The sequence below is a fragment of the Watersipora subatra genome, chromosome 3, assembly GCF_963576615.1.
Source record: "Watersipora subatra chromosome 3, tzWatSuba1.1, whole genome shotgun sequence".
Lineage (NCBI taxonomy): Eukaryota > Metazoa > Bryozoa > Gymnolaemata > Cheilostomatida > Watersiporidae > Watersipora > Watersipora subatra.
Window position 1 is genome coordinate 16886456 of NC_088710.1, and position 72089 is coordinate 16958544.

General features: G+C 37.3%; 2 protein-coding genes and 2 long non-coding RNA genes across 5 annotated transcripts; 3 read left to right on the plus strand and 1 right to left on the minus strand.

The window, feature by feature from the left end:
- Positions 1-156: 156 nt before the first annotated feature.
- On the plus strand, positions 157-7863 carry LOC137392057 (uncharacterized). Of its 2 annotated transcripts, none has more exons than XR_010978209.1 (3): positions 157-294; positions 2824-2880; positions 7764-7863. It is a non-coding gene; the product is annotated as an uncharacterized lncRNA (long non-coding RNA). The 2 variants fall into 2 exon arrangements; XR_010978210.1 differs by lacking the exon at positions 7764-7863 and adding an exon at positions 4624-4666.
- A 3066-nt stretch (positions 7864-10929) lies between these two features.
- On the plus strand, positions 10930-18191 carry LOC137389531 (uncharacterized). The gene is made up of 3 exons (XR_010978070.1): positions 10930-11018; positions 12376-12489; positions 18097-18191. It is a non-coding gene; the product is annotated as an uncharacterized lncRNA (long non-coding RNA).
- A 15148-nt stretch (positions 18192-33339) lies between these two features.
- On the minus strand, positions 33340-33882 carry LOC137390393 (seminal vesicle secretory protein 2-like). The gene has a single exon (XM_068076724.1). The coding sequence runs from the start codon at positions 33880-33882 to the stop codon at positions 33340-33342; it is 543 nt and encodes a 180-aa protein (XP_067932825.1).
- A 13771-nt stretch (positions 33883-47653) lies between these two features.
- LOC137390394 (uncharacterized) lies at positions 47654-57547 on the plus strand. Its single transcript, XM_068076725.1, has 4 exons — positions 47654-47747; positions 47924-48160; positions 56695-56995; positions 57061-57547. Exons 1-4 carry the CDS (start codon positions 47654-47656, stop codon positions 57545-57547), a joined length of 1119 nt encoding a protein of 372 aa, XP_067932826.1.
- The last annotated feature ends 14542 nt before the right edge of the window (positions 57548-72089 follow it).

The window sequence follows — 72089 nt, forward strand, 5'->3', positions numbered from 1 at the left end:
AGCTGCGTATGGGCATCAAATTAATTTAATTGCGCAAATGACGACATTTCTTTCTGTAGGACATAATAGTCGCGCACTCTGAGCTTGTAGTCCATGAGCGATCGCTTGCATAACAGGTACTCTGTCACGCGTGTCTTAGATGCCATATTGGTTTGAACCAGGCCTAAGTAAGGCTGTAAATCTACCTCATTCCATCTCGTTACAGTCAGGCTTTTAGCTTTAGTTTCTGATTTAGACAAACAAGGATAGGCTAAAACTCTATTTAAGAAATAGGACAGATAGTGGAGGTAGCAGGTATGTGTGCTTATGCTTTAGCTCTGGCTTACCATGTACCTTGGGGATTACATTGAACTAAAGAATTTGTGGTTGTCACTCATCCAAAGTAACAAAAAATTAGGACTTTTATTAGAAGCCTGAATGATTGTAGCCTAAAATTTATTTCATATTCATGTTTTTAACGCAGTCATTCTGACTTTATATATGTGTTAGTCGTATAACAACTGAAAAGCAGAAAATCAAAGAAGAGAAAGGCTGTTATGAATGCTTAGATATAAAATTATAGGGAGCAAAAAATATGCAAGTACAAAAACCCACCTGACCGCGCAGGCCAAGACAACATATGTAGTTTTAAAAGCTGAAGATAACTGTAGAAATGTCAAGTGATTTGCAAGAATTGAGTCGCTATCCTTGGTAATGTTTCCGTAGATATGGATTACAGAAAAATGTTGTCTTGCTAACTGGTTGCTAGATGCATGCTTTACATTAAAGCTTCAAGGTCGCGAATGATAAGTTTTTCAACTTTTTAAAGATTTCAAGGGATTCAAAAATGTACAGCAACTGTTTCAATAATATGGTTTACAGAAGGATGTTTAAGAACTGAATAGTGAAATGGTATATAATTTATATTGTAATATTCATACAAAAATTATTTCCGTACCATATGCTTATCAAAGCTTCCATTGCAAGGCAAAAGTTAGCAGTAGTTCATTTTTTAGTATAGAAATTTAGGACAAAAAATGGATGTAAAATGAGCAACATTGTATAATGCTAGAACTACATGTAGCATCAGCTTTGCTAACAAGGCTTTGTGAAGGATATTAGATACGCATGACATGAGAAAAATCTTTTACCATGGATGTTTATATTATTGAATGATATTATTAATATTCCCAGTTGCAGATATTACTTAAGAGAAAATGACTATTTTGCCATAAGCTTAGCTTTTGAACATTTTTTTGATTGGCTAATCAACCATGATACAGATACATGCAAAATAATTAAGCTCTCTGTATACACATTAATATGCTAGTTAGCAACAAATTTGTGTGTAGCACTAGCAAAATCAATGACTAAAATTTGCTTTATAGTTTTCCAGTTTGCTGCAGGACACTTTTTGTCTCTTGTGAGCTTTAGCTTTCAGAGCCAGACATTACCCAGTTCAAGAACTGAAGGTCATAATCTAGGAGCTAGCATTATTTAAACATCCATTTGTATATAGCTGAGGGTATGGCATTATGTAATAGCGTGGCTGGTGGTTGTTTAGTTCAGGCTAATCCCATCGGCCACTGTCAACACCTCGCTGGCACTTGCTACATGCATTACTCATGCTTCTTTGTCTAATGGTGCGTGTACACTGGCCGATTTTGTCACCCATTTTGTCGAGCACAGACCAATTTGATGAGTCGGTGTCGGCTTCGGTAGGTGTGAGCAGAGAGATCGGTGTCGGTGCTGATTTGAAAGTCGGTGTCGGTGAATCCCAGCAGCTCATCAGCCAATCATAAGCTAGGAGCCTCTGATTAAATGAGCCTAAGCTTTAATGGCAGTTCTAAGTTTATGAAACGAAAGGGCTAGGTTTAATGAGAGGCTAGGAGACTGTCATTAAACTTTCCCTAGTGTTCTTTCTGATAGTGAGCTTTTATTTAAATTAATTAAAAGTGAATAGCCAGTTGTATGACTACTACTAGTACTACTACTAGTTCTACTACATGTACTACTTTAAAGGAATTTGCCGGCCCTTACTTGGCACGATCTAAATTATTTCATACAGAAATAAATTGAGTGTGATTTTATTCAAGGTTTTATTAGCGAAGGAAATTTACTAGCCGACGAGCGTACGGCCATTCGCTCTGTTTACTAAGTGAGCGTTGCGCCCTTATATACAATAAAATTGCCCGTTCCGGCTAACGGAACCGAGTAGGAACACCAGGTAACAATGTTTAAATGGCCAATAATTAGGCCCGCTAGTGCGTTGATATGACAACATAAACGACGACAATTGATAGCCTAATGAGTAACAAGGCTATAATAAAAAGGAAAACACATATAATAAAATATTTATAGACATAAAATATATACAAACATATAATTACATATAATACAGACTGTCAGAGCTCCCGCAGCTGATCCTGCCATCAACAAAATCTAATCGTCATCGGAAGATTCCATTCGGCATTCAGTAGTTGCTTCTAGCGGTAGTAGTAGGAGCAGTAGTAATAGTGTAGTACTTATATATAATTTTCCACATCAAACACGTTGATTTTTATGTGTACTTGTCTTTGCGTGGTTGGGTGAAGGTCAGAACGGCGAAGCGCTGTGATTGGCTGTTGGTACCGAAAAAAAAAGGTTCGATCGTTGCAATGTAAAGGGGAGTCGGTGTCGGCACCCATACATGAAATGTCTGAGGTACCGGTCTGAGTCAGGGTATTGGCACCTAATCGGAGTCGGTCCTGGCCAGTGTAAACGCACCATAACTTGTGATGTACTGTCTAACTGGTCTTGGTCAACATGAATGCATGCTCACCATCAATTGTCTTTTTTCTGTAGATTCTGCAATCGTGTTTCGTAATGATGCTATGATGCCTGACTTGCTTTTGGTTGCAGGTATGTACTGACAAGATAAATCAGTGTGACTCTTTTTTCAATTTTATTTTCAAGGTTTAATTATATGGTCTATAATTTTGATAACAACTGTGACTTAGTCTTTAGCTGAACGCCCTCTTTTCTTGTTATTTTGTTACTGTTACTCATGCCAACAAGAAATTTAAAAATCATATTGTTTTAACTAATTATAATAGGAAAGGGTGGAGTACTATTTAAGATAGCGTTTTTCTGTAGACCCACATTACAAAAATCATAATTAGCAATCAATATAGCTCTGGTCATGACATTAAAATTAACATTTTTGTGGTTTAGTGTCATGCTTAGCCTCTGAACATTGATTCCAATGTTTCTAACTTGAAAGTTTTGAACTCTTGAGATTACACCATACTGACCCTCTTATAAAGCTTAACCCTGTCTATAACAAATATGATTTCATCTAGTTCTTAATAGCCTAGCCGAATAACCTTACCCACACTGTGTAGTACTGTCCTGATTGTATTGTGGCTGATTTTTGTTAGTACAAATTAGGGTTTGGCACTAGGAGTGAAACTCACTGAAAATTCATGGGGTTATCTTCTCTCAAATCTTGTAATTAGAAAGTTTGAGTATTTTTATCTTGTTGGCTAGAATTTAGACTGCTGCGTGTGAGATTTGGTGCTTGAATTATTTGAACAGAATGGATTAATGTTGGGTTTACTGGGACTGAAAGATGTGTGATATTCAACAACCAGGCTTGCTACGAACTAATGCAACTATGAAAATAATTATAATTGCATTTCAATATCATGATGACTAAGCTGGTGTCTTGTAATAATTTAGGTTGTACACATAAAACACCATAGATATAGCATGTTTCAGTCAGTTCTACTAGTACAATTAAATATGACATGGAGTCGTGTAATGTTTTTATAATTTTAGTCTCCATTCTTCTTATTTGAGATTCTGACGCTTGTCGCCAATGTTTTTTGTAGTTCTACCTGCAAAATGATAAAAAGTTATTTTCACCTGTAAAATTACAATTTAAGTATATATATTGAACAATACTTAAACTGTTCTATGTACTCGAAGAAGAGATAGAGATAAGGTTTGAGTGATCAAAAAAGATATATGTGCATGCAGGGACAAGAACACTCCAGATAACCTAATCGCAAACCAAGAAAACCTCTGTAGTCATAAAAGCCGAAGAAACTGTAGAAATGTCAAGCGATTGGCAGTAGTCGAGAGTTGCTATAATTCATAATGCTTTGGTAGATATGAATTACTAAATAATTTTTCAGCAAGCTTAGCTTTTGAACCATGATACAGATACATGCAAAATAATTAAGCTCTCTGTATACACATTAATATGCTAGTTAGCAACAAATTTGTGTGCAGCATTAGCAAAATCAATGACTAAATTTGCTTGATAGTTCTCCAATGTGCTGTGGGACACCTTTTGTATCTTGCAAGCTTTAGCTTTCAGAGCCAGACATTACCCAGTTCAAGAACTGAAGGTCATAATCTAGTAGCTAGCATTATTTAAACATCCATTTGTGTATAGCTGAGTGTATGGCATTATGTAATAGCGTGGCTGGTGATTGTTTAGTTCAGAGAAATGGCTAATCCCATCAGCCACTGTCAACACCTCGCTGGCACTTGTTTACATGCGTTACTCGTGTGTCTTTGTCTAACTTGTGATGTACTGACTAACTTATCTTGGTCAACATGAATGCATGCTCACCATCAATTGTTTTTTTTCTGTAGGTTCTGCAATCCTGTTTCGTAATGATGCTATGATGCCTGACTTGCTTTTGGTTGCAGGTATGTACTGATAAGATAAAACAGTGAGACTCTTTTTTCAATTTTATTTTCAGGGTTTAATTATATGGTCTATAATTTTGATAACAACTGTGACTTAGTCTTTAGCTGAACGCCCTCTTTTCTTGTTATTTTGTTACTGTTACTCATGCCAACAAGAAATTTAAAAATCATATTGTTTTAACTAATTATAATAGGAAAGGGTGGAGTACTATTTAAGATAGCGTTTTTCTGTAGACCCACATTACAAAAATCATAATTAGCAATCAATATAGCTCTGGTCATGACATTAAAATTAACATTTTTGTGGTTTAGTGTCATGCTTAGCCTCTGAATATTGATTTCAATGTTTTCAAATGTTTCCAACTTGAAAGTTTTGAACTCTTGAGATTACACCATACTGACCCTCTTATAAAGCTAAACCCTGTATATAACAATTATGATTTCATCTAGTTTTTAATAGCCTAGCCGACTAACCTTACCCACACTGTGTATTACTGTTCTCATGGTATTTTGGTTAACTTTTGTTAGTAAAAAGTAGTATTATACTCACTGGGAATTCGGGAATTATCTTCTCTCAAATCTTGATATTTAAAAGTTTGAGTATTTTTATCTTGTTGGCTAGAATTTTGACTGCTGAGTTTGAGATTTGGCACAAGAACTCTTTGAGCAGAATGTATAAGTGCTAGGTTTACTCCACTTAAAAGATGTGCAATATTCAGCAACTATGCTTGCTATGGACTAATGCAACTCGGGAAATAATTATAGTTGCATTTAAATATCACGCTGACTATGCTGGTGTCATGTATTAAGTTAGGTTTTACACAAAAAAACACCGGAGATGTAGCATGTTTCAGTCAGTTCAACTTGTTCAATTAAAATGACATAGAATGGTGTAGTGTTTTTATAATTTTAGTCTCCAATCTTCTGATTTGAGATTATCACGCATGTTGTCAATGTTTTTGTAGTTGTACCTGCAAAACAAAAGAAAATTATTTTTCATTTGTTTTTACAATTTAGGTATAAGGAACAATACTAACCAAAACAGTAAATAATGCAGTATCTCATCAATGTTAGCCCTCTGAACCCTCACAGCTGGTATTACGGAATTGCGTAGGCTGTGGCAGAAACCTTAATGGCGGAATACAGGCTTACATATGGTTCTGTTTACAAAATATGTTTTTAAGCAACAGCAAAAACTAATAAAATTAATTTTTTCGCAGGATGTTAGATTCTGAATTTCACTTCCATTTGTAACATTTTTCACTTATCTTTATCTACTTCTTTCATTATAATAACACATTTTATTAGAATGATATCGCGAAACAATCAATATGACTCGTTCGTTGGTAGGTCATAAATGACTGTGATACAAATGTGGAATTTTATGATAATAAATATAAATTTCCAGTATATTTTGAGTCATGAAAGGATGATGAGTGTGCTATGGATGAATATTATCTGTAAATGTTTAATGAGTGTTTAAAATCATGCGAACTTTTATAGTTTTAGCCCGAATAATGGTGACATACTGTTTTTTTCTGTTTGATGACATCTGCTGTAGGTTGTCCGACGTTTTGTACTGCTGTTTCACCAAATATCATTGCATTGTTAGCACGTTTAGCTATATTTGGTAAAAAATTAATAACTTCGGATTGCTGGACATATTGTCTAGGTTTACTGACACGCATTGATTAGATCGAGCAAGGATCAACGGGTTAAAACTCGGTTTCGTATCATGGATTTTTACAAGTTTGTATTTATATTTAACAACTATGATATTATCTTACATGTATTTACATAGCATTGTCTAATTTATTTGAAAATTAGAGCTTTAACCCTCTCACCCCTGATGCCAACTATTTCGGGAGAAATTGTTCACACTTGGGCCTGAAGCCAACACTTTCGGGACACTTTCTGAATAACTTTATTGATACTCCTTTTGTGTTTATCGTTTTTTTATAGCTTTATTTCGAAAGATAACAGTCTGAGGATTGTTTTGATACCAGAAATGTGGTTGGATAAAAGCATTTTACTAGGCAAATCCTGTGATAGATTTCAAACTTCAACTCTGGAGGTCGCCATATTGAATGCGTTTGCCGAAAGACAACGGCTAAATCTTACAATCTAACGTAATAATTAGTTCAGGTGAATAATTTAGCAGTGACAGTGATCTACAACAACACTTTGACCGTTTATTAGTAGCACAAAGTGGGTTTCAATTGCACAACGTCAAAATTACTAAATTGTTATAACTTTTAAATTTTTCGAAGAAAAAATTTTTATTTGACAAATCTTTTCACAATTTTAGTTGATAAAAACGATACATTATATTAGTTTTGTACTCCAGTTGTTTGCATCTCGTGTTTATTATCATAACTGCAATAAATGTTGTCCATATAGAATGTAAATATGATATATAGACCTTATATACCAATTGATTGAACAATGGAACGGAAACTACATTATGCCATAATATTGCGTATAGGCTCATAATTTCAGTTCTATTGGTTAGAACTCCAAATTTTTTTTTGCAACTTGATGATAACACCTTTTCTTGTCATCCTAATATGTTACTGAAGTGTTATCAACCAAAAAGCTGACTGGTAGTAGCAGCCAAACTTAGACTTTTCGATTTCCAAAAAATGTATCGATTTGAATCTTATCAATAACATCCTATATAGATTAACCTAATGTGTATATATTAGTATCAAAATGTAGCTAGGAATGTTACCAACAAGTTACAAAAAACTATTTTCATTTATCTTGAACGCAGCTTTATTTATGCTCAATTTAACACACCTCACTTTATTAAATATTGAGTGTGAAAAATTAATTAGGCCAGGGGGGCACTCAACTGGAAAATAATTAGGGCTGAAAGGGTTAACTAGCAAATGTGGTTGCTGTCTAATGACACAGGCTTGGGTAATATTTCATACCAAGGGTTAGCACAAAGCCATTTGCATAGCTATTCATCCATAACATCTCGTGTATTGCTTTTCATTTGACCAGCACTTTATGTATTTCTATATCAAATTCATTGACATACAAACTGGTGGTGACTCACGGTTCTTTCATCTATATAGGCCTGGGCGGTCATCAAGGTCCTCTTCCTTGCATTGTCTTCCGGAAGATTTTGGCGATGAGTAGATCATAAATGTCAGTTGAACGCTTCTTCCCTGTCATTAGACACGTACCTAACCTAATTTTGAACAGCTGGTAAGTCATCATTGACTACTTGACTTGATGGGCTTTGTACTTAATGACCTCCCATATACTCTCAACACATTAGTCATAACTTATAATAAACTTTCATGGGTAGCAAAATCGTAAATGATACAGAATTTGAAGCGAACACGAGTCAATACACAAACCGAGTCAATACACAAACCGGCTATAGGAAATCAATTGATTCTTCAGAAGATTGCGTCAGTCTACCCCAAACCTTTAAAATAAATATATTGATAAATATATATATATATAACAATAACCAATAAATAGATTTAAGAATTCAAGCAATTTATGTTTACACAAATTCTGTACCATTCACTATCTCACTACCCACTTTCGCCTTGAAATTCTAGAAAATTAGAGATGCGAGCTTGCAAGGTGGTTTTTGATGTATCACTAAATGCCCAAAGATGCGAAAGGCCAGTTACGGAAACTACATCACTCGGTTTTCCCGTCAGGTCTGCTTCAGATTTGTTTTAAAAAGGTTGGCTGAAAATGAGAGTATAAGCAAATCGAGAAGTTTCCAGCCAGGAAGAGATGATTTAAAAATTAAAATGAAGAAAAAATAGAATTAGCTCTAATATAAGATCAGAACGTTTTTTTCAAGAATGTTTTATTAAGCTGAATTCAGTTATATTAAATTTATACTTTAAGTTTGTTTATGCGATGCCACAAAAGTGTAGCGTACCAAGCGTGTTGCATCAGGTCTCTCTCTCTCTCTCACAATCATTAGTGCTATGATTCTCTGAAAGGTAAGAACTCCATACGGTATGCTACTGTATGGACTGCTGCATACTGCCACTACTCAAAATTATGTTGTACATAATACTGCTACATTTTAATGCAGACCATAACCTTTACATAGGTATTTGTAGCCTTGGGGGCATGGGTATAGAGCATGAATAGATAAAATCATGTATTTTTTCATTGTAATATCTCTTATTGGTAGTTTTTTAGAGGATGGCAACACAATAATTTATCTTTAGTTAATTTATATAAAAAACATTTTTGAGATAGGACTTTAAGAAAATTAACTTGCGAGCTTTTGTCCCAGAATGCATTTTGCTCTCATATCAGACATGACTGTACAGTAGGCGCTGCTAAAATGAGATTATCAGTTCTAGGAACGTTTACATGATAAGGATTTTTCATTATAAGAATGTTAACATACATGTAAATTGTCTAAACCATTTCAGGACCTTTCCAAACTCACTCATGTGAGAATCCGACTTACATTCTTTTGAATGTATTGGCGGTGCCTTAACTGTATTATTGGTTTTCATCGACAACTTTTCATGATCAACCTCATTGGTTTAATAGACCATGATTGTGGTAATTTAACAATAATTTGATGAAGAGCGCATAGTTTGACGCGACAGCGACTTACAACAATTGACTAAGAAAAAATATTTTCACTATAAAAAAGCGATAGTACCTTTTCGTCATCTATTCGTTCTTAAGAGCTCAAGATTGCAACTCCAACTCGTGACATTCAGATGCACCGACCAATAGCCTTAAAGTATTAATCAACAATTGCACTGCTATATGTACCTATTCTCTGTTCCGTTGTCACTTCAGACAAATTATCACAAGAGTCAGAATGTCATGGAAATTGTATGTATTATATGTATAATGCTTTATGTACAGTGTTGGGAAAAAATCTTTGTCTGCCTGTTTAAGTAAGTGTAGCACTGCAATAAATTCATCATAATTTGAAATATTTTGCACCGCATACATAAAACCCTGTAACAAAACAATCCTAATGAGCTGAAAAATAGAAATAACTAGATTTTAATATTGCCAAATATCTTCTATTGTATCAACCACTGCCTACTAATTCACACTGCATACCAGAAAATATGTCATCGCAAATTTCGTTATTATCTCTTCTTTAATTATTTTCTAAATTGAAAATAACAGTCTTGTACTGTTATGGGCCCAGAAAAAAGCCATTGGGGTTGTTTTGCATTTTAATATTTTATCTGGTAGCCTTTGCAGACTATAACCATTCTGCAGCCTTAGGCATGCTGTGAACAAGCCTCACGAGCGCTTGAGTGTTCATAATCTGAAACCAGCAATCATGTTGGACAGCTGGTTTTTTCAAACGCCTTGATCGTGGTAGATCTTTGGTGGTTTGATGCTGCATTCATTTCTTTACCACTTAATTTTCTTTAGATTGAAATACTCTAAGCTTCTTCACTATTTTTCTATTGGTCAGATTGCCCATCGTATGCAGGCGAATGATGAAATCGTTGACACATTTCTTATCCATGGTTGATGTTGATGCTGGTATGAATTCTGGGATCTCTAGCTGTTCCTCTTTTAACAAGCAAAACTGTAAACCTTTGCTGCACATGCTGTCCAACAGGATCTTTATTGTTGTGATAATATTCCGCTTGAAAATTAATAATGTCATATTGCGTTTGAAAGTGAGTTAATAAGCACTGATTCACATTGGTTGGCCTATAAATGATTATTGATCCCTGATTAACCGTAATTTTATTACTGATGGTGTCAACAAGATCTAATGTTATTTTACTTTTAAATGATGCATGGTTTGTCAGGGTTTAATCCCTCTACATGACTACTACAACAAATTTACCTAAAATGGGCAGTGAGGTTTGAGGTGGACAAATACTTTTTGACACCGCTGTATGTCGCTTTCTTTTCTCGCAGGTGTGGCGAGACAGACTAACACTCAAATCAAACTTTAGAACTCGCCCGATGATACACTTATATACAAGTTATATGGAGTTTTTTACGCGGTACGAAGCAAAAACTTCACAAAATTGCCCGACTTTTTCTAGAATTTATGCTATAGGAGGTATACGTTATAGGAGCATCTACTTTACTCTAAAAGACCATGTAAGTTTGTGAGGTACAAATATCATGTTTAAAGTGTGCAATAGCTCCCATGTAGGATACTTTTGCTCCCTCATCATTAATTGAACTTGAAAGTTTATTGTGTATTATCTAATTTTTATCACTTTTAGCCTTGCTTGTCCTCTAGCGCAAAGCTGACCTATTGCTCCTAGATGTGACTCTGGCACTTATGGAATAAAAGTGCAAGCTGAGTTATCAGTAAAGATTTTGACAGAACTGTTCATGAAGTGAGTGTGAGAGTGCTTTAATTTCAATGCTGTAGTTTATCCCATTTTCTTTCCACTTAACATGGAATGTTTGATTAGTACGATATTTTAGGCAGTTTGAGGCCGCTTGTTTTTGGGACAATGTTTAATTATGGCTGCTGATGTACTGGCGGTTAAGACATTTAAAAAGCTGATAATGGTGTTTTTATAAAACCCCGACAACAAATTCAGAGTAATTTTTTGCTTTGTAGCATATTTGACTCAATAGAACAAGTGTTATCGCTGAAGCATTCTCTTAAGGTGAAAACAAATTAGGCGATAATTAGAGCGATATTGCGTTAGAGCTAATCTGCGTTAAAATTCACTCAGCGTGTTCATGCAGAGCGATAAAGCTAGAATTTCTCTACACAACTTTATTGCTAACGAGATGCATTTCGATTGGTTAGTTCTTACCAGAATGTAATTTTACGGCGGGTAATTATTTCTTACCGATGTTCAACAACGTACATCAGCTCCAATTTTCTATTTTGTTACGAAACATCTTCAGAACGAACACTCAATTGTTCATGAATTTAATAATAGCACTCCCAGTTCTGTCCATCATAACAAAATTTAAAAAAAAACGAGTTGAAAACCAACATCCGGAGTCAATCGTTGCGCCGGTTGACCATCTTGAGAATGGTAAATATTTAATATATTAAATATGAAAAACCACTACAAAATAAAATATGTATAAAAAATTGTAAAAACAATACAGCTAAAAATACAAGAATCGTTTTTCTTTTGTCTTCTTGTAGTGTAGGCAGTGTACACTCTTTGAAAGGGAGATAGGTTTAATAACAAATGTGGAGGTTGTTTATGTTGTAGCCTAGACGACGACATTTTGACTGGCCTAAATTTATCAACAACTCCGAAAAAACTAATGATACGGATTTTTATTGGCAGTTTGTGAGTGTGCCCATTATATCATTTTGCTAGTAAATCGCTCGAGTGTGTTTATGCACGCACCAGCGATATCTTCGCCCTCATGACGCTTGCAATAAAATCGCCTAGTGTGTTTGGACCTTAAAAGCTCCTTGCTATATTTTCACAAAAGGCGAATATACCTAAACCTATACATATACTGATAAGGTAACTTACCTCCTCAAATAGAGTTGGCGTTCATTAAAAAGATGGCGCTCGATTTTCAAAGCAATCTCCTGATGTGGTCCCAAATAGCGGTGCCAATCAAATCAAGGTGCATTCAAATATAGGTTTAACGGTAGCTCACTTTCAACATTTCTTCCAATACCAAATTGAAGGTGGTCATAGACTCTGTGCATAAAGTCCTCATCAACTTATTTTTTTATACAATGTTAAAATCTTTGTTCTTTTGTAGAAGTTGTTTAATCTGGAGAACGAAGATGAGCTCACCACGCAGAACTATTGTTCTTTAATCATGTTCTCACAGAACTAATCATATTGGCCTACAAGTGTTTTGAAAAACTGAAGGGTAAGTTGATGAGTCCTCTACTTTTTGTAGTCCTAATCTTCTGATAATTAAATTGGGCTTTGATGACTAAAGTGAGCTCTGGAGACTGCAGTCATTACATTGGGTAGTTGGCTACACTAAAATACTATAGCACTGACAATCCGCAAAAACAGTAAAACAATAGTTATGAAGCAAAATAACCATGTATGGAGTGGCATGTACAATTGATATTTAAATTGTACAAATACAATATCAAAGTATTAAAATATTAACCATTTTTTAAAGATTGAATGTATTTCTTAATGAGTGTAGCCTGGGTTTTCCGAATGGAAAAAGTATAAAACACAATCAGATTTTGGTCTAGTCCATTAACTGAGTGCGTACAACAGGCTGCGCAGTGCAGCTCAGCACAATGTACGCTTATAACCAAGAGCAATGCGCTAAAAAATATTTGTACAAAACATTTCTTATTAGTGAGTAGGCAATTAGTTAGCCGGTCATATGTGTACCTAATAGGAAAAAACCAATCGCCATCCTGCATCTAACTAATAGAAAACATGTTAACAGCCAACAGCGACCAAAGTTTTTTGAGAATCATTATTTTTGTTTTTACAGTTTATTATTGCAATAAACAGCTGTGTTAGACCTTTACAGCTACCAAGGTTTTAGAAATGGGCAATAAATAAACCTTTGGAAAATGGACTACTGATTGCTACCTATTGTATCAGCAAAAGAGGATGAGAACCTGACCAAGCTCATACTGCAACACACTTTTTAGATTTTTTGTCAGTAACATTAGGCGTAAAACCTTCTGCTGATTAATGTGTATGTTACAAAACTCTGATAGGCGGTGTGGTTCATAAATAGGGTCATCTTAATCTGAGGGCACACTTCATTGGTGAAAATTAGGTCTTTAATAAGAGCCATCACATGTAGGACAAATTAATGTACCAAAGTCTGTTCTATTCTAATAAAAAGTGTATTACGTTATTCAATAGAAAAATGATATGGTAATGATGCTACTACTACCAGGCACAATAGCCTTTTAGCTTTTACTTTGAAACAATTTTTATTTACCCTTTATGGCCACAATGTTTGCGCTTTAATTCTGGAATTGTCTGTTTGTGTAATAATGTTCTATCTACCAATCTTTCATACAAATAAAAGTGTCCTCAAGAACCCTGGCCATCATTTTTAGCTGTTTTTTTATGAAATCTAGAGGCATTTGAAACGTTCTCTCTTCCAACAGCGTCCATAATTTTTTAACCTTGTCTTAGCATTTTACAACATATTGAAGGGTAAAGTAACAATTTGTTCAAAACTTCATGAACTTGTAGTATGGCTCTTACTCTGTTTTTTTTACACTAAGCCTGCTTATAAAAATGCTGATGAAATGCAGTTGCATTTAAGTTCTGCATAAATTGTCTAAATTGTTTTTTATCACGGCTTCATTAACAAATTAAAGACTTGGTAAATTTTGATCTTGCAGCCATTTTTCCTAATTGTGCACGCAGTATGATGCTCAATTACAACAAGGCATGAAGTAAATGTAATACGAAGCAGTTTTTGCACTGATTTCTTATGTCTTATTTTTATGTTGAAGCTGTTTCAGTGTGAACTCTTAAACTACCAATAGTACAGCTCGTTTGGCAATGTGTTTCTGTATGGCCAAGTGCTGCATGATGCGGCTTTAGCAAGCTTTTGTACAAATTGTTTCCGATTACTGATTAATTAGTAAATTATCTTATTACATCTATACCTGATTGAAAAAAGCTATTATTTGCATATGTTGAGCAAATAAGAATGCGTTTACAACCTGAGCATAGTTTTGCTTTGCAAAAACTTGTTTTATGAAATCTTCTTACTGATGACCAGTAATTTCAGAAGCAATACAGCCATAAATGGTTACTAACTTCAGATCTATAGACTGAGCAACTTTATTGAGCAATAGTACTAATGAGAGTAATTATGTTCATCAGATTAATTAACATGTAAACTAATAATATTCATAAATCATCCGACTAGAGTTTTGTGCTTACCTCACAGTAATTTCAAAATGGACGAAAAGTGGTCCCTCTCACTCGACAACTCGTTTGTAATATTTTTGGGGGCATGAACTAACATAAAAACTTATGCTGACAAACTTGCTATAAAAATATTGTTAATAAACAATTGGGGTGTAAAGTTATAACCATTTATACACTCTTTTAGAAATTAAGTTTCACGAAACACTTATGTCGCGGTAGAGAGATCCATTTGGTAGTAAAGGAGTTGAAGTTATCAGCAGGTAGATCATATGGGTTGCGGTCACAGAAAACATGGTTAAGTCGCAAATCACGAAGTTGAGTTATTCGACTTTGAAGTTGCACCAACTGAACTTATAATATTGGTAACAAATTTTGTAACCTGTAGGTCTGGACCAATCAAATAATGATCTTTCTGAATCTGAAGTCAGTTTAGCCAATAAAAGTATTTTACCATCGAAAAAAAACTTAAAACCGTTGCTATGCTAAACAAGAAGTACTGAAAAATGGTGTCCGCTAAAAATAATTGTTTCTTTTTTGCCGATTTTAAAGGAAACTTTGACATTTTGGATGCTTGTAATGAGTACTTTGGTATTCTAACTGATGTCAAAAGCAGTGAAAGTAAAGGGAGTTGTGGTGATATTTTCCTAATGATTCTTACAAGATTACTACAATATTTAATAATAAGAATAATTATTCAATTTTTATGAAATTATAATCAGATTTAGTTATGAGAATAATTATTCGAGTTTGCAAGGTCAAAGTATATAGTGACCGATGGTGTGCAATATGTTACTGTTGTTAATTTTCTAAAGATTTGGTTGATGATTTGGGTGTGCCCAATATTGCGATACAATCAAGCTGTTTTTGATATCTGCAAAAATAAGTAATACACTTTCTTATAAATATACAGCTATTTCTTTGACAACCAGCTAAAATCTGTTTAGATTTTTAAATTCAGCATAGTTTTTTGGATCCAAGTACAGAAATCTAGATAAATATCACAATATCTTGATATTGGTTGCTATGTCGTTTTGAAATGTAAACAAAACTTTACATAGGTTTTCGTTTCTCAAACTTTAATACCAGTTTTCTCGGAACTATGTTTTTGCACTAATGGTAAACGTGCTTCAGTTTTTTGACCATATAATCTGCTGCAATTAGGCTAGAATCAAAATTGTGTTTGCTAAATCTTGTAATCCCGACTTACCATGAATTCTGTGATCATGACACATATTAATAGTTAATGCACTGTTTGGAACTTATAGTGCTATTGTAGAACTACAATAAAAAATATGTCATCACTAACAGAAATCAGCTACCAGTTTTGATTTTGTATAGGTGTCTTGTTTTCTATTACAGATTTTAATGTGTTTGCAGGACAAAATGAAGCAACTGCAAGAGGTTTATTATAGAATTTATTTCAAATTATGTTCTTATGATAGAACTTTCCGTAACAAACTTTCATTTGGCTAATACTCTTATCCATTTTTGACTAAAATAAGTCGAACGAATTTGTTTCACTCCTACTACCTGCCCTAAATTGGTGCAAATGGTCATCAGAAATGTGCTTTCTTTGCGCTGCTAAAATGGCCCATTAAATGTACTTTAATTTGATGAAAACTCAAATATTGGTTAATTATTGGCCTTTCCAAAATACCGTAAAATACTCATCTGATTTGCATGTACGACTTAGCTGCCCAAGTTGTCAATGCATGGTACTGGAGCTTGTTATCATTTTGCTTGTTGAAGGTTGACTTGCAACAAAATTTCATTACGGTTATTTGGTATCAAAAGATTCACCATGGCTTACTCTGCAGCTGTGTTGTGTGTGCAAAATATGGAGAACTGTGATTACAAGCTCTTAAAAGCTAAAAAAGAAACAGTTAATCTCCGCGATCCCGAAACCGCCGTAGATTGGAATCAATTCATTTCTCTGACATAGTAAAATGATTTGGTTATTCTTTTGACACGTGATCTTCTCACATGAATTGTAAGTTCCGTAAAAGGCTCAATATAAAACTTCTTGTAGCACTAATTTATGACATAAACTTTGGGTTTCGCCAAAGAGCTCTTACCAAATATAGATGCTCGCTAGTTTACAATTTTGTTTTGGGTTGATCTAATCGTCTAGTCGCAATCTGATCATGTGACCCATGCTTCCTGCCAAACAGCGCGCATAATTTCCGCAGCATTTTTCGACTATCACAGGTGACCAACAGGCTTGTCATGCTTATCAGATGATGATATGCATTCCTTCGAACTAAGGTTAAAAATTAAACCATTTTTTACGGTAGGTTTTGAGATATCAGTGCTCAAAGTGGTATCAATACAGTGATGAGGAAACAGATGCTTGAGGACAATAGACATCGTTTCATTGAATGCGTGAAGTGTAATTGTGAAAATATTTGAATGAATGAGGTTGCATGAAAGTGTAAACAGAAGCCATCTTGTTGAGCTACGTTCCATTTGACCCATGTTTGGAACGGGATTCTAATCTTCGGCAATTTCGTGATGGCGGCGATTAACTTTTCGCTTTTGAGCTTTTAAGAGCATGTTATCACATTTCTACATATATTGCACATGCAACACAACAGAGTAAAGGTAAGGCCACACGAGACAAAATTTTCACGAAATCGGCGAAATTTGGACGAAACGATTCGTACGAGTTGACATTTAAACGAATTCGTCCATCGTTGGTTGCACACGATGAACGAATCCTGAATTGGACGAAACGTAAGAAATTCCTACGTAACGCTGTTTGATTGGTCGGTTGAAAAGGTTAGTTGAATGTTGAAGGCCGTTTTCTTTTGCACATGTTTGGTCAGATCTAAAAAAGATAACGATTTGCGAGTTTCTAGCCCGCAGTTCCTAACTCGGTTTGAAAACTGTGTACTGTGTTGGCGATTATATGTAATCAGTAGTACCATGGACGTAATGGATTTATTTAATAGAAATATAACTGTTTTGTAGCTAGACTAATATTTGCTTAAAAGTCAGGTTCCAATATGTATTTAATAGAAATAAAACTGCTTTGTAGCTAGGCTAATAATTGCTGAAAAGTCAGGTTCAAATTTGTATTGTAATTAGAAGAAAAAGTAAAACGGTTTTGTGGGCAAGCCAAAACCTGCTGTAGTCATACAAAAGAACCGTTTTGCAATGTAGTACATTCACAATAGTTCGCAAAAATATTTAATTAAAACCTATGGTGACCAGCTCTAAACTTTACTTTGCAATAATATCTAAAAGCCAAGTCCAGATCAGGGTCAGACTACTGACTATCAATTTTACGAATGAGTAACTGCTTTTAAAATACCACTTCAATATTTGAAGTCCTTTTTTTTAATAGAATATGAATAAGTTTTTACATTGCTTAACTCGCGTTCTTCTATTGCCTACAAATCGCAATGGTGACAAATATCAAAGCTGGGATTGAGAGTCATAAGCTAATATATCAGATGCACTTCTGCTTGCTCAGTTTTTTCCTTTTTTTGCAGCAAGCAATGAGCTTTCAATTGATTAGCTATGAAAAGAGTTTAATTTAAATCGGAAAATCATTCATTCAAAAAATGTGATATTTCTATTTTGTTATTACTAATTGCAGGGTGTTGCTATAACATGTTCTGCACCCACTCTGGTGCTAGAAAAGTTATCTAAAGAATTGGCGATTCAAGGTTACAAAAGCTTACATACTTGGGGAGGTTTCTGGTCAGAGGAGAGCGGACAAAGGAACTTAGTGAAGGTAAATTAGAGTGTCAAAACACCAAAATATTGAGTGACATAGAATGAACCTTGGTGAAAAACAATATTTTTTTAGATGTATTTTACAAATATTGAGATGAAAAATTTTGTGCTAGTCCGAAAATTTCAACAATATGTATTTGGACGATGTATCTAATAGTATGCAACAAGCTATAGCTTTTTTTAACTCTGAATGACACTCGTATTGCTTAACTTGCATTTTTGTACCATTTACAATCTCTGTTTGTGAGAAATGTACCTTTTGTTCCAAATCCTGTTCGGCCTGTCATAGCTGTTTTTTGCAGTCACCATTCAATTTTCGGGATTAACGGGGACCAGGGTCTTTTGTGGACAGTGAAAACCCACAAAATAAAAAGTAATGTTTTTAAGTATATACATTAATAAGCCAAACTTTAAGGCCAAAACACTTGCATTGTTTCATAAGCATAATGTATTTGTTTCCTATGTGAAAAGTGAACTTAAGTTCCTTTCATTGACTTTTAAGTCATATTCTAACTTAAATCCAAGTATTTTAACTCAAATTATGAATTTTTTGTAGTATGGGCATAGGTCAGATTTTTATCTGGTTGGAATAGCTGTACAGCAAATTTTGCTATAATGTACATGTATACCTATTATAACGTAAATTCCTCTCAATGTAAATAATTTATGTAAAGCTTTTGTTTGACCAACATAAGTAATGCCATATAGGGTAAAGTGTCAAGTTGGTGAAAGTTTCCAAAATTATTAACAAAATTTTCATGGTTGTCCTTAAAAATATCGCTTACATTCTTGCCAAACTTGAGCAATGATGAGATGCATAGGGTTCGCTATTATAGATACCAATACATTGTTAAACTAGTTTGTCATTAGAGATTGTCATTTTTGTCAAAAATATGTAAAATGATTCGCCTCGCAAGAAATCAGAAATATTTGAAGAGGATCTATCAGTGAAAGCTTTGGAGTGTTAATACAGACGGTTTCCTACTTACGAACATTCGAGTTACACACAACGGTACATACGAACAGGTCTGCGCGTATATTCATCGATAATACCGACGGTATTACCGACTTATTAGCGGCAGAAAGAGGCGCTACATAGAAGCATCACCCAGCATCCACCTTCCTCTGCCCAGTTCGTTGCAGGGCATTAGTGTGTGAACGTATCTCCAGTGCGTAAAGAACTTTTTTATTTTTCCTGTATGTATTGTAAAGGAGTTTGCCGACCTTTACTTGGCACGATCTAGACTAATAAATAAAAAGAAGAGAGTGTGTGTAGTTTCATTCAGCTTTTTTATTAGCGAAGGAAATTTCACTATTCGAGGAGCGTACATCTATCTGCTCTGCTCAAATAAATGAGAGCGCTCCGTTATATTCAGTAATATCAACTGTTCCGTCCTAACGGCAAACGGTGAGAACACCGGCTAACAAGGTGAATAAATAGGATCGCTAGCGAGTTGGTATGACAACAATAAAAGTGACGATAAATGATAGTGTTATAACATGATATCAGATATAACAATAGCATAACGAGTGAAACAACGGTATAATAAAAGGACGACACATAAAAAAGGACAACAAAGATAAGTTCTAGCATAACGATTAAAACAACGATATAATAAAAAAGGACAACACATACGATCAATAAGAAATGCTGTGTCATGGCCCGGCGTCCACCACAGTATTCTCTCCATTTTATTAAAAAGTTTTTTCAGTACAAACCAATTTACAGGTTACTTATACAAGCCTTAAACATACTAATATAAACCTTCAATATACTTATATACATGTAGGCCTTAAGCATAAGGTATAATACAAAATATAGCACTGAAGCAACTTACGACCAAATTCACTGTACAAACAATTGTTCGGAACGTAACTCGTTCGTAGGTTGGAGACCGTCTGTATACCAAGCTGAATGTCATGCTATCTAGTCTCATCAAAATCTATCTTGCTCCCAAGCTCTTTCCGACGATGGATAAATGATAAGTCATACAGACACTGATTTTACTTTGTTAGCTAGCCGCAACAAGTATCAGCCTGTCTTTTGTGGCTTTTATTCACCTCACCTTCTGTTTGATCTCCAAATTCATGTTTACTACTTTCAAAACTGAATGTTTTTTAATTGTCAAATCAGTTGATATGAGCATCAGAGTTAAATTTTTTGCTGACCTAGAATTTATTTTGGTCATCTCAAATAGTCTACGAAGATGAACTGTTATAAACGAGTGCATTTGCACAGACATGCTAATGGCAAAGAGTAGCTTTATCATATAAGCAGAGAATAAATGGTGTAAACAAAAGCTGAAAATCTGTTTTAATAGAAACTTCTAAACTATTTAAAGAATTTCAATAATGTCTATATAATTAATGATTAATGTATAATCCTAAATATTTAGGATTTGTTTGGAGTGCACGAGAGGACAACTCTGCTTTGCAGAGTAACCTGGCAGTAACCCTATGCTTAATTTGTACATGTATGCATTGCAGTGAAAGGCATATTCATACACACCAACCTTACAGTGTTAAAGGCCAACTGAATGAAAAGGGACTTTTATACAATTCATAGTCAATCTGTGCATGGAAAAAATTGACCGCGTAGACAGTTAGGAATTTTACTCAGCTCAAGATTTTGAATCAACTTGGCTTGTACCAACAAATACCCTGGCAGTGTAGAGTGCTGTAAAAGATTATCAGTTGCAATAATTATGCATTCAAATATTGCAAATTATTACAAGGTTAATTAGCATAGTTTTTGTAGTGTCAATCTAGCAAGGTAAATGTTGCAAGTTCAAATCCAGCGGGATGCAATATTTTTCCATTATCCAACGGTGGCTTTATATGGACAGACACGGTTCTCATCACAGTACAGGCTGAATGCGTAAAATTTTGTAGATTTTGGTGCATTTTGCTTAAAAATAAGAGGAATGGTAACGCTGTAATTATTAGTTTGTAAAAAAAAACTTTTCTTAACCCAACTATTCATTACATTTTATATTTAAAAGATACCATTCTTACCTAATAGTTTGACAAAAAAGCTTTAGCTTAAAAGAAAGCATTAATGATAATGTTTGTTGTTTTTTACTTTTATTGAGTTAACTTGTGTTAACAACATCGAAACAAGAATTTTTTAAGGCTTACTAGGTTAATTTTTTTTTAGGCATAACATCAACATAGTGAGAACTGCAATCTCTTTAGGGCAAACATAATTATGCAGAGTTTCAGTAGGAAAGCATCTTCTGTGTGACCTACATTTAGTACAGCCACCAATATAGCTAGCTGCAAAAGCCTACTCTTCAAGTTTCTGGCCAATCTCCTAAGCGTTCTAAAACAACATGATGGAGCACACTTTTTAGTCAGTATTGTTTTAAAGCTGGTTTGATATCTTGGGAAAGTCTGTAAAATGAGTAGTGTTCAACATTCTCCTAATTTTTAACTATACTAACAGGTTAATAACTGGTTTCTTTGCAGGTAGAGCAACATATTTACCAGTGGAGGCAAAGTGGTCTAGATTGCCTAACCTTCAAACGACAAGTTGATGTTCAATTTCCAAAAAGGCATCCAGAGATTGAAATGACATCCAACCTTAAAGTTCTTTCTGTAGCTGGGCGTGTCTACAATCAACAAAGTTCTCTTGCGAATCGCTTCTAAGATCTCTAGCTAAAATCATATTTTAAACGTTGTGCAGAGCCATTAGTTACAGCTACCACAACTTCACACATTATACTCGAGGTGCCAGGAGATGGTCGCACAATTTGCAAGACAATTATAGAGCTCAGTGTTTTGAAGCTCTACAGCTTTATTTGACAGAAATAAAATAGTCCACTTTTGTTGATAAATGTTTTATGGTATTCTTGTGAATGCTTTGATTTTTAATCTTTTGGTAATGTAACAGCTGTTTGGCCTGCTTTTGATAGGTTGCTCCATTTGCACTAAAGACTTTTAGATTTATACAAACTCATTGTGTTTTAAGAATGTTTTATTTGTCACCGTTGCACTCACTTGAGCAATTTGTTTGACGTACTTATATTGAGCTTTCCTTTTCTGTAAACTCAACTCCTTGACAGGGTTGCTTAAAGAGTCAATTTTTTTCCTTTTGAGTAAGTTTGGGCTTTTTTAAAGAAATATGCTGACCAATGTTGATAAATGCGAGTTAGATATACATGCATGCAATCTGCACAGTGTGTTCAATGTTACTGCATGGTTTCATCGAAAGCTCTTATCTGAAACCTTTTATAATCCAAAGGGCCCCACATATGCTATATTTCCCAGTTTTGCCTCAGTAGCAATGAATTGACTAAATCAAATTTTATAAGTAATAAATGTGGCCACAGGTATGCAAATCTCCCATGTTTGACATTTATGTTTTAAAAATTGGGTGTCTCTGACTCTACCAGGCATATTTGGCAGCATGAATATATGCACTGTTTTAATTAATGTACGTTTTAAAAGTTTTCTATTTGACAACTAGGATGATTTCAATACCAATTACTTGATGTCAATACCATCCTAGCGTTTATTGCAACTTATTACAACTTTTTTTAAATGGACAAAGTGCTTGTTTTTGCCATGCATGCCCACTAACAAGGTATTAAGGGAAAGCATAAGTTTTCAATTTTATGAATAATACGTATGATAAACTTTAGATCAAAGCACACACAGATGTGCCTGCAAATCGGTTTTCTTAGGTTCTGTTGGCAAAATCCCTGAAATGGGGTTTCAGGGATTATTTTGCCTTTTTAACCAATTGATAGAAAATTAAATGATGCAATAAAGGTTCATTACAAGTAAAAAGAACCAAACTAAATATCATAGTTAGCTAAATTTATATAAAAAGAAGAAGTAGAGCTTGGAACTAGGACTATCTAATTCAAGATATAAAAACATAATAGGAGGCCCTGAATTTAATGAGAAGATAACTTCTCTTGCAAAAGAAAAGACAACTCAGAATTTTGTATAAAAATTTTCAAATTTTACGCTAATGGGAGGTCCTCCATTTCAAACTACAGAGCCTCCTAACCTGCAAAATTTTCCAAAATGTTGAACTCTCCGACAAAATTTATGCAAAATGCAAAATAGATACGTATGCGATCAGCATGGCGAGTAGAGTTGTTTAAGCATGTTTCTAGCGAAGCCTCCTATCAGAAGCCTCCTATTATCCGAAAGCCCTATATCGTGGATATATTTTTCAAAGTGGCCTCCTATTCAATCTAATTTGACTATATATATATATATATATATATATATATATATATATATATATTCAAATGTATCCTACTTGAAACTAAAATCAGAGTGCTCAACATAGGATGGAGCAGTATAAATTGGAAAGTCAAATAGTTTACTTATCTTTCAGCTACTGTCAGTTTCCTGCTGGCGCATTCTTCAGGCTGTAAGCTTCAACTGGGCAAGATGGTGACTTTTCAAAACATCCCTTTCTTTTACGTGATTGGTGGGTTTTGTCGCGCTCTGATTGACTTATTACTAAAATTGCAGAGAAGATAACTCTTAGAATGAGGACAAGATGAGGCAATTTCTGTTCTTTTATTAAGTGTTGACATGTCAGGTTTTTTAATGATGTAATATTTTTCAGAAATACATAAATTGCACCTTTTCCTTAAGTTGCTGTAGGATTTGGCGTGTTTTAGTATAGTCCACTCAAGTTTGAAGTTAATGTCTCGGTCTTTTAGTGCCCATATGTGTTTGCTCAGTTCTGTAGCATTTCTTTTTGAGCTATTATTTATACTGCTTTTATGGTTGCGGTACCTAGTCTTAAAGTCTGTTTCACAAAGTTCGACGTAGGTCTCAGCAGTGTTGCTGTCTAGTCTTGTCACTTGTGCTTGGTAAACTATGCTCTTCTGAAGGCAGTTTTGGTTAAGGGGACAGTCTGATTTTGTTCTACAGTTGCATTTTTTGGTCTCGGTAGTTGGCAGATTTGAAAGGAGCCTGTTGTTATGGTTTTCTATTTTTTTTTGATGTTAGGCATAGTTGAGTAGCTCAATTTCAAAGAATTTTTGTTAAATATTTTATGTAGAGGGTTTGTCTTTCGGAAGCACTTGTTGATCAGGGTCAGGAATCTTTTTCCTATGTTAGTTTTCACACTTGAATTAAATGGTGGGTTATACCAGATTATGGTTCGTTGCCTCGTTTGTCTTTTTCTTTTGTTAGTGGAGTTTGTATTTTCATAAGTAAGTATATGGTTGTATCCACTGTTTGTCAGAGCGGTCTGGTACGGTTGTACGGCCTTGTCAAAAATATGTTTGCAAGAGGAAAGTCTGTTCAGTCTTTTATTAATGTTACGTGGTAAGTTTTTAATTATGCAAGGGGGATGATTGCTCAATCTATGTACATATAAAATGGTGTTGTTAGGTTTGGTGTATGGGCCGTATGAGCCTTTGGTTAAGTCAAGGGTCACGTCTAAAAAGTTGACGGTTTTCATGTTAGCTTCGATTGTTATTTTCAAATTGTTTGCTTTAAATATATTGCAAATTGTCTTTTTCATGTCTTCGGCATATTTAGGTGTGTCGTTGCATATTGGCAGTCCGTCATCACGGTAGAGTCCAGTATTACTATTTAGTTTATTTGGTAGTAGAGATAATATGTAAGTTCCCACGAGTTCACAAGTCTCGGCTCCGTCAAAACTACCCATCGTTACATCGAACATGTTGGCAGAGTCCTTTTTAATCCAGGTGGCATCGTTATGGCTGAGGTAAGAATATTTTGTGTGCATTATTATATGTCGTTCGTCATCACTGATTTTTGCGTATTTTGAGGCAAAATTTAGTGCTTTTTGTAGGAGTTCTGGTGTTATAGATGGGTAGAAGTCACAAACGTCAAAAGTAATGAAAGAGTGTTTGTGTTTATTTTTAATGTCTTTAAACCAGCTGGTAACTTCTGTCGTGTTTCGCCATAAAGTTGCTTTTGTTTTAGATCGCACGGAAAGGGTTATATTAGCTAGTATTTGTTTACTTATTTTCCCAATTTCTGTCTTCGTTGGGTTTATGAGTCTGTAAGTGGGGTTGTTGGGAAAGTTGGGTTTGTGGTCTTTCACTGTTATAAAAGCCTCTTTTGTTGCAGTCTGTTCAATTCTGTCATCAAGGTGTAGTTTGCAGGCAATTTGTTGGTCAGTCAGTCCTATTGATTCAATTTTGTCAGTTGTAGTTTTTTTGTAGTTTAAAAAATATTACATCATTAAAAAACCTGACATGTCAACACTTAATAAAAGAACAGAAATTGCCTCATCTTGTCCTCATTCTAAGAGTTATCTTCTCTGCAATTTCAGTAATAAGTCAATCAGAGCGCGACAAAACCCACCAATCACGTAAAAGAAAGGGATGTTTTGAAAAGTCACCATCTTGCCCAGTTGAAGCTTACAGCCTGAAGAATGCGCCAGCAGGAAACTGACAGTAGCTGAAAGATAAGTAAACTATTTGACTTTCCAATTTATATATATATATACATATTCAAGTTTGTCCGTTTGCTTCGGTATGTACTTCAGTATGTCCAGCTATAGCTGTTACAATATTAGAATCAAAAATTCGTATCGCAGAAGATTGGATCTAAGAACCTTCCATTTGCTTGGCAAATGTTTCACCAATTTAGCTACCCGAGATTGCAGGATTCACTGGGCAACATATGTCACCATGCGGGTGAAAATACGCTACTGCTCTCCGTTATGTTGCAGCGTAACGGAGAGCAAGCACAACACGTTTGCTCTAATGCTTGCTCTCGCGTGAGAGCAATTAGTTAGCTCTTATTAGTGAGCTTACCCAAATTAGCCATTGGCAATGTGCCAGGCTAATGGCAACCGGAAAGCAGGTACATTATCTTTCATTGTTTTTAAGCTGATTTTTAATACCCATACAACGTCTGGCATTTTGCTAGTCGTCTTATAAAAGTACATTTTATTCCATTTACTTACAACTAAAATACTTATCAATAAACACTTCCAGTAAGATGTATATAAAATCTTAAAACAAGTGCATTGCATAATATAAGGTAAAGGCTAAAATAAAAATAGCCAAATTACGATTATAATTCCAAGTATGAAACTAAATAAAACAATGTCTAAAAAGTATGTTGTCCACTTTTATGTTAAAAACCACCCAGACGAGGTGTAGCTTTAGATATAGATGATGCATTGGTAGAGCTGGAGATGTGGAACCAATTTAATTTAGATGACATGAACTTTACATTAACATAACTTGTTTGATTCTTTTTCGTTTTTTTGGTATTACAACTACATACTTTTCTGATTTTGCTTTTAATATTTATAGCTAGCCTGTACAATTTTGCTAGCTGCTGACTTTTTTTTGTATGCGTTTGACAACTATCAAAAACATTCGCTGAGATTTTTTCAAGAACTGATCCAGAGTTGTTTCTGACATTTTCTAAATAATTTGTTGTCTTTTATCTAAAAATAGCTTTGATTTTTTTCATATTTTGCTACTATTACACATGTCTCTTGCTTTAGTTGTTCTGGAATGCAAGTTCATGAAACAGAGAAGATGAACCAAACTTTCTAAAAGAGAACTGCATACATACAGGTACTGAAGGTTCTCATTTTCAAAACTTCAAAGTTTTGAAAACATTCAAAAGTATATGCACATTTTTGCTGTATATCTGTTATATACTCATTTATATCAAACCATAACTTGTTATTAACGTTTTATCTGCTACATATTACTGCGAGTTTTTATACATCTTCTATGCTACTCTCACTTGCTATCAAATTTGCTGTTCTCTCTTTTATTATTTACTCTTCATTTAATTTTATTTTAGATTCACGATATATCGGTATAGGCATATATATCAAATAAACATACTATTTTCATACAACTAATAACGGATAATCAGTCAGATCTCAGACTTATTGGGAAGTGCAATACATAGTGCATGCTACAAATTAGTGAACTTTCAGCCTGGAACACTGGATGCTAGTGCACGGCTGGCTGCCATTACAATATCCACTTCAATATGCAACAAATTTAACAGATCACAGAATGAGTTAGCTTCCTATGTACATATGAAGGCTTAGTAGCGACACAATGTTTAACGAACAATGATTACCATATGAACTAGCCAGGCACATGGTATAAGCAAGTCTACAGATGCCGCTGTGAATGGTGAAATTTTTATTTCCCTTCTGAATCATGGCTACACAGATAGAAGTGCTAGGAACTAAAAGCTTGGCTATACATACCAAAAAACTGTGTCGCTGGCATAGCTAATGCATTTGTGATGTGTCAGCTGTGCATTATTTTGAAACGAACATGTTGGTCTATATTCGCAGAGATTAAAGCTAACACATCTTTTATTGGCGGAAATACTTTATTACAATTATTTCGATTTAATTTTATGCATTTCCAACACACGATAGTTCCATCCAGAATTGAATTTTAAACTATTGATAACAGCAGCCCTTTCCTTAAACCTTTACTCACATGTATAGATGAACTAAGATATTCTCACTCGTAACATATGCATGAAAGCCAGTAGTATAAATTGAAACTGTTTACAAAAAATGTTAGGAAGGTTTTCATTAAAGATTAAATATTTTTAAATTTTTTGTAGCAATAGTCTCATTTTTTGTCATGATCGTAACGAGTGTTTTTGTAATCTCTTGTTTCATCATCAGCGTGTAGAACTTACTTTTCGAGCAAAATACAACAATGTATATAACTACACAAACAATATTGCCATTACAAATTGTGGTTTATCAATGTCACAAAACCTGACAATTATAATAGTTCTATAATAGTACATACTGCAAAATCTAGCTAGGACACTGTTGCCTTCAAACACCTAAAGCTATTTCCCATTGATCAATCTATATTTCGACCTGCTGCATCGTTTGGTAGGGTCGGTGTAAGTGTAGCCACAAAAAAATCCACACTACCCATTCGTGATGCATTTCGTCGATGTGTGTAACCAGAACTTTATTCCAGCATATGCATATTGTTTACAATACTTTCAGATTGCATGCATTTTATTGGCAGATTGCGTTAAAGTTTTGGATACTATCTATTTCAAGTGCTTAAAAACGAAATTCCGGCCATTATAATGTTATTTTCATGACTAATAAAAGTTCAAAATATTGTTTGGAACGGCCTTGAATGAGTAACACCATTGTTTATCTATTAAAAATGATCAGGGAGGTCATTATTAAAAAAGTCGCAAGTGTTTATAAGCAGCCAGCATGCCTGATCAGCCTGTATACAAACTTCAGGGTCAGCCAAAATCGATGCTCATATAGTAACAACTATTACACTAATAGTGACATACAGCTTTGTTAAAGTAGTTCCACTCTTCGTATTTGTTAATTCTATGAGTGTATATACAATACTAACCCTATGAGAATCTTCCTGGGAAAACTCTGCTATCCAATCATCTTCTGAAGGAAACGAGGAAGGTGGAGCATAGCCCTAAAATGTTTCAGAGCGATCAGTGGGTTGACTCATCACATGATTGCTATCTATTTCCTGATGCAAGAGAAAAATGATTGTTTATTTATTGTATTATACAGGAAGAAAGAATACAAAAGATAAAAGCCTGATTCGACGGGTGACCAGCCTGGAAGTGGTCGATGAACTCAGCTGCTTAAGTGTTTAAGAGATTGGAGCGTATTTTGTACTCAATGTTGTCAGAAGGCCGTAATCATTACAGAATGCATAAAAAGCTATGTAAGCCTCAAACATGTTCCTACCCATTATTGACCATATCTACGTGTAACTCGTATTTACCTGCTGTATTTTGACCCCGCTTATTCCTTTGTAGGCTATAATTATTTTTCTTTTTTATCTTATAGCAGAAATTGTCCGTTGTGTTCTCTGTTTATTGGTGATTTAATATCTAATGGGGAATCTAAAAACTACGCCTAACTTTTAAACATTTCATTCTATTTTCAAACTTTTTTCCAAAAAAATTTCCTTTAGATGTTATTGTAAAGCATAGACCTATTAACTATACTATATTAAGTATAGTTAATAGGTCTCTGTTGTAAAGAGAATACAAACCATTTTAGTTAGATGCAAAACTAACCTTTCTCTCAACATTCCTTGTGAGAAGCACAGGAAGTCCTGTCTTTTTCATTAATGCTGATTGAGTTTATTTAGTGATAATGAGTTGAACTTAGTGACTTTGTTTCTAACATAGATCAGCTCATTTAAACCGTTCTAAGTGTGAAACGATCACCACAATACAAAAACAACAAATTCATAAAAGGATTGCCTTAACGATTTTCAATGCTAAATTTATATTTGTAAAAATTTGACAGACAGACAAACAAACACTATCGAAGTGTTTGTCTGTCTGTCCACATCTCACTACACTATCGAAGTGTTTGTCTGTCTGTTGTTCGTGTGTCTATTTTTAGTGCTAAAGTTATATGAACAAAAAGCTTTCTTTGCACTGGATTTGAACTCGGAACAACCAGGTCGGTAGGCAGGCTTACCAGTAGGCTATTCCATTGCTATACAACCAAATAATTGTGGTCGTACTAATTACACAGGTTGAAATGGTCACGCTTGAAGTGGTTACGAAAACACTATTGAATACTACTAGCAGGCCTCAAGATCATGATTGATTATATGACAGATCATGATGTGTAATGGAACGATTATAAGCACTGCTCCTATTATAGTAAGTTAATTTACTAGATTATAAGTTCGTTATAACTAGCTTAAGTTACTAGCCTAAGTTACTCAAGTTTATTAAGAAATTATTTTATTGTCCGTGCAATGCTGGGCATTCATTTAGTTGAAATATAAAATTGGCATATATCATGTATAATTTTACTAGGGCCTGATTAGTGGAGCAGCCAGAAAAGATTGGTTAGTTGGTGTGACCCCAGGTGATTCAGCAGTGGTTTCAAAAGTTATTTCAACAGCTAACTGTGATGTCATTGCATAACTGCATATGTAATGCATATGTAATTGCATTGTTCTGCATCAAATGAATTACACACCCTTATGAAATAGATGCACAGTCTCTGTCCACTGAAGTGCTCTCAATTCCAAATTAGTAATGAAAAACTCAAAAACTCAAAATTATTTCTGCACATAGCTCCAACATAATTTGTACTACCTTTACGGCTAGATTATTTTAAACATGACTTTTGTTCTTAGTTATAAGAAAAGAGGGAATGAGTCTAAATACTAATGATATATACATAGTAACCTTCTCATACTGTCGATACAACTAGTAAATAATGTGATATAGGGAAATCGTCAAAAACTACATAATAAAATTAAAGAGTGTTACAGATAACAGCTCAATAACTTAAAATGGCGTGTTTAAAAACTTATGCCAGATTAAAAGTAAAAGAGCAACAAAACATTTTAAGAACTGCACACATCTTTACAAATACACGTAGGCCTAAGGCTTTTTTATGTTTTTTTATGGTATTTATATCAATCCAAATACACATATAGTGTAAAAGCAAAACTCACACAACAAAAGTGAAGAAAGTTAAAAGACAGAAGCAATCACTAAAATGGAATGAATTTCTTTACTAGAGTCTTGACCACATAGGAAATTGATCTAGTCAATATTTAGATCGACCATTTTTGGTCAATTTTCATTCCTAGAAGTCACAACTTGGGGAAAACAAATTTGTAACTCATTAAGATCTTATTGAAATGCTTGTGTTTCCCATGTATGATGTGTAAATAGTTTTGGATGATGTAATTACTCTGTTGTTTCCCATGTATGATGTGTAAATAGTGTTGGATGATGTAATTACTTTGTTGTGTTTCCCATGTTTGATGTGTAAATAGTGTTGGATGATGTAATTACTCTGTTGTGTTTGCAAGCTAAGCTGTGACTTCAAAGCTTCACCACATCAACACTCATTACTACCAAAATAAAACGGATGCACACAGCAAATACAATATCTTAAATATTTTAATGAAGAAAAAATGTTGCTTGGTGAAAGGTAGGAACACCCTACCCTTAACCCTGCTTTTAATAACAAAAAAATCATTACAAAAATCATGCTGAGGCCTCATTGCATGTAATGAGTGTCAATGTATTACATAATATCGGTATAATATTGCATGCATTGATATGCATGCAATACGCATAATATTATATGCATCTGCATATAATTAATGCAAATGCATCAATTTTATACCGATATTATATAATTGCACTGAAATATTCTAAGCAAGTTGCTGATAGCTAAATTTAAATTGTTTTAAAATATTAATCGAAGTATATTTTGTTATTCGTTCATCATAACAGCAGTGTTATTTGTTCAAACAATCAGAATAATGCTGGTTTAATTAATAAAATATGATAACAAAATAGTGAAAAACGAAATTTAAAGCACCTGTTTTTTTCAAAGTCTAGAAAATATGTACTGTGATGATACTGCTTGCTTTGCACCTTTTGTGCAGGTTTTACATAAAACTAAGTGTTGAACTTTCTACACAAAACCCAAATTAAAGACAAACAAGCATTTACTTCTGTAGATACAATGAAAATAAAAAGAAACTTTTAGATTTGAGAGGTAAATATTAAAAAAAAGGCAGTTTTAAAACTGAATAAACTTTGTTAGTCCAAAGATATCGACCTTGTACAAAAAACAATTGTTGCTATATGCTTGGAATACTTTTTTAATCAAAAGTAGTAAAAGCCACTTTTGACTTAATTAATTTACAATTCTGATCAAAAATCTCAGCAAAATCTTTAAAAGACGATACTGTGACGCTTATAGCAGCTTTGTAATTGTTGGCCACAAGATCAAGGTAAGAATAAATAATCTACCATTGAGCAGGTGTTTAATTTAACGTTCAAGCCAAGTTCTGATAATCTCAAGTAACGTTTATTGATTCTCACAGGTATATGGAGCTTTTTAAGAACACTCTTGGCAGCACAGCATGTCTCAAAGCCTAATCACTTTTAAATCCATTTTTTGTAAGTTTGCAAGCCGCGCTGAATAAAATAAAGAAGATGTAATCTTGCTTTAGTTTCAATGTTTACGGAATGCATCCTTTTGTAGTCACAGTAGAGGTCAATGTATCACTTTTAAGTCACAGTAGAGGTTAATGTATCAGCGGGGTGTATTGGCTGAGCGTATCGGGCCGGCATATCGGGCGGGCGTATTGGGCGGGCGTATCGGCCGAGTGTGTCGGCCGGGCGTATCGGCAGGGCGTATCGGCAGAGCGTATTAGCAGGGTGTATCAGATTAACTTTTGTGAACAAACATGCGCTGTCAATGCTCATCAAGGTAGTCCCGCGTCAGCCCTTTCCAACCAGTACGCATGACTAAGAAGAACCTGAGAATAAAATGGTGTAGCCTACAAACCTTGGCATGGAGCTTACGAAGACTCTTGCTGCGTACAAGCAAAATATGACTTGAGAAAACTCCAGAACTCTACAACATTTCATAGGTCAAGGTCATACTTACTGGCATTAGCTTTCCTTGTGGTTGCACGTGATTTGTTACGGTGTTCATGTGCAGTACATATACATGTATGTACTGTATATGCTTTATGATGGTGTATGTACTCTAAATTATACATTTCAAGTATGGAAACGGCTCATTTTCTAACATTTAAACTTATTTGTTTAAAATGTCACGCAAATAATTTATGCAAAAAGCTATACCATGCTATACTATACACATATTCTTCAAGCGGATAATATTTGTTTATTTTACATAATAGTGGTATATCATATATATAATATACAACATTGGTATATAATTTTTTGTCTCTATAAATAAATCCCATTTTAACATTGTGTGTCTGTCTGTTAGTCTGGATAAACACTTTTATTTTCTACACTTTCCACATGGCTTCGAATAGATGGACACCGCTCTTATTATAGTAAGAGATATAGATGGACACTTAATGTAGTAAAGATTAGGATTCTTGAGTTAAATAATCATTTAGCAAGAATTTGACGACTAAGAAAAATGAAGCTTTTATTCCTCTGTCGATCGTTCATTTTTGCCTAAACTTAATTTGTTCAACCATGAGACGGTTACATTGCTATAACTTTGTATAGAGAGAGTCAGATGACCTTATCTGATGACCTTGTCTGATGACCTTGTCTGATGACCTTGTCTGATGACCTTGTCTGATGACCTTGTCTGATGACCTTATCTGATGACCTTGTCTGATGACCTTGTCTGATGACCTTGTCTGATGACCTTGTCTGATGACCTTGTCTGATGACCTTGTCTGATGACCTTGTCTGATGACCTTGTCTGATGACCTTGTCTGATGACCTTGTCTGATGACCTTGTCTGATGACCTTGTCTGATGGCCTTGTCTGATGGCCTTGTCTGATGACCTTGTCTGATGACCTTGTCTGATGACCTTGTCTGATGACCTTGTCTGATGACCTTGTCTGATGACCTTGTCTGATGACCTTGTCTGATGACCTTGTCTGATGACCTTGTCTGATGACCTTGTCTGATGACCTTGTCTGATGACCTTGTCTGATGACCTTGTCTGATGACCTTGTCTGATGACCTTGTCTGATGACCTTGTCTGATGACCTTGTCTGATGACCTTGTCTGATGACCTTGTCTGATGACCTTGTCTGATGACCTTGTCTGATTCAATGTCTTTGTAGTGATATCAACAATTAAGGTGGTGAGAGAAGTTGTGGTACACCAACAGCCATCCAAATAGTACATAACTTTTACTGGTCAAACCAACTCTAATCAGAAGCTGTGTTTAAACATTTGATAAACTCTGTACTATGAATTCCGATTGAGATACAGGGGCGGATCTACTGTAGTGCATATGGTGCAAATGCACCACCTTGATTATGACAACAAAAAAGATTTAAAAACCATCAAAAATAGAGTGAATTACATTTCATTTCACTAAAAATTTGCTTTGAGAGGAAATGAACAAAAACGGCCTAGTAGGGCTCGTTATAACGATCAAGTTTTAATAACCTTGACCTGAATTTCTCATTTTATAAACAAATGAGGGTGATCCCAATAGACATCCCCAATTGAGCCACAACTTTTTTGAAAGACGTACTGCAAGCAATTTTAAAAGCAAAATGTTCCAGAAAAAAGGCTAAAAATCAATTTATGATCATTTATTTTGGCAATAAAACAACAATTCCAAAAAGTATGCGTTACTATGTTTGTTTTATAAGAGCATTATTGCGTAGCTAATCATACAAATCATTTTTCATAGTAATTTTCAAAAATGATGGCTTACTTTTGCAAACCCAAACCAATTGGCTGTTGAGGTTTTGTGATTGATTTTGTCTTGATTTTATTTTATTGCACAATTGTTTGTTAACTTTCTGTTTACATGTAATCTTGATATACATAGTAGGCCTATAATAAACATTATAAAACACCAATTTAATCTAATTTCAATTTTTACCTCTAAACTTATTGTTTGCAGCAAACAAATGATTACACCTTTTTAGGCTCAAACACACCTACCGTTCATTGTAAGATGGCTAAATTTTAAAAAGTTTTGCTGGCTCAGGGCCAGGCAAGGGGTGGCTTCGCCCCCCTCCCACTCAAGATATATTACACAAATTTTGCACCACACACTTTTTTTTGTGGATGTGCCCAAACCAATTCCAATCAGAAGCTGTGTTTAAACATTTGATAAACTCTTTATTATGAATTTTGATAGCATCTTAGAGAGTTGTCTTTATTAATAAATCCCACTTTGTTCTTGTCTGTCTGTTTGTCTGTCAGTTTTCATAACTGTGAGAAGTTGGCACATTTTTTGGCCAACTTTATCCAAACTTCACACGCATATGTTCTGTGCTTTCTGCCAGGTGGCTAAATTATTTGGTTTTAAAACTCCATCTGGTACCTGAGGACCAGCCTCTCAAACACCCACCTGCAGGTTACCTGATTGAACATGAAGGAAATCCTGGGCATGGCTACTAGCTGTACATGTAAATAATAATACCGTACTCTGTTATTAATACGCAATACTTTCATGAACATTTTAACAAAGGCTATGGCTAGGCTAAAACATATAGAAAAAATTGTTGCTTTACCTACTAAGTGTTTTCAATGCACTAGCAGTCAAAAAATTGATTTACTACTATAGGAATAAAAATCGTCATTGTCATGGGAGAAAACCCTTTGTACACTTGCAAATTACTATAAATGTCTTTAGTCATACAGTGGTGAACTCTCCGCTGAGCCTCACAGTGCATATATATTTTTTTTACATGACCATTTCTACGCAATCTGATATTGAAGTCAGAGGTACGACTCGGTGTCTTTTTCGGCAAAAATAATTTTTATCAATGAGAGTTTATCAACGATGTAATTCAGTCAGTTCTCAACCAAACTATTACTAAGACAGCACAAACTAAAAGCAACATCAATTCGACTTGAGTTAAAGGCAAATTGTATCAACTATAGTTACCTCGCAAGCCTGCGTGCCTTGAGAGGTTGGTAAGTGTACCGATATAACTCTAGTAATAATTACATGTATGTGTGAATTTAGTCTGAGATGCTGGAAGCTGTTAGGGGTCAGGCTACAAAACCCATTTTCACGAGTTTAAATTTAGCATGTTTTAATACCCTGTCCCAGCCCCTAACCTCGCTTATAAAAGTTGACTTGCAACAAAATTCACATTACAGTTATTTAGTATCAAAAAATTCACCATGTCTTACTCTGTTGTGTTGTAGTTGCCAAACACGTGGAAATGTGATTACAAGCTCATAAACACTCAAAAACGAAAAGCCGCCATAGATTGGAATCTCTTTATTTATTTGACGTATTCATTACAGTTTGGTCATTGTCTTGTCACGTGATGTTCTCACGGGAATTGAAAGGCCAATAAAAAGCTCAACATAAAACTTATTGTAGCACTAGTTTATGACAAACACTTCGGGTTTTACCGAAGACCCCGTATCAAATATAGATGCTCGCTACTTTACAGTTTTCTTTCAGCTTGGACTAATCGTCAAGTCTCAATCTGATCATGTGACCCAATACTTCGAAAATAGTTTTTGCAGCACTTTTCGATTATCACAGGTAACCAATAGGCTTGCCATGATTATCAGGCAATGATATGTACTCATTCGAGCTAAGGTTGAAAAGTTTAATGATTTTTTATGGTAAGTTATATAAGATATCAGTGCTAAAAGTGACAGCATTACAATGACGATAAAACAGACGCGTAAGAACAATAGACATGGTTTTATTGAATGCGTGAAGTATATTTGTGAAAATATTTTGACGAATGAGATTGCATGAAAGTGTAAACAAAAACCATCCTGTAACAAGTACATCCCATTTGAGCCGTTTTGGAAAGAGAATCCAAACTACGACGGTCTCCTCTGGTTGCGATTAACTGTTTGTTTTTTAGCTTTTAAGAGCTTGTAATCATATTCCCACATATTTTGCACCTACAACACAACAGAGTAAGACATGGTGAATCTTTTCATATCAAATAACTGTAATGTGAATTTTATTGCAAGTCAACCTTTAAGTGAACACAATCCTTATTGTAGTAAAGATGATTTGAATTGCTATTTTAACAGAGCATTGAAAGTTGAAAAAGATCGCCATCAATTAAAAAGTTACTCTCTCATAAACGCATACAGCAATTTTGAGCACAACACTGTTGTACGACTATTTGATTAACTGCGCTCGATAGAACTAAGCTAAATTTTCTTACCACATATACCCAAATAATACTTTTGCACACGATCATGGAACACCACCTTCCTCATTCCTGAAAACTTGTTTCTATCGGCAAGGTTATAGGTTGCTTTGAACAAAATATATAAACTCACTCAAAAGCGTATTTGGGTGAGTTTATATATTTTGTTAAAGGTTGACTTGCAACAAAATTCATATTACAGTTATTTGGTATCAAAAAAACTCACCATGTCTTACTCTGCTGCGTTGGAGGTGCAAAATATGTGGAAATGTAATTACAAACTCCTAAAAGCTCAAAAACCAACAGTTAATTGCCGCCATCACAAAACCGCTGTAGATTAAAATCTCTTTCCAAAATGGCTCAAATGGTACGTAGTTGAACACAATGGCTTCTGTTTACTCTTTCATGCAACCTCATTCGTCGAAATATTTTCAGAAATATACTTCACGCATTCAATAAAACCATGTCTATTGTTCTTATGCGTCTATTTTATCGTCATCGTAATGCTGTCACTTTTAGCACTGATATCTTATAACTTACCGTGAAAGCTCATTTAATTTTTTAACCTTAGCTTGAAGGAGTACATATCATTATCTGATAATCATGACGAGCCTGTTGGTCACTTGTGATAATCAAAAAATGCTGCCAAAATTATTTGTGAAGTATTGGGTCACATGATCAGATTACAACTCGACGATTAGACCAAGTTGAAACAAAACTGTAAAGTAGCGAACCTTTATATCTGATACGGGGTCTTCGGTAAAACCCGAAGTGTTTGTCATAAACTAGTGCTACGAGAAGTTTTATATTGAGCCTTTAATTGGCCTTTCAATTCACGTGAGAACATCACGTGACAAAACAACAACCAAATGTAATGACAACTTAAGAGAAAAAAAGCTGATTCCAATCTACGGCAGCTTTTTGTTTTTGAGGTTTTAAGAGCTTGTAATCACATTTCCACATATCTTGCACCTACAACACAACAGAGTAAGACATGGTGAATCTTTTGATACCCAATAACTGTAATGTGAATCTTGTTGCAAGTCAACGTTTAATTAAGAAGCAGTAGAAACAGCAAAAAAGTCAGGAAAGTTGTCCAAGAACCTCTTGTCACAGTTTTATTTTAACGGCTGGTAGAATTGAAGGCTAGTGTAATAGTGTGGGTTATTGATTACACTCCTGTAGGTTTCATTATTAAAATAACTTTTTAACTGAAGAAATTATTTGTTCATGAATAAAAGTAACAGCAACAAAAAAAGCTCTTTTTTGTACGAATCTATTGAGAAGACAACTGAACCATAGATATAGCATTAGTTGTGACAAATGCTTATTTACATGTCTATACTGTTATGTTTTATTTTCAGCATATAATCAGCCAAGTCAAAATAAAACAGCACGATATAATGAAGTGTATAATAGGAAAAGCCTTCTTACCCTTGGAGCACTCTCGTCATAGTTGACAAGGAAGAATAATAAAACCATCAGAACAGACACTGCAAACAAAGAGCATGATATAAACAACCGAACAGGTATCATCAACTCTGGTAGGTATCTGATTGAAAATGAAGACGTCATAGGCCCCCTCAGGACCTATTAATAGATGTAAATAATAATATTGCGGCTTGTAATTAATAGGCATTACTTTCATGAATATTGTGGAGAACTGGGACGTATACCAACTATTTACACACCAACTAGTTACATGTATTATATCCTTATTAGCACTTGCCTGAATTTCTTGAACTTCCTTTTTTATTATATAATCTTATGTTTATCCTGTGTGCAAATCCTATTACATGTATATCCAATGCATTATTTGTGTTATAAGTAGACTGGTGGGCGGAGTTAGACCACTATATAAAGCCAGCGCATGAGTGCACTGGCGTGCTTGATATCACTCGATCTTGTATATGAATGTTGCTAAAGCTATAGTAAATAAAACTACTACCCTAGGACACTTATGTATTCGCGGCATCTAACTTTCGTGTTTTCGCAGTGTCATCCTCTCGCGAAAGTTTTATGTGCGAAACTAAACTATCATAACAAACGAGCGAAAAGGCGAAACTAAATAGCTTTGTTCATTGATACTGTATAATTGAATTTTATAACGACATTTATTTTAACGTTATTAACGACCACTATAGCATCGTTAAAATATAAACCGACAAAATAATTTGACTGTCAAAATATATTACGTTATTATTTTGCAATTATTTAGGATTATTTTCCCATTAGGAATGATTTATAATGATAAGAATTTGATGTCAATGCACATGCATTAGTTAGCGTTATCGTTTGCTAGGGACATCAATTAATGCAGTGAGCACCGTGTGTTGAAAGAAAATAGGACACATGCACTGACACTCGCAGTACTACACAAGCAGCATGGCTCTGGAAAGGTTTGGATTCACCACTGACACCTCTTCAATAACTGGTAATTTTTTGAGATTTGTTTTGTTTTAAGTGATGTGACTGACAAGACGTTTTTAAATTAAAATAGGCAAAACATGACCGCAGTTAATACGCTCAAAAAAAAAACATCTTTTCCTTTTGAGTGTTTTAACAAAGATCAATTTTGCGGATTTTATTTTAAGTTCATTCGGAGGCTTTTACGCTTTCGATGGGACACGGCCAAGCGGGTGATTGATAAAACTTAATCTTTTGCAAACCATTATAAAAGTCGTTAACAAAAATATTTTGCCTCTGATGATGATAATAATGATGCCTAAGAACTACTAGAAGTTGATGTTTGTCTCTATGGCTTGGAATGAAGTGACTTTCTACAGCGATAAAAACCGCGTCCATGGCCGTTGAGCAAATAACTTTTTGAATAAAGGATGTTGAGGTCGAGTTATCTGAAGGAATTTATCATTGCGTTAGAACTGACCAAACAAATCCGTTTGAGTCGAACTTGCGTTTGAGATGAAATGTTACATTTTATATGAGGGCGAGTTTTTCGAGTTGGACTGTACTTACCGTAAAAAATTCCCAAAAAGTTGGGGCGTCTCAGCCGGCCAGCTGCCCCAGTGAAAACTGGCCTGTTGATAGTCCAATAAACAAATGCCAGCAAGCAATCAAATTGCATTGTCGACCTTGCCCACACCATTCTACCTGCGGTTCACAATTACAAACTAGTCGCAAATTGAAATTTTTTTTATTGGTGAACCGAACCTGAGGAATATAATTATGTTTGTTCCACTGCATTTATTTTCACATCACTATATTTTCGCACTCATCAGAGCTGCGAAATTAAGTTGCTTCGAAATTTTACTCTGTGAGCTACTCACGAAACTAAATACTAGCGAAATATAAGTGTCCTAGGGTATACTCGCAGAACTGATTATATTGACGCTTGCCTGGTTGGCTCAACGATTGCACAAGCAGGCTCATTGTAACCATCAGACGGAACTGCCAGGGGGGCTCTGTAAGGCTAGGGATTGATTCACGGCTTTGTCTAGACTTGATCGGGTGTGCCATGGCATAAGAAATCAAGTCCTAGGGCAAGCCGCTAGTGGACCTAGACTAGCCTGATATAGGGACCTAGAGGGCAGGCCGGGATTTGGTTTCGGAGTAAGCCTGACTAACAGGTAATTATCTTGGACTGACTTGACCACTCTTGGCATGTCAATCAAGCCTCGGATAAGGCAGACCAGTAGCTCAGGTTGCATCTCCCTTGTTAGTGAAGAAAAGCTTACTCAGCTACCGGAGTCAGTCCTTCACATTGGTGGCAGCAGTGGGATCTGCTGAACCCACAACAAAACAACTAACAGGAACTAAAGAAGACGCAAGTATGGCCAGACGTGCTGGCAGTGCGGAACGACCTGAAGCTCTCCAAGCGGAGGGACTAGGAGGTCTAGAGCGACTGACAGGCGTCCTGGAAAAAACTACTTACCAACCAGGGAAACCAAAGACCACTTGCACACAGAGAAACGTTCAGAGTTTCAGAATACAACGGGAGCAGCGATGTAGAGGCCTTCATCAGACAATTCAACGACGTAGCCATTGCAAATGACTGGGGCCAGGATCCGCGCTGCTACACATCCGAGAAAGACTGTGAGAGCAGGCTAAGGAATGTGGACACGGGCAGACCATACACACAGTGTTTAACAACCTCTGGGCCAGGTTTGAACTAACGCCCAAAGAAGCTAGGGCCAAACTACAGGGCCTGAACAAAGACCAACACGCCACACTGTTCAAGCACGCCACTCAAATAGAGAAACTGATCAACATTTCATTCGAGGAATTTTCGGATCGCCTGAAAGAAGAGATGGCCGTATACACTTTCTGTGGGTCGCTGGGTAATTTTTACCTACAGAGACATCTGCTCGCAGTGCCTACCCCTACGTTAAAGGCCGCGGTGAGAGCAGGGAACAAATATCTGCAGATATGACCCAATATAGCTCCTCACCAAGTCCAACCCTTTAGATCGGATGTCAGGGCAGTCCAGCCAGATGAGACGGGTCAGGCCGAAGGAGAACAGGCCTTTGGAGAGCCGGCCGTGGTGGCCAGGACCGCACTGGATACCATAGAATTATTGTAGACCATGATAACAGACCTAACCAAAGGGGTGGCCAAACTGAAGCTACACATCAATCAGCCCCATCCCATTCCAGGAAACGGGACCAAAGGAAAGGAAGTGGCTAGATGCTCGGAATGCAACCAGGAAGGCCACCTAAAGAGAAGCTGCTCACTGAGGCAAACAAATCAGGGGATGCCCCACAGGCAGAACCAGAGAAACGCTTATAGCCTGCAGCAGTAGGTCTATGTGCTGGCTGCAATAGGACACCAGAACACAAAAAACGCAGAAAACCTAGAAAAACAGGCCGAAGGGAGCCAGCGTTTGACCCGGAAGGCTGGCAGCACCTGGCTAGGATGGCTGCCCCGGGCCCAGAAGGCCCCAGTAGAGACGATTCTTGTCTATAACCCCTACCAAATTCTATGGGATCTGGACGAGAGGGAAGAGGAATGCGAGGCGAACCTCCGAGACTTGCCAAAGGTGGCAAAACAAGCACAGCAGCAGTACCTCCACCAGATCCAGAGGCAGGTCAGAGGATGAAGGGTTTTTTGACATACATGCCGGAGAGCCGGAGAAGCCATTCGGAAGCCGGGAGAGGCCCCCAGCAGAAAAAAAGGAAACCAAAAGGCTAGGGAGGAAGGTCCAACCAGGGCCGAGCACCCTCTGGAGATCTGGACAGCGAAGGTCAGGACAGAGAGCAGATTTAGTGGTTGCTGAAGCTCTCGAAAGACCAGAGCAATACAGATTGGGAAAGGGGGAGCACTCGGCTCGGGTGGAACCCCGCCAGAAACCTGGACAAATTAGGTCAGAGAGAGATGGCCCAGCAGGCGCTGATCCTTTCAAGAGATCTGTACCGACCGGATCAGGATGGAAAGAAGATCCAGCAATGGCTGAGATCTCCAGAGATCAGGATATCACAGATCCAGAGGTGAGGAGGGCTTTAACGGAGTCGACCTTCTCAGGGGATCTGTGCCAAAGAAGAGACGAGAGCCAAACCAAGGCGGCCATCTCCGGGAGAGAAACCCAGACCAACGCGTGAGACTGGTGTCGGATCCGACAGGCCGGTACGGGGAGAGTACAATACCAGCTACTCCTGAGGAAAGCCTGGCGGAGCAGCTCAAAGGGAGTCCACCACCAGACAGGCCTATGGGACGTCCAAGGAGGAGAAACTCGGAAGGGACGCATAACGCAGCCACAGAAGAGGAAGGGTTGCCAAGGATTGGGGCCTTGGAAAAACCACATAAGTCGAGTTACTTCCTACCTGGAAAGGTGGAGAAGCAAGACTTACTGTTCCTCATAGACACCGGCTGTAATACTAACCTGCTATCCAAGAAGGTGTTCAACAGGTTGCCGAAGAGGGTGAAGATGCAGCTCGAGGAGAATGAACGGCACGGGATCATGGCAGATGGTAACAAGCTCTAGTTTTATGGACTAATAAGACTATCAGGAAGGATCAGGAACGTACCTGTCAAAGAGAACTTCTTTGTAAGCCAGATCAGCAAGAATGCTATTCTGGGAATGTCTTTTCTGATCTCCCATAACTGTATTATTGAATTTGGCCGACCAGTCATTTACCTAGGAGATAGGAAGCTTACTTGTACGGACAAGTATGGTAGACTGATGGTGTCCAAAGTTTACACTTGGAAGAAGGTCACTATGCTTCCTTTATCAGAAGTAAGAGTGGCAGAAAGGATTTCCACCAAGAATTATGTACCGGTGGGCATGATAGAAGGCGCTGACCCACGCATACCCATAGGCTATAGCCTGAACCAACCTGGATAAAGGGGCAATGTTGCCATACGATGCCTGAATCCAAGACATCCACCTATAGAGTTGGGCGCCGGGCACGTCATTGGCTCGTACACGGCTGTCGAGGAAGAGGATGGGCAGACAGAACTCTGGTCCGGGCCGGAACGCGAGAGCCTCGACGAGCCAGGAGTTGGGTGTGCCGCCATACAGACGGGAGAAGCCGTCCCGGGACACCTCGTAGAGTTGTACCAGCAGGCCATTCCGAGATGCTGGCACAACGGAGAGAGGCAGAGCTTGACATGTCTGCTGACCAGGTATCAGGACGTATTCAGCAAATACGATGGCGACATAGGAAGGACAGACCTGGTAGCGCACAGCATACCTCTGATAGAAGATGCCAGACCGGTCAGACAACCCCCTCACAGGCTAGGACCCCTCAAAGAGGCGGAGGCGGATAAGCAGGTGCAAGAACTGCTGGAGAAGGGACTGATCGAGCCTGCCATTGGAGCATGGAGTTCCCCGGTTGTTATGGTAGGAAAGAAGGATGGTGGGTGGAGGTTTTGCATCGACTATTGACAGCTGAGCACCATCACCAAACAAGATGCATACCCCATTACAAGGATCGACGAGAGCCTAGATGCCCTGGCGGGGAGTTGGTTCTTCAGTACGCTGGATCTAACCAGTGGGTACTAGCAAGTACCGTTAGATCAAGAAGCCCAGGAACGATCTGCCTTTGCCACGAGAAGCGGATTGTGGAAGTGGAAGGTACTGCCTTTTGGGCTGATGTTGGCCCCTACCACTTTCCAAAAACTGATGGAGTCTGTACTCCAGAGGCTTCATTGGAAAACCCTCCTGTTGTACTTAGACGACATAATCGTCATAGCTCCGGACTTCGAAATCCACTTGGCCCATTTGGGGGAGGTCTTTCAGAGGCTAACCGCCGCACAGCTGAAATTAAAACCCTCTAAATGCGAGCTCCTCTAGGAGATAGTACGATACCTTGGTCATGTGGTGAGCCCAGAAGGAGTGTCCACGGATCTGGAGAAGGTAAAAGCAGTTGCCGAATGGCAGATCTTCCAGAAAGTAAAAGAACTGCAGGCTTTCCTGGGGACCACGAAGTACTACAGGCAATACCTGAAAGATTAAGCCACTGACGCCAAACCACTCACGCTCTTTTACCAGCAAGGGAAAGCCATAGAGGTAGAGAGAGGAGGAACAGCAGGCCTTCGAGACCCTCCGACAAGGCCTTATCTCGGCACCCAAGTTGGGATATCCCAACCCAAAGAATAAATATATTCTGGACACCGACGCCAGTAATGTGGGAGTGGGGGCTGTTCTGTCTCAGAACCAGGGAGATGGAGAGACCGTGGTGGCCTACTACAGCAAGGCACTCAGCCCAGCAGAACAAAACTACTGCGTGACGCGTAGGAAGCTCCTGGCAGTGGTAAAGGCCGTCAAACACTTTCGGCCCTACCTGTATGGACAACAGTTCGTGCTCTGCATGAACCATGCCTCCCTGAGGTGGTTGTGCAAAGAAGGGAGCCTTCGGCTCAAGTGGCTCGATGGCTAAAAATTCTGTCAGAATTCACATACCAACTAGAGCACCAGCCAGGGGCCAAGCACGAGAATGCCGACAGCCTGAGTAGACAGGTCTGCTCGAACTACTGTCAACAATGTACCCGAATAGAGGAATGAAACGGAGGCCCTAGCAAACAAGCATTGCTGAAAGAGGAGTCAGACACAGTGGCAGCAAATAAGTTACTGGGGGAACGAAACTTTCGTCAGTTGGTGCAGAGTCAAGTGGAAGGAACGCAAGCAGTGGCTAGAATGTACTGGGCAATACAAAACGACCCAGAACTGCCAGAGGAGGAGTTAACTCTGGGAAGTAATGAGCTCCGGATCCTACATAGGAAATGGGAGGCCATGAGGTTGTCAACTAACGGTGTCCTAGAAGTCAGTCTAGCAGCAAACGACCACCCCAGATGGTGTACCCTATGCCCCCGAGCAGACCGGAACCGGGTGATTTGGGAGATGCACAGACTAGCCCATGCAGGGGTACACAAGACCGTAAAGAGGCTACTGTTAAACTGGTACTGACCGGGACTGAATGCAGATGTGAGACGACTCGTCAAGACGTGTGAGATCTGTCAAGTGGCAAAGGCCGGCGAGAACCACGCAGCAAAAAGCAAACACCGACTATACACTGGACAATGCTGGCAAAAATTGGCGGTTGACCTGGTGGGACCCATGTCAGAGACCGGAAGGAAGAACAAATGGATACTGGTGATAAGCGACATTTCTCCAGGTGACAAGATGCCTTGGCCATTCCGGACGCAACCGCCCCGGTAGTGGCTACGGCCCTGAATGAAAGAATCTTCTGCTACTTTGGCCTACCAGAAGAACTACACTCCGATCAAGGGGTACAATTTGAGACCAAGCTCATGAGCGAACTATGTGGTCTATGGAATATAGATAAAACGCGGACCACGCCATACCACCCCCTACAACACCTACCAAATAGAAAGACAGGGTCAAGTATCCATACAAAATGAAGAACGACTAAAACCCTACTATGCATGCCCGGAAACTGATAGGAGGGCCCCGGCCACCAAGGAGCTTTCCAGGAGACCAAACATGAGAAGCGCTACCGGACGGAGGGAAAGGAGGTCGGAAGGGCTGGTGGAGATGCTGCTCGAGTTCACTAGGAGGGAGCTCTCTCCACCACCACAACAAGGAGAGATAAGCCTTTCCCCATTGAAATGGACAGTGACACGTTTAGGAGACGACTCCTGGAGGTTCTGGTCAAAGAAAGAAGGCCTACCACAGAAGGTCACGATTCTACAGAAAGGACAAGGGATGCAACGAAGCAACCCGGTGTCACCAGCACGGAGCTGGAGGAACCGAGTCTCGAGCCCTGTCTCGAGCCCCTGGTGGAGTCCCCCGGACAAGACCCAACAGAAGAAGAGGCAGAAAACACACCAGTTGGTGAGACCCAACCTCTGGAGCCACGGAGCAAAGGGACATATCCCAACCTGACACCTCTAGACCAGCTCAGGCTAGAGAAGAGGTACGGGTAAACTCAAGACCAAGGGAAGCAGAAAGCAATATTGAAGGAAGGTGGGACGGGAGACCCAGACAAATGGTGGGACCACCCATAAGATACGGTCAGGCCGTATGCCATTGGATTGACCCCGAGGACGAAGGGTCAAAAATAATAGAAGGCCAGGTCGAACTCGTAAAATGATGCCAGTCCACCAAAGCTATGGTGGGAAAACTGGAAAAATTACTAGAGAGGGGAGACCTGAGGACTAACCAAGAGTTGATGTCCCAATACGAGATCCTAACATAATCGATCTCGGAACTGGAAGGAATGTTGGCCACGAACCAACACGTAGAAGAACGACCGGAATTGCTTACACTTGACCGAACCATCTCGGCAAAGGAGGCGGAGGCTGAGGCGGCTGTACAAAATCAAGAGGTAGAAAAACAGTCTGGCAACGAATACTTTTGATGGAGGGCTTCAGACAGCAACATTTTTAGGAGCAAAGGCGCGATGGAACCGGAAAGTGACCATCTTTTGGAATTGGCGCTACTTCCCATCAGTCCATATGCAGTACGCTGACAAACAACAAGCTCGCTCTACCTTTGAAAACTTATATCGATAAGTTCAACATGAAACCGGCACAAGACGATAAGGGAGCCATCAAGGACAGTAAACTACAATTACTATTAGCAGAACTGGATGGTATTTTGGAGGAGACAGAGATACCATCGGGAAGACCAAGAGTTGATCGAGAGAAAATATCCGAGAATAGCGAAACAAAGAAAAACACAGTATCCATTGCTTATAAGGGAGAGAGACCAGGGGAACAGGTAGCAACAAACACTAGAGTGGTACAATTAGTGGAAAACAGGACGCCCCGAAACAAGGTCAGTCCAAACAAAAGCAGGCCTAATTCTGCGAGACAGAGTTTTCGGGTCGGGAGTAGAGGTGAGCCACCCAAGGGTAGCCCTCCGCTAGAGTCCGGACAGAACCGTCAATCGCAATCTCTGCTAACAGCAAACAAGGGCCGACCAGGGCCAATGAGGGCTTGCTCAGTAAATATACAACCAATTCCCACCAACAAGGAATGAGAAGAAGAAATGTTCGAGATAAGAAAAGACCGAGAGAAAAGAGAGACAGTCGAGGGGATATCAAAAGACATATGGTACTCCCCGCCTCTTACGAAAAGATGGAGGCCGCCGAAGACCACCAGAAAGGAGAATGCCGGCTCTGCGGCTTCCAAAATAAAGAAAGTCGTGTGGTTAGGAGGCACATACGACACCATTATTGGCGCTTCTTGTGTAAATGCCAAAATAGCTCTTCTTCATTCTTCAGCATACATAAACATCAGAAGAAAGCCAAAAATCCCCAACTGCACCCCGGTGTCATGTACCAGGTAGACCAGGAATGGTATTCTGACTTTTGCATATATATGCAATGGAAGAAATGCCCCCCGTTTGGGGCCTGCCTTCCCGTGAAGGATGAAAACGGATGGGTAAGAGGCAGGAGGGCCGGACAGAAACGGGCAAGGGCCAATCCATTGGAAAGGAAAGGGTGCGCTGCGCTGACCAGGAGAACCGCCAAAGTGAGAAGAGCGGCCACCCGACTTCCGCATCTACATAAACCGCTGCAGATCAACCGAGGGAAGAGAGATAGCTGACAAGCCCTTCCCACCAAAATATACAATTCCGAGGTTGAGTCGGAAGTAAACGATACCCACCAGTCAGAGGGTAGACTCACCGCCTGAAGGAGCTCTTGCAGAAAGGCGGGAAGTAACAGGAGTAGATGAGGCCACCCTAGAGGTTCATGTCAGCGCTGACGACATAGCTGGGGTCTATTCAGAAACCGGTCCCGAGGCCCATAACCTTGCCGGCAGAGAGGCAGAGCCTCGAAAAAGAACCAATGAGGACCCACGACTCAAACAGGAGGAATATACCCGCAGGGCAGAACGGGAGGAGGAGCGCTACCAGCGATACAGCCGAATAGCCGATGAGTGCCGTAAGGAGGCCCAGCGATTAAGAGCCCGCGCTCGACGATACCGATAAACACTCTTTTTAATTGTTTATCTCCGGGCCAAACAATTGGGGGGGGGGGGAGAGTGTGGAGGACTGGGACGTATACCAACTGTTTACACACCAACTATTTACACGTGTTATATCCTTATTAGCACTTGCCTGAATTTCTTGAACTTCCTTTTCTATTATGTAATCTTATGTTTATCCTGTGTGCAAATCCTATTATATCCAAAGATTATTTGTGTTATAAGTAGACTGGTGGGCGGAGTTAGACCGCTATATAAAGCCAGCGCACGAGTGCACTGGCGTGCTTGATATCACTCAATCTTGCATATGCATGTTGCTAAAGCTATAGTAAATAAAACTACTATACTCGCAGAACTGATTATATTGACGCTTGCCTGGTTGGCTTAGCGATTGCACAAGCAGGCTCATTGTAACCATCAGACGGAACTGCCAGGGTGGCTCTATAAGGCTAGGGATTGGTCCACGGCTTTGTCTAGGCTTGATCGGACGTGCCATGGCATAAGAAATCAAGTCCAAGGGCAAGCCGCTAGTGGATATAGACTAGCCTGATATAGGGACCTAGAGGGCAGGCCGAGATTTGGTTTCGGAGTAAGCCTGACTAACAGGTACTTATCTTGGACTGACTTGACCACTCTTGGCGTGTCAATTAGGCCTCGGATAAGGCAGACCAGTAGCTCAGGTTGCGTCTCCCTTGTTAGTGGAGTAAAGCTGACTCAGCTACTGGAGTCAGTCCTTTACAATATTTCAATATAGGTAATGCCAAAAAAAATTGATGATAGGTTGTCTGACTGGTTATTAGATTTTACTCAAATCGGATGTGTAGAATGCCGTTTGCATTTATGCAGTGATGTTTAAATGATGGAAACGTCTTAGTTTTTAGGGTTATGTGATCCTGACCTAAAATACCTTTTTACTTGTAATCCAATCAGTTTAAAACTGATGTAGCTAAAGTCAAGTCGCCTTATCATGCCAAAAATCTGACCCCTCAAATTACATACTTAGTTCTTAAATTCAAATAATAAATTACTATATGACAATTTGGAGATGTTTGGCAAATCATTCAATTCAGAGACATGTACTTGTAAAAAACATGTCATATATTTACAAAAGGCTAAGTCAACATCAACTGGCCTAAAATCAAGTCGTCTCAAGTTACAATTGGCCTAAAACCAAGTCATCTCGAGGTACAATTAGCCTAAAACCAACTCGCCTCAAGGTACAATTAGCCTAAAACCAAGTCGTCTCAAAGTACAATCAGCGTAAAACTGACTCGTCTCATGTTATAATTGGCGTAAAACCAAGTCGTTCTATGATACAATTAGCCTAAAACCAACTCGTCTCAAGGTACAATTAGCCTAAAACCAACTCGTCTCAAGGTACGTTCAGCGTAAAACCAACTCGTCTCATGGTACAATTGGCATAAAACCAAGTCGTATTATGATACAATTAGCCTAAAACCAATTGGTTTTATCATTTTATGGTACAATTACTCCAACAACATGATTGGTCTAGTGATAATACTTCCAAATAACTACCGCTATTTTTATCGTTACAGCCTAAGCCCTGATCATGAAGTCTTCTCCATGTAAAATTCTGCTACCCAAAAGAGGATAGAAGATGCTTGCAGCAGATGGCTATGTTTACAGACAAAAGGTTCCCCGAACAAGTAACAAAGAAAAGTTTTACCTGAGAAATGAAAAAAGACTCACTAACTCACTATGAAGATAATTGTTACATTTTAATGGAAAAATAGATAATTCTTGTGGATCAGGGCAGGTCAGTCAAGTTGGTGTATGTAGTAAAGTTCCATAATAAATAAACTGTTTTTACCACAAATGAATTCATTATCATGGGCATTACGCTTGCCACAATGTTTCGCAAGAGAACACACTATTTTTTTAGGTTTGTAAATGTAATTTTGCTAGTTGCTAAGCTGTAGAGTATAGCATAGCATTGAGTACAGTCTTTGTGAGTTACAGCGTAACTCGAGGTTGGGCATGACTTAAAAACTAAGTTCAACACATGTAATACATTTGTGTTAACCACTCTGGCAAGTCAACTGTTACACAAATAGTTTTATGATGCCATTAAATTACAATACAGAATTTTTTTATTGATTTTGATGCTGTTGGCTTTTTGGAAAAAAATAGATAAAAGTATACACTACTAGCACACTAGTCAGTCCCATGCACTGTGAGAGATCATCATGAGTAATCAATATCTGCATGATTATTCCATGAAGTGATGAGGCGACTGAGTGGTGTAGTGGTAGGGTGCTTGCTGTTGAGGGACACCTCTGGTTCAATTCCCGTGTGAGGTGAATTTCTTTTCTTAACACTCTTTATGTGGCTTCAGATAAACACTGTTCTTGTTCTCATAAAGATTTCATGATGATACTTACTATAGTCATATACCCGTGTAACCCGAGGCCCAATTTAACTGCATTATTATCATTTATTACCATCCTACTCAGCAAATAAAACAGTTTATTTCATTAAATTTAAAAGAAATTAAGTTTTCAAGTTGTCGAACAGCTGGTTTTTAGCAGTGTAACCAAACAAAGCCAAAAAGTTTGAAGAGGTCATTGAGAAGAGATTAATGGCTTCAACATCATTTTTCTTTACAGCAAAACTGCAGTTCATCAATTAGGTTATCAGCCTGCTTCTTCTCAGCTAACAAATTGACTAGACAGTTGACTGAGTCACTATATTTGTGATACAAACACAATTTAATTCAAAAATTTAAGTATTTCTTACCTAAAATGATTAGCTTGATAGCTATTGTAAGCTGGCGTATTCTATAGCAATACACTAACATGCTAGTAATCAACAGTAATCCACATGAGATACAATGAGAACTAACTATATCATATCTAAAGACCTAGCATTCCATGTCTATTGTCCAACACTACGTTACTAACAGGCCTTGTGTATTGCAGTAGGTATAACCCACTCATCTGTACATCTACATGTACATTTAGTTTTTATTTGCAAGATTGTGCATTTTTTGTTGAAAAATGCGTCAATTCACATCACTTTAATTTTTTGTATATAATAACAATACTCAATAATTAATTTTGGTTTCCTGAAATAATTTTTTGTTTATTTTTTCACCTTTGACATAAAAAAATGCCAAATAATATCATATAGACTATAAATTTGTGAACTGAAAATCTGTGTGTAGATACTAATATCTACATGTACATTAAAGGACTTAAATTTGTATCAAAGGCTGTTTTGTTGGTATAAATAGATTCGACAGTGTTTATAAAACTTGATTCCTACATCAGAAAAATTTATGAGTTATTTATTAAAAGATCAAAACAAACGGCTTTTTAAATATTACTTGGCAAGCTTTCAATTATGTTTGATAAACATAATTAATGGCATACCTTGTTTTCTCTTTTATTTCTAACTAGCTGTGCTTCCCGGCGCTGCCGGGTATTAAAAATCAGTTTATAAACAATGAGGTAATGATAGTTGCTATTAGCCACTTGCTATTAGCCTGGCACATTGCCAATACAAAATTTGAGTAAGCTTACTAATGAGAGCTATTCATCTCCATCACGCAATCACCTCACATATGTAGTACGCAAAACCGTTGGGTATTTGCTCCCATATAGCGACATATATCGGCTAGCGAACAAATCAATCTCAGTACAAATTCTTTATTTCAAGATTTTAATAACTATAGTTGAAGGGACACCCGTAAACACCAACACTGAGAAATAAATATTGATAATTAGAAGGCAAGTGAGGATAACTCTTAATTTCATAATGATTGATTAGTTATATCGCTGTCCATGTTATGTTAGTTGTTAGTTTATTGTGTTGCAACATATGTGTATGTAACTTGGTTTGAATGAGTAAGAATTTTATTTACAATCAGTGCACAAAGCCAATAAGCTCATGGATTTCAAAGCAATTACATGTACATAACAGTGTTGGAGTCTAGCTGTTAGCTCCACGTAGTTGATATAATGGAATCCCATAACTTCAAAACATTTCATTCTCTCACATACATGTATAATAGCTGAGAGTAATTGTAGCTTGTGTAACAACAATATAATTTACATGGGGAGACAACTACAGCTGTCCAAATGTAAAATAAGCATGTGCAATGATTGCATCACCGCCAAAAAATCGAGCTTTTGTTGAGAATGCACGACTCATAGGGCAGCACTATCACCTTTTCCTAGACATCTCTGACATACTTTATTAAGCACTTACAGCTTTGCAATTGGTGATGAGTCTACTGCAAAGTAGTAAGTGTACTGTTGTAGTATAGGTCCTCGTGCTATTGTGTTATGAACTCAACTATAGTAAGGAAATAAACGACAGAGAAACCAGAAGTTGTTTCTAGAATGATCTAGGTGTTATGATGGAAGGACACTTGTGAAAAAGTATGCTTTCGGTCACACAAAGTCACCATAATAGAGTCTGGTCTGAGTGTTCAACTGCAATCAATTCAAGAAAGCTGCTCAAAAAACAAATTGTTTGAATTCTTAAATTATTTTTGCTATTGTAAGTAATTTTAATAATTTTAATCCTTTTTCAAAACTCACAACCATGAGTTTTAGCCATTTTTACATCATAAACTATATACAGTAATACTTCAACTTACGAGTGCTCCAACGTACGAGAAACTTGAGATACAAGCCAGCTTTTAAGCAAGTGTTAGCACTAACATACGAGCCATGTTTGAGATACGAGCAAGTGAGTCAGTTGCCAAGTATGCCGGAGGTGTTTTATGAGAACAGCATCACTCTGTATTTTTCAACTGCTCAGGTTATACTTTTGTACGGTGTTTTTTGTGCGCGATTTTCAGTGCAGAATTATGTGAATTAAAAGTAATGTGCGTCGACCGAAAGTTCGCCAGTAAAATGTAAGATAATGCAAAGAAAAAGCGAATGATAACAGTTGATATTAAACGGAAAACTATTGAAAAATATGCGAAATGTGTATGCGTGATTGAGCTAGCTCAGCAATTAGACAGAAATACATCCGCAATTATCAAACAGAAGGATTATATTCAGGGCATTTAGTACGCAAAAGGACTAACCATAGTTTATAAACGGCACAGCGATCTTCACGACCGCTGATGGAGAGACTGCTCAGGCATTGGATAAAAGATAAACAATTGGCCGGTGACAGCGTACTAAAACGATGCTATGTGAAAAGGCCGGTGCTATCTATCAAAACTATAAAAATAGACATTCGGACAAGTTGGCTAGTGGTCGTGCATTAACCTTTTGTGACAACACCTGTGTTCGTCCTAATTGCAACATGTTGAAAGGGCGACAAATGCAAACGTCCTTAGATAGGTTTATCTTAAAACTGCCGACTGGTCGTGAAAGCGAAACAAAGAAAAAATTAGCTAACCAGCGAGAAACTTCAAACTATGAACGCCGAAGAAAATTTAGTTACTGAAATGAAAGTTTGTTTTTAGGTTTGCTTCTAAGTTTGTCTTTTAAGACATTGATAAAATCCAAATTTATCAAAGTCAACTGTCGTAATGAAGGATAACTTATATCTCCCTCCCTGGCAAATGCTAGCGTTAGCTGCTATTATATGTATATGTATTTAATTTTACATTTTAATTAATCACATTTCCTTGCATTATTTTTTATTTGTTGCTTTTTGAAAGCATGTAGTAAGTTAGGACAATAACCAACATGTTCTTTCTGTTACAATATCTTGTTTTGAGTGTTTTATTTGCATTTCTTGGAGTATGGAAACCAATCAATATATATTTAATTGTTCTATATATAAGTAAATTGCACCAACATGCGAGCAAATTAACATACGAGCTCAGTCTCGGAACGCATTAAGCTCGTAAGTCGAAGTATGACTGTATTGAAAGAGAAAGTCCTATGTTCCCAAAGTACATAAATTTCCCAAATTCTCTGAACCAATAAGAACTTTGTTCATGCATCCATCTGTCTGAAGTCAGGGTTGGATGTTGAAAAAAAATTACCTCAAACAGGAATTGAACTTGTAAACCCAAGTTTGGTATACCAACATACTAACGCCTACACCAAACAGCCATCTTCTGGCATGTTGAAAAAGTTGTGCATACGCTTGTTATCTGTGATTTATCAGCATACCTGACTATTTATTATGGCAGACTAGGCTATCAGAGTACGTACTACATGTAGGACTTTAATAATAGAAGAAGCTCGGATGTGGAATGTATTGTTGTATATGTAGCAGTTCATATTCTAGTCTTGTTACCTCATTCTTATGGGCAAATTAAGTATAGAAATAGTGTGTGTTTTATTCTAATAAAATATTAAAACAAATTAGTATATCACATAAAATACAGTCAGTAGTTTGTAAACTAATATGCACACATCTGCGTATTGAATTCATAGGGTTGTACAAAAATGAGGGTCAGTTAGCCAAGGAGCCTTGTCCCTTATCTCATGAATTTTTTGATTCAAATTTAGGTTCGGCATTTGAAACTAAACAAGACTTTAATTTTTGTTCAAACACTAATTCTTTTCAAACCCAAAATGATGTAATAATAAGCAACAAGTGAAATAAAATTTTAAAAGTGTCACTTGTTTCAGTTAAATACACAGAGTTGCTTGAGTGTCAGTTCTCATGTATAGAAAACTCTGACTAACAATTAAAATACCTTCTAAGTACAAATTTTGTGACACGAAAATAAAATTTGAGCAATTATTTTTGTTGATATATAAAGTAGTTTTAAACATCAACATGTTCGTGGTATGTTCGTTGGTCGTGGGATCAACATTCAAAGTGTTTCAAAAAATCAGCACATATGTATGCAGTTCCTTTTACATAGTTGGGTTCTGTGGTGGTTCAGATGTTACACAGCGTTTTCTAAGTTACTTTTAGGCTTAAAATAATGAATCTTAAAAACTTGGACAAGTGGGAGTAGTGAGAAAACAGAGAAGGTATTTTTTGTTTTAGGTTTAAAACAGCAAATATAAAAAAATGTATTGAAGAATTTTGTGATCATTTTTTAAAAACTTTCTAAGCCATCGACTAATTATCTAAAGAAAGGAATTTAGAGAGAGAAAAAAGAGAGTGAAGGTAGAAAGTCGGGCTATAATAATAAAAAGTGAAGTTTAACAAGTATCAAATATAAAGCTCGTATTCAAAGCTCACACAATCCAAATTACTCTGTCTTCATAATGATCTCAACATATGTACTATCCATCTCTTGTATCACCATGGTTACACTTCAATTCTTCTGTCTTTCACACACGGTAAGAATATCAACTTTTGTTGCTTTATTTACTTTATTTAGTTATTTAAATTTATTTAATTTTTTGTATTGAGTGTTTCACATAGTTTTAAATAACTCATTAACTTTAACCTATATGTATCATACATGCTCATGTATATGTCGATCTTATGTATGAGTTGATGAATATTTTAAAATAAAAATTGTATGATTATTTGTATTACTCATGCATAAATTGACTCGACATTTCCAAAATACTCTGTAGTACTTATAGCAAATCGGAATCGAATTTTGCTATTCTGGAATAAAAAAACATAACTCTCCAAGTTTAAAGTGTTTTTGCACTCAATACCATAAATAAAGTTATTTGAAATGTTTAAAAGAGGTCTGGGAGGACCTTTCACCGTATTATTTGTGCTATGGCTGTACATTACAATGTGAACTAAAAGTTGCCTGTTCTCAATCACGTGTTTGCTACTCCATGGCTGGTAAATAGCCAAAAATCAATTAGGAACGAGACAAACAAAGTCAAGATGTAGCAAAAAAACTCTGTAATGTTAAAGCCTGAATGGACGGTTACAAAATGGATCATGCATATTGTAATTTCACAAATGTTTACGAAACTGTTCAATAAAACTTAACAAAACATAAACAAAATAAAAATTTATAATTAATATTGTTAAAATTTTATAACATTTTCCGAATATAGGCAATCATCTATGGTTTTCAAGCCATGTCAACTTTATTATTTCCAAAACTAGACCATCAACTCATGCTCTATAATTCAGTTCAGTATAATAGGCGTAAAACCAGAAGGTCTGTCACTATTTTACCAGAGTCATATAATATATGACTCATTATTATTATGAATAATTATTATTCATTGTCTTATGCTGCTCCAAGCTGGTATCTCGCTATATCAAAGATTAATAAAGAAAACTTACAACAATTATGTTTCAGGAATGTGCTACCTGATATGGACAGTTATAATCAGTGTCTAAATACCCTTAATACTCAAGTGCTGTGTTATTAAATATGCGGTGTTAAAATACTCAGATCATATCTCTAATCTGCCTGACGATCTATTGAATTTTTACTTTCCTAGAAAATACACTACAACTTATACCAGACACCAACACCATGCGAATCCACCTTCCAGAACAACGTTATGCTAAACGAGCTCTTTCTTCCAATTCGCATATTTTACTTTAGTATTCTTGATTTTATTTTCTTTTTTGTCTTATGGTATAATTTACTTTTGATGACATTGAGCAGTAATAATAAAGTTCATACAGTATCTATCCGTCTATTCGTCTATCTGTCTATCCCTCTATCCGTCTATCCGTCTATCCGTCTATCCGTCTATCCGTTTATTCGTCTATCCGTCTATCCGTCTATCCGTCTATCCGTCTATCCGTCTATCCGTCTATCCGTCTATCCGTCTATCCGTCTATCCGTCTATCCGTCTATCCATCTATATGTCTATCCGTCTATTCGTCTATCCGTCTATCTTTCTATTCGTCAATCCGTCTATCCGTCTATCCATCTATATGTCTATCCGTCTATTCGTCTATCCGTCTATCCGTTTATCCGCCTATTCGCCTATCCGCCTATCCGCCTATCCGTCTATCCGTCTATCAGTCTATCCGTCTATCCGTCTATCCGTCTATCGGTCTATCCGTCTATCCTTCTATCCTTCTATCCGTCAATCCGTCTATCCGTCTATCCGTCTATCCGTCTATCCGTCTATCCGTCTATCCGTCTATCCGTCTATCCGTCAATCCGTCTATCCGTCAATCCGTCTATCCGTCAATCCGTCTATCTATCTATATGTCTATCCGTCTATTCGTCTATCCGTCTATCTTTCTATTCGTCAATCCGTCTATCCGTCTATCCATCTATATGTCTATCCGTCTATTTGTCTATCCGCCTATCCATCTATCCGTCTATCCATCAATCCGTCTATCCGTCAATCCGTCTATCCGTCTATCCGTCAATCCGTCTATCCGTCAATCCGTCTATCCATCTATATGTCTATCCGTCTATCCGTCTATCCGTCTATCCGTCTATCCTTCTATCCGTCAATCCGTCTATTCGTCTATTCTATTTTATTCTATTATTCGTCTAATCTATTTTTTTTTGTTGAAGTACAATTATTACTAGTGTTTGTTGAGGTATCATACCATGATGTGTATATTTCATGTATAGTAACAGAGTCTTCTTTTGATATTTGCGTTCTATTTGACTCGGCGGCAACATTTCCATCAACATTACTTGTTTACAAAGTACCCAAAAATTTTACATTAAAATCGTCTGCCAGAAATTATACTTAAGCATGAATATACATGTATATGGTTATTATTATTACCGTTTTTATTTTGATAACACAATATTCGGCGCAGCATGCAATGGTTCCAACATACTAAGTAAACTTCTCACGTCGAGGGTTTACTATTGTCCAGTTATATGATACTTACTCAAACTAATGTTGGTAGAGTTTGTGGACAATGTATCAGATGTCTATTTTTCCTAGCTTCAGTTAGTAACCTTTTTACCATTTGTTTCCTTATGTGTAGAGCAACTCTATTACAATAATATGATAATGGTTGTCATGTTCAGTGCAAGCGAGACATTCGACTTTTATTCTAGGTTTTATTAGAAATTAATGATCTTTGGCTTCTATTGGACTTCTTCATTCATTGTTACCAAGTTCATCAGCCAAAGAGATTATATGCAAAGAGGAAAGGAGACTACAATAAACTCTTTATAAATACAGTAAAACCTCTATTTGAATGCCATCAAACTCTCTTTTCAGGTGGCGGTGGCATTCAAATGGTGGCGTTGAAATAGAAGTTTTACAGTAAATCTTAAGCAGCTTGTCATAGATTTTTTTTATTCAAGTATAGGCCTACATATTATTACATGATCCAAAACAATTAAGTGATTAGTTCATAGTTTTAACTAATATATAAGGTCAATTATATATTTAATAATAACACGCAATAAAGAAATTAATTTGCAACAGAACCATCAGTGAATCACTCATTATTAACTATGAAAATAAATTTAACCAGCTATGAAAAATATCAATAATAGCTAATAGCTTAATTAGCTTAACAGCTAATAAATAATCAATCTAACCAGCTGTGCTATAAATCAAACAGTCACCATAATCAAAAAGTAAGAACTGTGACATTCCTGGTTCTCTCTAGTACAGATTTGCTTGATCTTCTGATGTCTTTGCGAAAGATAATGTTTTACTGTCACTGATTCCCAGTTCTACTGGTAGACGTTAGTTTGCAAAGGCGTTCCTCTATTTGATTCAGCTTTGTTTCAAGCAGACCGAATTCTGTGTGAGCAAAATCAAAGATGATGTTATATTAATGTTTCATATAAAACAGGTATTTTCTATGAAATGAGAGAGCAAAAATAGTGTACAGTCAGACCAACTGCACAAAACTGTGCCAAACTTTCAAACCTTTGCACCTCAATTGAATTTGAAAAAACAGTTTACTCTGCCCTCAAGGTAAGTTCCAACACATGATGCTTCTTAAAACAATCCAATTTCATAAGTACAAATAAAGAACAAAAATTTCCTATAGACCGTAAGAGAGTTTCATAATTTGCACTTACCAGCCTCTTGCCAACCTTGTATCTCTTTCAGTTCATAAACTTGCTCACTCATCTTCTTTTGCATTTGTTCCGATTCTGTAACAATATGACAGTTTTGAATGTGTGAGATTTTATGATCTTCCACAGAAAATGCAAGCTGATATGGCAAGTGGCTACAGCAAGGGTAGCCAAACAATGGTTTGTGGGCCAAATGTAGATTACTTGCCTATTTGTAGTGGTCCACATGCTTGTGCTAAATTTTGTACTTAAAATAGTTTCTAAAATTCACTGGATTTGTCTTGCATAGTTTATGTACTGTATAATTATTGAAAGCATTTGAAAATTCTGCATTACACACTGTTAAAAGCAGGGCTTGGAGTGAATCTTCCAAACTCCGATTGTTTTCTTCTTTCCTATTTGCTTGCGGATGATATGGGGTAGCGCGCATGTTGTCAATGTGTAACAGTTGACAGAGTTGAGCCATTAATTTGCTCTCAAAACCCGACGTTCCGGTTTGTGTATATCTGCTCCAGCAGTCCCAAGTAGCAGAATACCCTCTCATTGAGTATGCTTGCCACTACTGGTGCCGTGGCATATGCCAGTGCTAGAGAATTCTGACATCTGGTAAAGTGATTAGTAAGTACCACCACCCACTTGTTGCTTCTTGGAGTAGTAGGTAGCAGGCTCACAAAATCGACGACTACTTTTTGCCAATGTCAACTGGCGCCCAGTTTTTGCTTTTTGCTGACTGTCCTGGTTCTACTGTGCATAGCTACTTGGCACACCTTGCAACTTCTTACTAGTCTCCTGATGATGGCCATCAAGCCTGACCAGTACCAGGTTAATTGGAGATGGCTTGTCATCTTTCCACTCTAGATTAGGCTAAGGTGTGTGTCTGCAATACAGTTCTCTTTTTGAGCTGAAAAAAATAGTGCACTACCTTGGGTGATTCTGAGAGCTACCCGGGCTTTTAACACTCCATCGGGTTGAATCCTTAGCAAATCTTGCATGTGGTGCGAGACTTCCTACTCACTTCTTCCCAACTCCAACTGCTCTGTAGATACATTTCCTCTAGAGATGATGACCTGATACATGGTGGCCATGGGTTCATATCTTGTAGCTTTTAGGTTGGCCATTACCCCTATTGGTTGGCGTCTTCAGCAGTCACCTGTGTTGCTAGGAATAGCTCCGTCTCTGGTTAGAAATGGCGTGGCACAGCCTCTTGATGAATCAGTTTCATGGAACCACTGCTGGTGCCTTAGCAAAAGCCCTGAACGAGCAACTGGCCGGTGTTTCCGAATAAGTAACATTTCCCAGGTTCAATCCCCCAACTTGTAAAGTGAGAGTGCTGTTCAGGCGACCAGTTGGTATGCTTCTAGTTTGTCTCCGTGATCTTTTTTGACCAATTCTTTCTGAGAGGATCCCTCATCGCTCAGCTCGATGTTTTCACACAAGCGAAAGTCTTTACAGGTTTGTTTACTTAGGCCATCTGCGTTTCCACATTTTTGGCCAGCCCGATGTTCTAATGTGTATCGGAATTTGGTCAGTATCTCTAGCCATCGAGCTACTTGGTTGGAGAGTTTCCTTCTTTAAGTGATCAGTTTGTAAAAGGATTTCTTGGCTTTAAAGATAAGAATGAAAGTAATCGACAGCCTTGATTACTGTCAAATTTCTCTTCACGTGACATAGTAGTTGTATTCCAACAGTGTCAGAGTTTTACTGCAGTAAGCGATCACTTTTTTGGCCTTGGTGTACCTGGAATATCACAACCCTTCCGCCATGGTCACTAGTGTCAGTCTCTAAAATATACTGTTGTCACACATCAGGGTATCCTAAAACAAGAGCAGTGGTTATGCTTTGCTTGAGGCGACTGCAAGTGGTCTGATCTTCGTCCATCTATTTCCAAGACTCTCCCTTTGCTGTCAGCCGGTGTAAAGGGAGAGCTACGGTAAAAAACTCAAAGATATCCTGCCGGTAATACTTAACTTGCCCAAAAACTCTTGGAGTTCCTTGATCTCTCAAGGGGTTGGTGACTCTCGAACTGCCTTTATCTTGGGTTAGCTGACACTCTATCCTTACTGATGATATGTCTTTAGGCAGTGTACATTATTTTATTTAGTAGCTAGTTTCTGGTGTGTATGTAGCAACTGAGAACTTAGCTGATACAAAGGCCAAGATGAAATAAGCTAACTCGACAACCTAATTATCGTAGACAGGTAGAATTGGTAGTAGTTACTCAAATGTTTACCCAGCATTTAGAGGAAGTTAATACGACAAGTTTATAATTTCCCTTATTTTAGGCGTTAAAAACATTCATAATAATGTATCTGTAGCTGGGTTAAAAAAATTATTCTAGCCAACGTGAGCAAACACAAAATGAAATGTATGCCAGTATAGCCGCGTAGGACTGGACTTTTATCGCATTAGCAGATGTGAATACGAGAGATAGAGACAGGTTGTATCACACGTTACATCATTTTTGGGCAAGTCTGTGCATGTTTTTTTGACCTGAGCATTTTTACCGCAACTAATTTTTTTCGGTTTTAATCTTCAAATATCTTGACAATGAGATCCTCTAACACAGTGGTTCCCAACCTTTTTTTGATTTTACCCCTTTGCAAAATTTTCAAATACAAATTCCCCCCAGGAAAATGTGAAGTGTGAACCTATACTATATTGTATTCTCTAAAAGGGCTACACAGGTAAATATATGTAGATCAGCAGCATATATACATGTATTTATTTGTTAAATAATTAAGAGTAGCATATATAGTAATAAATCATGTCAACAATATTGTTGTTCCGGTACACTCAACAGTTGTGGGATGAGGTTATGAATTTCAATGAGACCGCTCCTATTGATGCCTCTGTGCAAATTTACACAAATCAGGCTTTGTTTTTTATAATGCACATCTCAAGTCCCTCTCAAGATCAACTCGATTTATTTTCTTATTTTAAAGGTACAGCCTAGATGAAAATCCTACTTTGCGTAGGTAGGTACAGCTAAATGGCATAAGAGTTTTTATTGCTTTTTCAGCAATGGGTAGAGAAATGTTTCTTGCTGAGAGCCAAAACTGGTCAATAGACATTGATCTGAGATCATCTTTCAGTATAGAAATGTTGTCCAACTCAACAAACTGCTATTGTAGCTTCTCTGGAATTTCTTCAACAGTGCGTTGAAATGGATTTCGTGTGATGTTGAGTATCTTCTTTTTTCTGAAGGTAGCTCAAGGAAGTAGCATCCAAATTCTGTTATGAAATCAGACGGGTGTTCAGTAATGTTTGCCACTAGACTGCCAGGAGCAGGTTTTGTCTTCTAATAATTCAGTGAGTGTGGGAAAGGATACCGTGTTCCCAGTGCAGGTTCGTGTATGCCACGGCACCAGCTTTGCTTTGAAAGCATCAATGCTGTCATGAAAGGCAAGGGAATGATGATTGCTCTTTTGTAACTTCAAGTTCAACTTGTTTACTTGTTTAACAAGGCAAATGTATCCACCAGGTATGCAGTCTCAAATACATAGTTATCAGCTTTCATGGCTGCTAAAAGTTCATGCTTGCCTTTACTTTCAAGAAAGTTCATAACCTCAGGCGTAGCTCAAAGAGCCTGCCTAACATGTTTCCCTTGGACAACCAACTCACTTCTGTATGAAATAACAAAGTTGTAAACACCACATCACTTTCAGAACATAGTGCTGAAAAAAATCTGGTATTTAGTGCTGATGCTTTGATGTAATTCACAACTTTTATGTTCACATCCAAGTTTGATTTCAACACTTGTGGAAGAATTTTTGATGCCAATGCTTCATGGTGATTGAAGCAATGCACTCCTTCTATATCAGAGTTCTTCTGCTTGATCTGTCTTACAAAGTCGGATCTACATCCTAACATACACTAGCAGGTGCCCCATCAGTGCATACACTTATTAATTTCTCCCAACCTAACTTGGCCTCTTTAAGGAAATTGTCAACTATTTTCAACAGATCTTTTGCTGAAATTGTTCTAAGCAAGGGCTGACAAAACAGAAACTCCTCTTCGATGGGTGTGTCTTATGGGTGATATCTTTCAAACACCAATAGCTGGGAAAGACTGGCAAAATCAGTTGACTCATCAAGTTGTATGGCCCAAAATGGAGATGCTTTGATCTTACCAATTACTTTTTCTTCAAAATTTGCTGCAATGTCATCAATGTGCCGTTTAACAGTGTTGTTGGATGGTGGGAGGCCTTGAAATTTTTGCCCAGCTGGTTTTCCAAGTACTATTGATGCGCAGTCTAACATACATGGTTTCATCAGGGTCTCTCCTATTGTATGTAGTTTTTTAAACTGAGCAATATGGTAGGAAACAGCGTATGAAGCTGTAATAAGTGAATTACTATGAACATATAGATATCCACTTGCATCATGTCTACTTCTGTTTACCCGCCGCTCTTTGGACAAAAAGTAATCCCGATGGTTCTCAGCTAGTGTGGGCTGAATTTTTTGCGAGTGTTGCTTCAACTTAAAGGGTCTCATGGAATCATTTGAGAAAGTTTTGAGGCACATCACACATTGCGGAAGACGAAGACTGTTTTTCATAAGATGCGAGAACCCATAATCCAAGTAACTCTCAGTGTAGGTTCATTTCTCTGCCTTTGACGTCTTGCACTAATTAATAGTTGTAAAAATGAATTGGCGGCTGAAAAATATTATAAACGACCTAGTATCTGTTTGTACAATAATAATCATCTGTGACTGTATTGATATTTTTTATTTGATCTACTACTATAGATGCATGATTATGTGATTATTTGCAGAAAAGCGAGTAAGACATAACATGAGTGATAATAGGAAACAATAATGTGAGCATATATGTAATTATACTTGTACAAAGAATCTGACAGACTTTTTTCTTTTACATGTGATGCAGTAGTTGACAAGTGTGTGTGTCCTTGTGTCAATTACGTGTGCACTGTGAGCAGCACAATGTCAAACTAAGCTTTAGTTTGACCTTAGTTACTAAAGTCATTAATTAAGGTCAAGCTGGCTTGTTGGAATTTTTCCAAATTGTTGGCAAAGATTATTACATTTACAGTACCTACATGCATAAAGAAATTACTGGTGGGTAGGGTCGACGCAGAACCAGGGCCAAGACTGAGTCTTCCTTGAAACCCCTAGAGATCGAGTGTTTCTTTTTTTGCAGTGAAGCAATATCCTTCTGCCAAGCCTCTGCAGGTCTGGTTTCAACCTGGTGACTTGGTTTACTTGTTCCTCCAGCATGTGGGTGGGTCAACCCTGCTGTTTTAAGACAGGCTTTTAATTATCCCATCTTTTAGAAATTAGCTTGGATTTCTTAAATATCTTGAGACCGGTCTGAGGGGATTCGACTTCTCTTTCTTTCTGTTTTTGACTGCATTTTTATCACTAATGTGCCGAGACAGGGATGCTAGCTTGATCGGTTTTTGAGGTTGTTGCGACATTTTTTCTATCCAAAGATTGGTAGTAATTTCGAGGGTCTACAGGGGCATCTCGCACATAATGCTTCTTTTGTTCAGTCTTTACAGGGTAACACCAACCGTCAATTTCTCTTAGGCCCCAGACCACATTGTCTCTTCCACCGGCTGGTGCTACTGCTGGGGCCTTCTGCTGTTTTCTGTAAAGAGCTTCCTTAAGCCAGATTCCTGGTGTTAAGACAATTTTAGCAGATGTAACCTTGGCCACCAGATCTCCAACAGAAGGTAGCCTTAGGGCACTTCCCTTCTTTCTTGAGATGGGTTTGCTCTTATAGCCACTCAACACTGCAAAAGAGTTGTTGGATCAGCTGAGCTAGCTGGCCAAAAAACCTCTGTTTCTGCTGTCTGCCTCTGACCAGATGGTTTTTTTCACTGTCCTGATGGGGAGCTGGTAAGCTAGCGTTTTTCTTCTTATATTTAGAGGTAATCGTAGCCAGCTCCTACGGCATTTGTCGGTGTATTTATGGGCATTGCTAAGAGGTGTCTTTGCAGCTCGGGGTTGTTGGAGAAGCTGCAGAAGGCCTCCATTGTCATGTTGTCCCAATGGGACTTGGGAGAACTCTGTGTGCGTTACAGATGAGTCTCTCCATCTCTATAGCATGTTCCTGGAATGTCGTCTTCTGGCTTAGCCTCAGTGCTCTGAGTCGGCTTTGGGCCTGTTGAGCAGACAAACCAAATTGGGTTCTCAATGCGTCAACGACAATGTCTAGGTTCCTTCACTGCTTCCCTTAAGTGTAGTAAGGTTGCCTCCTCTGTCCAGTAGTTTAGATTGGCCACTTCTTAAAACCGAGTGACGAAGTACTTGACATATCTTGTCCTAGTGTACCTAAGAGCCTTGAACTAGTGTGCTAATGTCTGGGGCAGAGGCACCATCATTACTTTGTTTCAGGACCATCACCAACTGTTCAGAGCCTGCATCGACAATTCTGGCCTACCTATTTGCCATCTAGTCAAGGTGGAGGCCGAGTGGGAGGCCTGCCACTTTTAAGGCAGACTTCTATTAGGTTGTACTGCTACACAGGCAGCTCTAAGGCCACTTTTAAAGCAGCTCATGTTATGCTGCCATTTCCTAGGCAGTCTGCTCGTCTGCTTTCTCGTCTGCTCTGCCACTTTTAAGGCAATTTTTTGTTGTGCGTCGAGCTATGTGCTGGTGTTGTTCAGCAAGAGCTTGCATTTGCTTGGAGTGGGTACAATACACAGCATTCACAAGAAAGTTCAAATCGCCTCTGTCTGCTTTCCATCTGCTTGGTCTTTAAGTACTCTTTTAAAGGCTTTGGCTTTGCCTTCTTCTGAATCAGGTTTGGGGCAAATGTTGGGTCGAGTTGACTTGAGCTCAGCTGCTTGATTGCTTTTTACCACACAAGTAGCATAATGGGAACTTTTACAAAGCATTGTGACAGTTTCTTGCTGACTCATTCATTGGTTAGCATTGCAATAGAGTTCTAAAGAAAGCAGATCGAATAAACAATGAATGTAATAGTCAAATACAATATTATGTGATTTTAAATAAATCGCAGTGCATGATCAATAAATACATAGTTGAAAAAAATCAGATTTTTTGTTTTTGGAATAAAAAATTAGCAGGATTTTTAGTTTTTGGTTACAAATAATAAGTAATACAAAAATCACATGAGGTTCATCTTTTATAAATGATATTTGCTTACCAAGTAGCCTTAAAGGTTGTTAATATGACAGAATTGTCTAAATTATATACGATACCTTTGCTTCCCTTGGATGAAGGAAAAAACTCTGCTACTTCACACTGATCAGTTGCAGGATCAAATGGCTGGCTGAGCAAGCGTATCTGATCGGAATTCGAAAGCGACTTCAAAATAAACTCTCCGATGGATTGGTCGTCCTGGAAGGCTTTGGTGCGGAATATGTTAATTCTGCCATAACATATCCCCAACCTTTCGCTGCTTGATAGATTACTGAGCAGGTATTCAATAATCTCAAGTGAGCTGTAGGTAGTATCATATGACCCTTTGTCAAAGATAGCCCAGTATACAGCTTTACCTGGAGACAAAACCTGGTGCTTTTGATCTGGTGACAACCCTTCCAGCAGGCATTGCAAAGCTTCCAAATCATGCAGGTATGCTGCAACATCTGTAGCATACATATGACCGCTGGGAGCATTGAAAGCCTTCACGGTGAGCAGTAGTTTTGCCTTCGTACCAGCCTCTGCCGCTTGCAGCTCTTTTTTGAACTCTGCAGGAGCTAAATCACTGGAGTCCATATAATCAAAAAGCAACTGTTCCAGTTCTTCTCTGGTAGGTTTGTAATGCTGACCATAGTTGCCAGGTTGCCCGTAGTTGCCAGGTTGCCTATAACTGCTGTCTTGTCTAAATGCATATTTGTTAAGATGCGAATACATTTTTATGATAACTCCAACTAAAGCCCACTAAGTTTCTGACTTCTTCTGTCTGGCTGTACACTTAGCTGACTTTAGCTAAATGTTTAATTTTCTGAACACTAGGTCAACAAGTGCCAGCACTCTCTTGAATAGAAAATCGATTACCAGTGCACTGAACTTTGATCAACTAACAATAAAGGAATGCTTCCGTTTTCTATGAGTTTATTGAGCCAAATTTTCCATCAAAAGAAACCCTCTGTCTTTTTGAAGTCAACTGTTGGCAAAAGTTTTCTTTTAATCATTCTCATGCCTTTGATGTACATTTTGTTATGTCTACGCAGTCATAATACTTAAGATAATGTCGTACCTTGGGAGTAAATTCTAACAATTGGCTTTCCTCATTCAACTACCTAAAGCTCTGTTAAAACTGGCTCATTGTTTAAACAAAGCACTGACACTAAACTGACAGAACTTGTGTGTGAATACTGATGCATGAGAGGCATGTGCTCAACATGCTTTAGTGACAATAAGCATGTTTTATTTAGCATGTTGGTCTTGGTATGCATCTGTAGTTTAGGGAGTTGTCATACCGTAATAGGTTTCTGGGTGTATAGGAATCAGAACAAAGTAATGGTTGGGTATTATTTTTGATCTTAGTTTTAAGGAATTTCATTACTTTGTTTAAATCACACCAAACCTTTGAGTAGTTTATGTAGAGTAACTCTATTAGTAATACTAGAGCTAAACTTACATGCATTGCTTGGCAAGTCATAAACTTCACATTTTTAAAAGTTGGTTGTTGCCTATTGGTAATGTAATGCAATAGTCGCTTTACTTTTGAATAAAAGAAACCCAGTTATGGTTTTGTCTAGTTAGCATGCATGTTGTTGCTAGGCCTTCATGATATGCAATTTAATTGTTTGGTTGTGAATTTTAAAGGCTATTTGAAAATCACCACCATTTAACGAGATATTGCCACTAAAATAAATGATATAACAGTGTATTGGTGATATATCACACACCTGATGATTTTCAGAGTGAGCCATATGTTAGCTGAATAATTCACAATTTGATGTAATGTACATGGTTTGTGCGTAGGTGTTTTGTCCTAGATATTGACCACAATGTTATGTCATGCCTTATGTTAGGTGAAACCTGGTTGGTGTGTTTTACTAGAGTCTCTTGCCTCAAGTCTCCAGTTCACACTTTGTGTCTGCTGCTGACTTCAGTGCAGTGTATCAAGTCGGCTGTTGGGTTCAGAAATATGAGCACACAAACAATAGTGACTGCTGACACTATACTGGAGCAAAAACGAGCCTTCTAGTCTTATGATAAGCTAGTTCCATGGCCTTCTATCACACCGGCATTCATTAAATAAATGTTCCTAATTATCACAAAACACAAAACAATTTTTTAAGTTGAAATATACAAAACAATATTACCAAAAATGTAGAAATTGTTTTATTTAATAATAATATCATTGTATGGAAATATCAACAAAACAAAATATTGGAATACAAGAAAAATTGAACAATTTACATAATTGTATTAATCAACAAAGCATCTACTATTTTACAAAAATTCAACCAATAAAAGCACATTAATTATCAGATGAAGAAACCCCCAAAAACATTGGGAAGATACTAGCCTGTCTTGACAAACTGTTGTTTTTGCCGAGTTGTTATCCCATCGAGCGGGTGAGCAACACAACAGCTTGTCACAAAACATTCTGCACCTGATGCCTCAGCTGCACTTATATGGAGTTGTTCTCTTCCGTCTATGCGGCTTGGTTGCGATGTTATGTCAGTCGCTCCATTGGTAATCAACAAACTTCGCGCAAAAATGTATGTAAAAAAAATAAGATGACAACGTGTAACCAGCAACCAGTCTCTGCGGTAAACTTTAGTAAAACTTAAAAATAAAATAAATTGAAAATAAAATCCATAAGAACAAATCAAATTGACTGATACAAAAATAAAAATAAAACTGACTGAGCGCACAAATAACGACATGTTTAGTCGCTGTTGTTGCCTAAGTTCTCAAGTTCTACTAAAGTTTACTGCAAAGACTGGTCGCTGGTTAAACGTTGTAATCTTATTTTTTCTACATACATTTTTGTGCGGAATTCGTTATGATTACCAATGAAGCGACTGACATAACATCGCAACCAAGCCGCATAAACGGAAGAGAACAACTCCATATAAGTGCAGCTGATGCATCAGGTGCAGTACGTCTTGTGACAAGCTGTTGTGTTGCACGCCCGCTCAACGGGGGGGGGGGGGGGACAACTCCGCAAAAACAAAAGTTTGTCAAGACAGGCTAGGAAGATACAAGCAAAGATAAATTTAAAAAATACATTTGTCAGCAGATCACAGAATCACAAAAAAGACATTAGACACGATTACACATATACAGCTCTGCCACCTCCACTAGACATGACGTAGATACCAGGAGTTGATCATGAGCTGCACCATCTCTGTTTACATGGTTCGTTTAGATGGTACAAGAAGACCCTGTCCATTCAGGTGCCATCTCCCTATGACATAAAGAACACTCAACATACTCCCCACAGGCTAGCCTTCCAACATGCTAGACATTTATAAAAGAGAACAGCTCCAGTGACTCAGCCTATTTTCCTCACCGCCTGCTGAGCTTCTTCCTGTCCGATTGCTAAGGACATTTCTATTTTAACTACTGAGGCTCTCTACCTAACAACCATCGAGGGTCTCGTTTGACTGTCAAGACTCACAATCGTGTGAAACTGAGCAAAGGAACACGGGTGACCTTTCGAGTAAGGGCGTAACATTCATTGGCTATTTTAACCTTTTGTCATTAATGTTTTTGTTTTAAAATTTTGTTAGTTGTGTATTTTAACTGTTAGATTTATAAAGAAATAACTTTCACTAAAATATCAGCATTGGTTTACTAGCCTAATACCTCATTAGCTCCTGAACCAGTAATAATTAATTTAGTTCCCACAAGCTAAGCAAAAGTGCGCAACTGAACATAGTCAAAATAGAATAATATGACAAAAAAAAATTCAACATTGATGTGTAAATTGATTCAGATTAATGACGTATAACATAATTTCTCCCTAAACACCCTTGACAATATTGGGATATATAAAGAATCATTTATTTGCAATATCGAATGGTAAGGTGATTGTTTGAAATCGTGAAGCTCTAGCTGTTACTAGTCTTGTAAAACATATCGGATTACTGATCACAGAATGTCAGAGGCAGCCAAGAAATGCATACTATGTAAAGACTTGTCTCACAAGAATAACCAAATATGGAATATCAATAGTTTTTTCCTGGCGGCTGTAACTTACACTTCCATTGCCTTGACGACAGGTACGACCGCTGTGATGGAACCAATAGAGTTACTCAATATAACTATCTAAATATTTGAATGCTGTTCACATGAATATTAGGATGTCAAATGTATTCCTTTAGTATGTGTGTGCTTTTTAGGAAAATGTAAATAAATCAATAATTTCATACTGATGCTGCCGCCATCCAGTCCGACTCAATATGGCAGAGTATCAGTGGGCTCTTATGTGAAAATGACTTTATCTCATGGAGGTCAAAAGACAGAGAGTCCAATCTGCTGGGCATACCTGAAGCAGAGGTATTGATTGAGTGGCAGATGAAAGTGTGGGTGATGACACGCGACGAGTACATACACATCAGTTTTAATTAAAAAATCTTATGCAAGTTATAAATGTTAAAAACCAATTGTGAACAGAAAGAGTGCAGACAACAGCTATTTATTGTGTTAAAATTTAAAATACTGCAGTTGTAGATTTATACTTGGTCTTATTATGTGCTATTCATGCGTCTCACTTTATGTCATTGTACATCGCACAATAGCAACAATAACAACTAGTGACATCATTTTGAACTTATTTCTCTTCTTAGCATTTTAACCGCAATTAAGTTTTATCTTAAATCTTAAAGCATCCTGGTAATCAGATCACCTCAAACATCTCAAACATAAAAAACAATCGCAAATGATAAATAAACACCAAATATTATTTGATAAGCTAATATTTGATATTTGAGCTGCTAAAATTTGGTGTAAGTTCATCTTTAAACCAGTAAACTGTCCCCACGAATTCAAAAGCCACAAAACAAGTAAATTACAAGGACTACCTCATCAGTTTTTCCAACAAAGTATCTTGGAGTTGTTTCCCCACATGAATATTTTGATCGTTTCATTACAGATTGTTTGAACTGTTTGTAAAATGTATAAGGTACAGGGTATTGGTGAATTGTGACACAGAAAGATTTAAACTGTTAAAGTGTGGGTAGTTAATTGTAAATATACCAAGGTGGAGTAGTTCCTGGCGCCTGGAATATTCTACATGGTCAGTTCAATACCCAACAAGCAGTAAGGTGATTTGACAACTCTTTCCATAGATAGAAGTTAATTTAATTTGGTTGCCTGCACAAAGTAAAGCAGTAGTTTAAGGCATAAGATCAGATTGATGGTAGCTGGACATATCTGACTTTATGCCTCTGCAGGCAGGGCTATGTCAACTCACTAAATACCTGGTCACTAAACAGCACTGAGATGAGCCATCGATGGAGTCACCGTAACCTCAGTCTTGGAAATCCTAACAAACCCAACTGACCACAAAAAGTAAAAGTTTATATCATACTTGGGTACGTTTTCTGGGCCTTACTGTAAGTAAGTAAAAACTGCTGCAAGCCCATGAAGTGAGATTAAAACACCCAATCAAGTTGACCACAACTTTGATCAATTATAGGCTATGCAGCAACTTACATGTATCTTAAAATCATAGATCTTATCTCAATCTTATCATCAGGAGATGCACACTTACAAGACTTGTTCATGTTCTACCCAAAGAGGTAAGTTCAAGGTTGGTGCTGGAAGACTTAGAGAAAGATTAATGTGTAGTAGTACTTTCAGGAGATGTTTATAGGGTTGCATGTGTCAAGCGCTGAATGAGGAACAGAAAAGAGGTGCATTTACTAGAGCATTTCATACCGCAAACATTACTTTCTTTGTATCAGTTAAAAACATTTGCGTCAAAAAAGACATAAAATATAAACATTATTTGGTTCTACAAAGTAATAAAATATTCTGTGGTTAATAAACAGCATGGAATTCGGTGGAATAAAAACCATCGAAACCAACTTGTCTAATGGTACATTTGGGCTAAAACCAACTCATCTAATAGTAAAACTGGCC

Coding starts and splice junctions, on each gene's coding strand:
- LOC137390393 (XM_068076724.1), bottom strand. CDS start 33,882: ATGTACTATTTGGATGGCTGTTGGTGTACCACAACTTCTCTCACCACC.
- LOC137390394 (XM_068076725.1), top strand. CDS start 47,654: ATGGGTAAGAGGCAGGAGGGCCGGACAGAAACGGGCAAGGGCCAATCC. Junction 48,161..56,694: donor CCGAATAGCCGATGAGTGCC/GTAAGGAGGCCC, acceptor GACATTGAGCAG/TAATAATAAAGTTCATACAG. Junction 56,996..57,060: donor ATCCGTCTATTCGTCTATCC/GTCTATCCGTTT, acceptor TCCGTCTATCAG/TCTATCCGTCTATCCGTCTA.